The sequence below is a fragment of the Hypomesus transpacificus genome, chromosome 9, assembly GCF_021917145.1.
Source record: "Hypomesus transpacificus isolate Combined female chromosome 9, fHypTra1, whole genome shotgun sequence".
NCBI lineage: Eukaryota > Metazoa > Chordata > Actinopteri > Osmeriformes > Osmeridae > Hypomesus > Hypomesus transpacificus.
Window position 1 is genome coordinate 12,561,167 of NC_061068.1, and position 72,089 is coordinate 12,633,255.

The following is a 72,089-nucleotide window of genomic DNA, read 5'->3' on the forward strand; positions in this document are numbered from 1 at the left end:
GAATGGAGTCAATCCCTCTGTACTTAAAGATGATGGACATTTAATCTTTAGTGAATCTACTTGTTCTGAGAGGGAAGGGGACGACGACAAGGCTGTGGATTCATTTGGCAGGTCAGGGGTCACTGAAGAGTGCTTTGATGGAGAAGGTTGGGGAGGGGGGCGATGGGGGCCGGGCGGAGGAGGAGGAGGAGGAAGGGGGAGCACATGGAACATCTCTCGCAGAACATTGATCCGTTTTTATTCATGTCGAGATGGAGCCACCGCAGCGATTCCCCAGAATCTGGCGAAGACGAAGAGTGTGTCATCCGGACCGAGCGCCAACGTTAACATTCCTGTACCCAGAGTGAGTGCTCTCGTGTTGCCGCACAGATCACTGCATCTTCCCCTTCATCAGCGGGCAGCAGCTAATCATTTCAGCCTCGCTCTCATGGACGCTGGCCTGATGAGCCCTCGGCTTCAATAGAAAAAGAGTTGCCAAGTACAGTTAATATCCAATTAACCTGATCGCTGAACCTGAAGCATCTCTCCTAAAGGCTGCCAATCTAGATAATGTGCCCACTTAAATAGCACATTAAAAGCCCTGGCGTGGCTGTATTGTGATGAACGGCGGGTAGCTGCTCGTTAGTGTTAGCGTAGGAGCTTCTCGTTTTCCCATTCAAGATGGCGGCCAGGGAGCGACTGACTGGAGCTATGGCGAAGAAAAGCAACTCTTTGATCTCTCTTAATGAGGTAGTGTAGGAATTTCCTCGCTCTAGTGAAGTTTCTCTGCAGTCCAGGATCAATGTGACACTGTACTTTCAACCTAGCCCGCGACTAGCAAGCTAGTCTTCTCTTGTTCTGTTGGTATTTAGGTGAAAACAAACGCTGAGGGAACACCGTGTCTCTGACTGTCACGCCTGGGTAAACATTCTCGGGGGGGGGGGGGGGGGGGGGGGGGGGGGGTTAATGTGGATTTTCAAGTCGTATCATTTGAAATTGTCGTGCTGTCAGCAGGGCATCCCTAGTTCCTGCGGCCATGGTGTAGATACCAGTAACCCTGCATCTATATCTACCAGCCAGGGCTGTACTTCTAAGGACTTCCTCTCTGATAAGCTATCATAGCTTACTGAAGAAAAGAGAGCGGGTGGGAGTTTTGCGAATGTCTTCAAACAAGCAGAATGTTCATCAGAAGGCAATCAGGGGTAGCTAATCCCTAGCTGTGGAAGCTCCTGCAATACATGCGTCTCTCCATCTGTCTAGGAAACAGGATTAGCTAACGACTTTGAGCTGAGTGTGGTGTGAGGTGAGGTGGGGGTGGGGGTGGAGGGGTGCCAAAACTCACTTTCAAGGAATTTATGTGATCCTCCATTGCTGATAACACTGGTTGTTCTGCCCCAGCACCAGGCCCAACCCCAGCCCCAACCCCAGCCCCAGCACCAGCCCCAGCCCCAGCCCCAGCCCCAGCCCCAGCCCCAGCCCCAGCACCAGCCCCAGCCCCAGCCACAACCCCAGCCCCAGCCCCAAAGCTCAGCCCCACCTCTCCTTTGGCCTCAGTTCATCTCAGGTCAAACCCACTGTTGTTTTAACACATTCTATTGAATGACTTTGAATTCATGAGGAGTTTCTACAACATCGCAAAGGTTAGCTCACACAACCAAACCAGAAGTTCTGGCCAGGCCTTGGAGTCCAGCTAGATTTGGGTGCAGACAAAAACGTATATTTCCTTTGTGATGTTATTTTTGAACTCGGTACACGGAACATAAGACGCAAAAGAAATCCTTGGTCAAATAAACACAGACGATTCTATTTGGACACATTTTCCAGTGACAGGAGGATATGTGTTTGTGTTGTGTATGCTCAAGTCCTGCATGTGGTTTGAAGGGGATTCATGTCTGTGTGTTTAAGCACGCACACAAACACACAAACACACACACACACACACAGAGATGTTGCACTTGTTAGTTATTCTGCAGTTCAACCTTCAGCTGTGTTCTTGTGTTTGTAGATTGCACAGAACTTTATGCCTTTGTGAGTGTTCAACTTGTGTCAGGGATCGGGGGGGGGAGGGGTCCCTAAGGTAAATGGTAGGGAGGATGGTAGGTTACACTACTAGCACGGGACCCCCCCGAAGTCAAAAATGTTCCCTCCCATAAGGAGTCCCATTGCTTTTACAGGAGAACATGAGATGTATTTTGAAATGTACATTCGCTCTTAAGAGAATTCAAGAATGGTGTTCATGTCTGCTTCTTGTGTGTTACGTGATTAAACCTTTCCACAGTAAAACAAAACACACAGCTGTAACGGCTGTAATAGGTTTGCCGCTGATGGAGAGAACGGGGGGGGGCGGGGGGGGGGGGGGGGGGACGGGACAGGAAAGCAGGCACGTAGACAGACAGCTAAAGGGATGGCCTTTCCTGGCCTCTCCTGACTTCCTGTTGGTACAAGGACGTCACACTCCTTTTACTGTTGTTGCCAAGGTCAACACAAGCGCGGGTCAAAGCAAACCCGATTGGATTCCAGTTTCCCCTTATTCAGTGTCAAACAACGGCTGTGAAGGATGTTGACGCTCCAGAAACAACACGTCCCTGCATGGGAAGATGGAGGTGGAGGTTTTCTTTCTCTGCGCCCCTCCTCTCTCGCCTGGAAGCGTTCTTGGCATAACAGGGTTCATTTCAACGTGGTGTCAGCTGTCCAACGATTTATTATCCCTTACCAGCGTGGCATTCTTGTGTGAGGTATGGTTGGACGTGGCATGCTGATTCTTGATGGGTTGTAATATACGTGTTGTTACTGTAAACTGTCGTCAGTGTTTCTCTGACAGATCTCTACATGTTGGATTGAAAAACAGTTCTCTTTCCCACTGTTGACGTTTCTCATGGTTGTGTTCACAACAAAGTGGTCAAGTAAGATATCGCGTTTTGAAAAGGGATAGTGGAACTAAGATGTAAATTAGTTCTAGGTAAACAGATTTCTCCTCTTTTTCACCTTCCTGCCTACCTGTCTATCATCCTACCACGGTTGGCACAAGAGGTTGTGTGGTGAAGTCTGCCCTCTGCTGGTAGTAGAGAGGACAGCAAAATTAAAATGACCGATTCAAATACGGTATGCTGTATTTTAACATTATAAAAGGATAAATGAGAATGCAAATAAACTCATTAAATTTAACACATTTTTATTTTCAGTTCCACAGAGTGCAAAATAATGAACCGTGAGGAAACATTTTCAGATAATAAATTAGTATAAAATGTCAAACAGAACAATACAACAACCTTAAAAATGACTCCAGTTCCATCTAGTTCATGATGAACGACAAGAACACTCAGTAAATGTGCAGACATGTTTAGTGACAAACAGGCATTTGCCTGTGAAGCAGTTTAGTTTCCTTCCTCCGTCTAAGTAACACACTATAGATTTAACGACACTGTTCTGTCTGGTCTGCAGCCTTGTGGAAGGTGAGGAGGTGAGGAGGAGGAGGAGGAGGGCGAGAGGTTGAGGGGTGTGGAGGCTAGTGGGAGGGGCTGGTTGGAGGAAGATGAGTGGGTGAGGGAAGATGAAGGTGAGGAAAGAGAATAGTGGCTGGGTGAAAAGAAAGGCGAGTGAGGGGAACGTGTTGTTGCTGTTGTTGTTGTTGTTGTAAATGTAACAGAGGAGGATGGTCACCCTGTAGATTCTCCATGGGGATATTTGGATGGTCACCCTGTAGATTCTCCGTGGGGATATTTGGATGGTCACCCTGTAGATTCTCCATGGGGATGTTTGGACTAACGTTCCGGTCACCCTGTCACTCGAACACACAGCCGTAGCAGGATGGGTTGGCACAGATTTCACAAGGATCAGGGGGTGTTATGAGCATTGCTGGAGACACACACACACACACACACGCACAACCAGCATTGTTAGCTTCCATTGTCCCTCTGACATTAAACATGCTGAATGTCAAACTCCAGGCAAATATTGACAAGGGGAGGATGTCCTGAAGCCTTACAAGGCGTACACACAATTCAAAACAAGGTTTACACAATATTAAGGAGTATGCACAGCGATAGAGTCCTACACAAGCGCTCTTTGTTTCACTCATTTTATTGCCTCTTTATTGCTCTCAATGGTCTCCTGCCCGACATAACACCTCAGAGCAGTACACACACACACACACACACACACACCCAGTAGCAAGGCATGTCTGGGATGTGTCCAGACCGCAGAGCAACAGCAGCCACACGTTAGGCTATAAGATACTGCATGAACACTTGGCCAACCTCCACTCCAAAATGCAGTGTGCGACCTACGGGGACTGTTGTAAAGGGGCAGCATCTGCCACACGTCCCCTTATCCTCCAGCCCTGCCTGTGCTGCTCTGCCTTTCAGACCCTGAAGCCTGCAGGTGTGAGAGGGGCGGGGGATTCGCCTGGAGGTGGGGATGTGGGCTCACAGCTCAGCAACATGCTGATACATCTGGAACCAGTTACAAACCAGTCACAAACCAGTCACAAACCAGTCACCAGCTCTCAAGTCACAAGCTGTCTGGCTCCGACATAGCGCAGCACAGCTTGGCTGGAGGGGGTTTGGAGAGGCACTGCAGCTGATCCAGATGAATCACTCCCCTTGACAACGTGTATAGAGCACAGAACATGTTCTGGCTAATGGGTGCAACCAGTGTTGTGGGTGGAGTTGCGATCTCTGGGCTCTGACTCACCTAGCCGGTAGAAGGTCATAGCTGCTCCTTGGCCATGGCACACTGGCAGGAAGGCCTGAGGCAGGGCGGGGTCGGCACAGAGGGACGAGGCGCTGGTCTCGGCCAGGCGGGGGTTCAGGAAGGAGTCTGCATCCATCAGCTCCTTCAGCACCTTCACTGTCTCAAGAGGGTAGCTTCTGTCTCCATCCTGCATACACACACACACACACACACACACAATTATTGTTTTAGGTTATCCTCTGGATGCCAACTGAGCCAGATGGTAGCCTACGTTTTCATGACATCTGACATATGGTGCATTTCCACACACTCACCCGCATACACACGCAAACACACCCATACACAAAACACACGTACAGAGTTTGTATTTGTCTCACAAGGTACCTGACAGAAAAAACAATGAAATAACGTTTTGAAATGGTTCATTACTCTGAAAATGAGTTTCCTTCCACTCACCCTGACCTCCACACCCAGACTGCCCCACAGGACACAAGACGTCAACAGCAAAAAAACCCTTAATGATCTCATTCTCAGGCTGGTTGCGAAGTCTCTGAGTCTCAGGTTGTTGCAGGTCTGTGCTAGTGGAAGCACCAGTCGCAGCAGTGATGCAGTTCTGTTGCAGCAGTAGTACAGCTCTTCTGTAGTAGTGCTACTACTCTGTAGGAGAACAGGTCTGTAGTAGTTGAAGTACAGGTCGTGGATTTTCAGCTCTTCAGTAACAGTAGAACTGCTCTGTTGTGGTGGTAGAAGTGCACCTCAGGAAACAGATCAGACTCTCTGATGTGTGTCTATCACACACCAAGCCCTTATAAAGCCACGCAGCGACGAGTCAGTAACTCATTAACACCGAAAGTCTATAGGGGCTTGGCTGGACCCTTGGTACCAATGTCTCCATGAGATAACAAATGGCCAAAGGGTAGCTCATTAATGACATGAATGGATCCTCTTTTTTTTGGTCATTTGCGTGGTACTTCTGTTGACACAGTCTGACGTCCCTGCCGCCTCACCCACATCCTGTAAATATAAGGCCGTCTTTATCCCACACTTGTCAGTCTCCGCTGATAAGAGAGTGGAAGGAGCCGTTCTCCAGGGTGAGGGTTCAGAGGACGATGACGTGTTCCCCGCTTTCCATATTGCGTCGGCCTGATGGATTGCTACCTGTCGAAACAGCTGTGATATTTGCTAAAGCCGACATTGTCTGGGTGTTAAAGTCACCTGTGAGTTCTACTGACGGTCACATTCAGTCGCCCATCATCTAGGTGCGGTCACAGGGCTTGTCGTTGATTGGTGCTTGGATCGAAAATCGGAGACGTCAGCAGATTTGCACACTGCCATGTCGGCATGTTATTTCTCACACTGTAAATGTGACTTCTCTGTTGACGCGACAGGTGTCACTGTGTCACCTGGCGGTGTCGTTTCCTTCCTAACATGCCACCTTCAGGGTTTGATTTTTCAGATTCCTACCGTTCACGAATGCCACTTTAGCCGCATTCGCATGCCGCGAGTAGACGCTACCTGACTTGCTGGGCTGCTGAGAACACAAAATAACTCACCAGACACCACCCCCACCCCCCACGATGGTAGGCCAGGACACCCCTCCCCCCTCCCCCACCCACTCACGGCTAGGGTTATGCTCACTGGATGATTCAAACTGACATTTCCGTACCATTGTGACCCCCCAGGAGAGGAAGTGGAAAATGCATAAAATGTGGATAAATGATTAAGGGAACTGCTCCACTGAGGGGAATATACTCAGCCTATGCACACTGGGCCATGGAGAGTCCACATTAACGCCAAGGCCACCCTTACCAGGTCAACCACAAGAAACAAGGGGGAAGGAGAAGGAGTACGCTGCTGCCACTGGCAAGGACAGGAGCAGACTGCAGCGGATCATCCACGCTGCTGACAGGCTGATAGGCTGCCATCTGCCTCCAGGACCTGCACACCTCATGGACCCTGAGGCGAGCGAGGAAGATTGTGGTCGACTCCTCCCACCCTGGACACACTCTGTTCCAGCCACTCCCGTCTGGAAGGAGGCTGCGGTCCATCAGGACCAAAACCTCACGCCACTAGAACAGTTTCTCCCTATCCGCAACTGGTTTCATCAACAGGGCTATTAAACTCGATTCTGATTCTGAAGAGCCTCACTATACTGTTTCGGGCAATAGATGTGGAAGAAAGCTTCATGGCACATCTATAGCCTATATACTAGCGTTAATGGGTAAAACAATGCACAGTTTGGATTCATAATTTAAGAAGCAGAAGTAAATCAAATCAAATGTATCTGGATTGCCCTTTTTACAAGCAATGTCACAGAGGGCTTCACAAACACCCATAGAACTGACCCTCAACCAACCTACACCCTCAAGGAAGACAAGGAAATACCCCCAGAAAAACTCCCAGAAAAACTCACTTGAGAAATATAATTGAAGAAACCATTAAGAGGCCGTGAAGAATGTTGAGGATCGTTATTAGGTAAAAAACCTTTCCTGAACCCAGCACAACAGTGTGCAACTCTGATGATTAACTTCCCTCCCATTAACCCTCCTCTTGTCTTGAGAAATAATAACACATTACCTTCAGGCTACTGTGACCTTGAGTAGAATTGACATAACTCAACTCAACATCAGCTTTTTTCTTAACTCTAGCTTCCCCAAAGGTACAGCTATAAATACAGAACACATAAGAATACAGACGTAGGTGGTTTGAACTAAGTCAAGGATGTTGTGGTTCTGCAATGTTACCATGAACACTTCCTAATGAAAACATGTAAATTGTCCATTTCAAGACTGATGACCAAATCTATAAGCTACTGGTCTTTTCATAACATCCATGTCCGAATATACACTCATTGAAATGAACAATAGACTATAAAAGCTGGCCTTAGTGTAATTGCTCAGTTTTGTTCTTCCTGATATGGCTTCAACAACATATCCACTTAGTGGAAAAAGGTGGGCTGACACAAAGGCTACTGTTAGATCCTGTTCTAGGCTGCCACTGGAAAGAGAGTGCACCCAAAAAATGTTTATGACACTTACGATATGACATAGATTTTGCTGCACTCTACTATGCACCATTGTAGTTGATATGTTAATGCTTCTCATCGTGGATCTTCTGTAGCCTAACATCTGTTTGTATGTCTCTTTGGTTAATACTGTCTGCTAATTGAATGAAATGTAAAATGTGATGTAAAGGCACACATAGTCGCACACAATGTTTTAATCAAGAGGTTTTTATTAAACATAAGTCATTTATTAACAAGAGTAGAACACTCCTGCTTTCAAATAATGAAAAAAAGAGCATGTCTGTATTAAATAAGTACATAAAGCAAAGTCTGTAACAAGTACGAAAAAACAAGAAAGTGTGAGTGCTATACTTTCCAAAGTAACAGTTGTCTAGAAAACTGAGTGTACCCCAAATGTATTTGTTTTCCTGCACTTTTAGCTGGTCTTTCAGTTTCAAGAAACACAAATGACAAAGGATAGGAATATTCAAGAAACAAGGAAGTCCATTATGTTGCGTTCAACCAACCGAAACAACCAGAGAAAATAACGAATCAACAAAACCTGGAACGACCTTGGAGGTAAACCAGAAACCCAAAAAGAAACAGTCACGCAGGCATCTGCTAGCGGGGTCCCAGGAGGTTCCCACGACGACGGCCATCTCCATCAGCACCCTGTGCAGGCAGCAAAAGCGCAGATCTCGCACACATCCATGGGCATGAAGGCTGGAGACGAGACAAGAAACCAAGGAGACGTTAGAAAGGTTACCACGGTGACTAATTTGTGGTCGGCGATGCCGGTCTTTAAAGCAGCCATTTGCCATAAAACTCAATTAACCACATTCTAATCAGTAAGCGGCCATCCGAGATCAGTGAGCATTTGATGATTGCTTTGTCTTGTTAGTGTCTGAGCAGGTGTTGCGCCTGATTGCGGCTGGCAGCGTGCCCTGGCTAACCTAGTCTGAAGAGAGAATCAGACGCTCCTCGCCGCATACACAGAGGCAGGAATTCCTTTGGCAGGTCTGGGTTATTACAGACAGCTGCCAGGCTGGTGCTCAACAGGCGAGGGTTCTCTTTGTCGGACAGCTTGCTGCTCTCAGCCAGATCCTGAAGCTTCTTCACCGACTCCAGAGAGAACACAAAATCTCCCTCCTGCAGAGGAAATAAGGAGGAAGAGAGGGGGAGAGAGACAAGACACATCATTAAAACCTGAAAGCCTACATTACCAGTCATTATTTTTAACTGATAACAGCTGAGATAGCTGTCATTTCGTGGACAATACGCTACCACGATGGATATGTGCCTCAGTGTGTGAGGTAATAAGTATGTGACATGGTTGACACAAGATGCATATTTCTGTTTGCTTCTTTTCAGAAACACAAATCTTCCGTACAGTCGTACATTAGCTTCACCCAGCATCTTCCCTGACGTCCATTCCAAGTCCCTACAATCCTTTTTATGTCCCACCTCCATGGAGAGGCAGCAAGTCAAACCCAGGTGAGCGAGGTTTTACTAACGCTAACCACAACAGAAGTTTTACTAATGCTATCCACAACAGCTGAGAGAGGTGTTACTTACTTTAACCACAACAGCCTCAGACAGGGAGGTCAGGCACAGGGCCAGGAGCAGGAGAGCGGCCTTCATCTTGTTGAGTTTTGAGAGGGATTGTCTTCCTGTTGGTTCTGTAGCTGGAGCTGCGTTGGGCAGGTGCTCGAGTCGTGTCTGTTCTCCCTCCGGCTCCCTCTGACTTTTTGAACTATTCGCCCCACAACCCGCTGCCCTGTGATTGGCTACAAGGCCACCGGGAGTTTTTTTCTCACGGTTAATCAGTAGGGAAGGTGCTGGTTTACAGCGCCATAAAGAGGAATTCATAGCTCCACTCTGACCTCATCTACTGTCTTGTTTTTTTTTATAGATCCATGAGTGCCCCTACTCCTCCTGCGCCAGTGGGCTTACGTTTGGTTAACGTGTAAACGCGGTGCGTCACACATTTGTGAGCTCTTACACACAGCCAGACAAGGTGTGCAGGAGACCCGCTTAGTTGCCCAAGAGAATGCCATATAACTTATCCAGGAAGGGATTGTTAAGTGTGAAACCAAGGTCAGGACTTTTCTAAGTCAAGGTCTCTCAAATGAAATCCAAATCGAATCAGATTTGAGTTGTGTCTCCTTTTATACAAGCAATGTCACAGAGGGCTTGACCAATTCCACAGATCAGTACAGATAGCAAACTTAAAACCTCAAGGGAAAACTCTCAAAACTCTCAGATATAAAATAAGTGGAAGAAACATTGGGAGAGTTAGACATTGGGTGATGCGAAGATGCAGACTACAGGCTGGGGACGGTTACCCAACGCTTTTCGGCAAGTATGTCCACAAGGTAAACACCCTTCCCCAATACTGGAACGTTGTCTGTATATGGAAATGCTAGACTCCTCTAATGCATTCAGTCATGGTATTACAGTTTTTTTTATTCGCTTTGGTACTATTTTCACAAGTATGTGGGAAAACCTCACAACTGTTAGTACAAAACTCAAAGCAGATCATCAAAAAGTCTGTTTTTTCAAACATGTAATCACATGTTCAATTGACAAAGTACAATGCACAACATACACAATCACTTTTTCACCACACCTAATCAGTGTGTCGTCAAAGAAATACCTTTCATATGAAGTAATTGTCTTTCACAATGCAATGCTCACGATACTTTTGATATGCTTCTCATATAATTTGCGTAGATACATTTGACCAACACTTAATCCAACAGATCTTAATGGTTAATCACTGAAACGTTTGGTAAACCTATATATTTTCATTTCGGCAATAAACAGTATATCGATTTTGAGAACTAAAGAAATAAAATGTGTTTTTGTACGAACATATAAATTACTGTAACCACACATGATGAATACTCGTTATTGCTACTTGATTTCAAATTTGGGTAACCACAATTGGTCATTAGATATACGTACTGTAAAAGTGGGGGCGTAAACACTGGCAATTTCTTTCAACATGGAGCCGGATATACAGCAGGGAATAGGAAGAGCTTGTGGACAAGAGATCTGTCAGAGAGGTGGGCACTGGCACCAACAGAGAGGTCAGAGAGGTGGGCATGGGCACCAACAGAGAGGTCAGAGAGGTGGTCATGGGCTCCAACAGAGAGGTCAGAGAGGTGGGCATGGGCTCCAACAGGGAGGTCAGAGAGGTGGGCATGGGCACCAACAGGGAGGTCAGAGAGGTGGGCATGGGCACCAACAGAGAGGTCAGAGAGGTGGGCATGGGCTCCAACAGGGAGGTGGGCATGGGCTCCAACAGAGAGGTCAGAGAGGTGGGCATGGGCTCCAACAGAGAGGTCAGAGAGGTGGGCATGGTGCCTCTAAATGTTATAATTTGTTCTCATTCAGTTACATACGTAATAGAAAGTATACATATGTTACAATCATATCTGAAAAATAATATAAAAACTAATTTGGCCAAATGATTGTAGACAATGTCTTCATAGATCTTTCACTTGATTACACATAGGATGGATATTTTGGAAGTTATAGATTACGTAAATGTGAGTAATGTAAGTGCATTGCCTAATGTGAAACTGTTATATGTCTTTTACATAGTACTTTAGCATATTACATTAATTTCAGCACTTCTAAGGCCGATTTGAAACATGTATCTTGCATTATTTGCTGTTGGATGAACTGATTGTTAAAAGTACTAAACTGAAAGAAGATCATACGTGAAGAAGAAGAAGAAGATCATACGATCATCGTGTTTTGGTGATTAAACCAAATGTTCCCATTACATATGTGACAGGTGGGAGGGGGATAAACCAGGGAGCCATTTGGTTTACCTGGTTCTGTCACATGACCACCGTAATTTCAATTAAATGCAGGTATATGGCATTCCACAGTTAGTGTTGTCTTCAATCAGAGCTGGCCGGCGGTGATCAATTGGAAGCGGGTAAGGACAAGCGTCCCCACGTAACCCATGTTTACAAATGTTTGTGTTTTAATTGAGATTTTAAGACGGTAAATGTGAGGTGAATTAAACAGAGTAAATTGTGGGAGTAAATGAGAAATGTTTATACTGCTTTGTATTGATTATGCATTTATTGTCGTTGTAGTGTCCTGTGCTAGAAACGCATGGTTCCCATCTGCAATCTGACCTCAGCACAGACGTAAAGGTATTAATTGACCAGTGTAATATTATGTAAAATCAGTACGTTTTGATACACAAGTGGCTAATATAATGTCTGCTACTTTCAGGGATCATTAGTAGCCACTGTTTTTCCCACCGTAGAATTTCACTAAAAACCAACTATTTAAAACATTCGCTGTTCCCCAGCCTAATAGCCTATTACAGGACAGCAGTTCAGGGCTTGCAGTTTGCCGTTGAGTGCCTTTGTTATGTGAAACCACCTCCAAGTTTTGTGTGTCATTTATTTTGTTGGACGGGCGTTATTCTGTCATTTCGTTTCTTTGCAGTGAGAGTGCCCCCTTTTTTGGATTGATTTAATTATATTAGTATGATTTGACTTTTTGTAACAGGCAACGTAATAAGATCGCAGCCTTGGTGCAGCTTGTTGTGCTAGTGGCTCGAGGGAGCACCAACTGTACCGTAAATAAAGTGCATTATTTTTGTACGCCGCCTCCTCCCCTATTCATTTAATTGAACACACCTTCGTGAGAACTACTGTTCTAGCTTACCGCTGGCTCTTGGTGAAGAGCCAGTAGGGTGTAGGCTACACATATTACAATAATCTTGTGTTTGAAAGCATTCCATCAGGTTTTGAAAGAATGACTAGCTGCATTACAAGTGTGATCAGTTTGGATCTTTGTACTAAAAGTTTTGAAAATGTACAACTTACTTGTGAAAATGGTACCAAAGCGAATAAAAAAAACTGTATTACAAGAGAACCCAATGAGCCCCAATTAGGCTACATCCTGTGGAGAGTCATGTTGGACTTTGACATCCACCTGTGGATTTACAACAGTATGTCATGACTATTAACACAGGGATTTGCACTAATTGGTGTATCTGTGAGCGTGTGTGCGTGTGCGTGTGTGTGTGGGGGAGGCGGGGGGGGTCGGGGGTCATGAAGCGAAGCTTGACACAGTGACCTCTATGGAATGTAACCCTTGATACAGGTAGGTATCAAATATATAAATACATACATTTTAGACTTACTTATTTTAGACTTGAGACTTATATATGTATAAAGGTTATCAGTGTGGTTATTAGTCATTAATGTCCTGAACATCTCTGCAGTGCACCTTGCTGCCAACAGGGGGCTTGGCAACATGCATGGCTTGTTTCATCACTGCAATATTCCGACATGATCCATCCAGACATACATTGAATTTATGCTCTGCGGAAAAAAAACTAAGCCCAGCCTCTCCTGTTCACACACCTCTTAAATGGTAATTCCTACCATAAAGCTCCCATTGTTTTTCGATATAAAAAATCAGTTGATAGACTAGTTCCGTAGTGAGCTGGGAGTGGCTGCTTCACTGGCTTTAAATCACTCTTTTGTTTTACTGCTCTCAAAGAGTGTTGTTAAACTGTGTGACCTTTGCATCAGACCGATAGGCCTGTTTCCAGACATTGTTTGAACGTAGCAACATCCACATACAGCAAACTCTGATGTGCAAGTTCTCAAACTTTTACAAAGATTACATGAAACCTACCCCCCCCCCAACCCCCCAGATGTTGGAAAGTGTTCAAAGTTTGTGTCTCCATCCAGTCTCCATCTCAGTTCAAGTTTTCAGGTTATTTACCATTTGTAGCACGTACAGCTTCCACAGCTTCCTAGTCATACATTTTCAATTCAATTCACTCTATTGATCCCGAAGTGAATTCAAGCATTCAAGTAACACCAGTCATGGTCTGTGACAGACCTCTGGAGGGTTGTGTATATTGGTAGGCACTCTGTGTGGAAAGGATCCGCTGTGCTGGAGCCTTGGGACCATTCTGCCTCATTCCCAAGGCCCACAGTTGAAAATGACACAAACCTTGCCTAACTTTGATGGTGACATCATTGTAATGGTGAGTGTTCAGCTATTGGCATGTATGGCATGTTCACAGAGTGGACTGACACAAGTCTTGACAGGTGACCTTGCTGTTCAGGAAGCTTGATTGTCTGGAAGTCTAGCCCGCCTTGTCCAGACAAGCAAGACTAATGACATCTATTCAGCCAAGACTCAAGTCAATAATCATCTTAGGACGAACACACTGGAGCCGGCAGAAACCTTCATATGGACACTTTCACCGACTCTTCATGGAAGAATATCTTCCATGAAGAGTTGTTCCTGAACAACAATGCTAGTGTGGTTCTGTTGCACTTTGGTCTGAAACAAACACGTGACTAATAACAGATAACTGGGCTTGTTTATCCGAGGGTTGGTTGATTCATTAAGTGTGAAGATTCACATAGCCTTTGAAATGTATCTAAAGACTATTTATTGCGATGAAAACATGCTCAGGGATGACGAAAGTGTAATCAACAACTGATTAACAACCACTTAGAATTGCCATTAAATGATAATAATAAGTCAAAAGTGCAAGCTCTCTGGCAGTAAAGTTTCCCGAGACACGTTATGAGTCACTGTGTCACTCACCAGGAAATGACTGAAGACAGACTGGGCTGGTCCACTGTGACTAACCCTACAACCATTGACCAGCCAGACTGAATCTCTTTACACACCTGGGTGGGTGGAAAGTGGACCCTTACCTGCCAGAATGACTGGAGTGTCTGGAGGTTTGGTGTGGGTAATTAATTAACCTGTATGTGTGTGTTTTACTGAGATTAATGGCTTTTATAGGAATCATTTCACACTATCCCCCATTCCCAGTCCAGTCTAAAATTGTCAGGCCTATTATCATAAAGGCTGGGGGCATTTTTAAAGGCATTTTATTGGGGTTACAGTGTCACTGAATGTGTGTCAAGGAGAGCACGTGTTGGCATGCAGGTTAACACTTGATATTGATTACTTACACTTGTTTATCTTAGAAGACCCTTCTCAATCTTTAAAGGTCTATTCCGCTACTTCAAAGCAACTGTTCAGCTCCAACAGAGGAGCAATAAAGATGGATTGTAAAGTCATCAATCAGGGTGAAAGAGTCAAAAACACTGTGGCACCGTGGCTATGAATCTGATGAACTCCATGGAACCCACATAGGACGGGGAATGCTACATGCAGGCACCGCATGAGTCTATGATTGTGATGACGATTGCGACTGTGATCATAACATGTCTGTGTGTGTCTGCGTGAGTTTTTCGTGTTGTGTGCATGCTCGTCTGACGTGTGCGTGCATGCACATGTGCATGTTGATAGTATGAGAGTGACACTCTGTGTTTATGGCCAATATGAGCATAAGGCCATGATGATGGTCAAGGGTGACAAACTCAGACATCTCCAGAAAAGTTTGATATCTCTCCTTGTGTTGAATTTGTCAGGTTCCAGCTGACACAATGTAATGACAGGATACGTTTTGGAGCCACCCTTCTGTCATAAAAGGCATTTCCTCTTTGAAACTGTCCCCATCGTCAGTGCAGGTGCCGTGACGCACACACAGACACGACTCCCTCCCGCATCAACGGATGCTGTACATCAACTCATCCAAATGTCACAACTTTTACACAGACAACGTCTCCTTATCTAGCTCAATGGTCTTGCTGTCCTCACCATATATTCTCATGTTGAGGCTGTAAAGACAGCAAATCATATATGTCAAATAGGCGTATGCCTCAGGACTGCCAATAAAGGGGAACTTGGTCAAGCCTCTCTCTTTCTCTTTCTCTATCACACTCCCTTATCTGTTTCTCCTTGTCTCTTCCCAATGTTCTCTCAGCAATGGATTCTCTTTGATGTTGATGAGTAGTAAAGTATGTTTTCTTATGTGTGTAGGTGACATGTGAGTGGCATCCTCCAAAGGTATTCATGGTCACATCGTTATGGGAAAGGTTGAATGGTTAGACCCAAATACTACTGTTGTGTCCAGAAAGATGTCTGTTTATGATGGACTTCTTGTTTTTTGGAAGTGCTAGTTGTCTCACAGAATAAAATAACGGCTTATTGACACTAATGAAGATGGAGAGATGATGACACAGCTAATTAAGATAAGGACAATTATGTTATCGTGAGAGCAAATCTGATATTTCAAGTGAGTAATTAAAAAATCACCATAACAATGTTTTAAACAAGTAAAAAAAAAATGATTTTAAAAAACACGAGAAACATGTATACTGTCACGGAGTGTGGAGGGGTAGGACCCAAACGCAGGAGAGTCGGCAGGAGTTGCGAACAAAAAGGGGTTTATTCTCAAAATGGGAAACACACAAGGTACACGCAGGGACAAAGGGTAATGCTAAGACAAAGACTGGACACAAAACAGGAACCTAAATACACAGAAACAAACAAGACACAGGTGGACACAATGAAACTAACGACAACTGAACAAGACACAGGTGAAGACAAATGACAGGGAAACACTAGGACAGGGCAAAACCAAAAACAGGGGGGTACGGCTGTGGCCGTGACATATACTGCAGGAGTGAATACAAGGCATGCATAAAATGAAGGGCTTCTCATGTGATCATGTGTCTTGGTGTAGAAGCTTTTTACCCCACCACAAGCGTGCTACCACATCTTTCTTATGTCTGCCAGGCTACATGCCTGGTAGACATGGGAATGGATAACAAGCCCTTATTTCTGCAATAGCAGCCAATGCTTCAAGCCAAGGAATGAGGGAGTGAAGCTTGGATGAAATGCTGTCAACCCTGTTGTCTGCAGTATGATTTACCCATGTTAGCATGCCATTATTGGTGTCAGTCTGACCCAAAGTTCCATGTGGGAAATCTGCTGAGTAGGAATACTAATTTGTAGGCCCTATCTGGCACAAAGCACTTGGCACATGGATGTTCTCTGGAATTAATTTGTTGAAGCAGAAAATGAAGCAGATTACCTGCAAATACTGCATATCAGAGGGAAATGAGTCATTTAGCGAGAGACTGTGGGGAAGAAGTGCATCAGAAAGCTGACATAAACGCAGTTTGTTCTACTTATGCTGTGTTAATTAACAGAGAAAGTTCTCAACGCATAGACAGTTTGTATTGTTTGAAGTCAAACCACCTGCCATGAGTGGTTATTAAGACGTGTCAGTGTTGCTCCAACAGAAAGCCTGGATAGGTAACTGCAAGAATCTTTTGTGGTCCTATCAAACTTGATAGGAATGCTAAATATTGGAAAACAGAAGGATGATGTGTACCATGTCCTAACCCCCATTTCCCCAGATTAGCCCAGGGTCATGCACAGTTATCAAATGTAATCCTTTTTCTTGGTGTCTCTTAGCAACCATGATTGCAAAATTTGCTAGCTAGCCAGTGTTGGTCTGGAAATAGCTGGGGAGAAACTCACTTTCATTTCATACTGTGACACTCGTAAAATGAATCTGTCACACCACTTAGGTGTATATCGTTAAGACAAATGAGGCCCCTTGAGCTTTATCACTCCACTGTAAAGATAAATCTTTTATGAGCAAAATAGCTGTAAGTCAGTTATTTTTATAACTGATTTCTAAAATGCCCACAGCTTAAAGTAGAGGACAGACTCAGAAGAGTGCAATAAAATGTCTGTTTGCGGCCTGGCATATATCAGTCTGGTCCTTTTCACAAAAAAATTAAAAGGTTTAAAGCGGAACTTAACAATGTGTATAATAGGAGAACTCTTGAAAGAACTGTTCTAGATGGAAGTACTTTTAGCTCTTCAGGAAGCTCTTTGAGACCATGTGCTTTGAAAAGGTTAATTTAGGGAATCTTTTACTTTGGGCTTCAACAAGAGCACAAAGAACAAAAATATAGTAAATATAGGAACCCCTGTTCTGGGTGTCCTGTGGTATTGTAGTAGGCTAGTGTAGGCTACTTTCATCACTGGTACATATTTTATATTTCGAAGAATGGTTAAGAAAGACACAACGATCACATCTTGGCAATTGTAAAATGTTCCCGCATTCAACGAGAACACAAAGGGAGAACCGTTGCTGAACTAAACCAGTTCTGTTCACGTTTTCCACGTTCCAGCTAAAAACATGAATTGCCATCACTTGCTCTCTCCATCTCTTTATCTAATTTATTGCAGTGAGTCTTAATAGGGAGCCAGCTAAATGGTGACTTAAGAGCAATAAAGGTGACACTCCTCTTTAAGGCGTGGAGGAGATGGTGGCACAACATCTCACAATTAATCACTCAAACTGAAAGCTGAATGGAAACCTGTCAGAAAATGATTCTTTGTGAATGCTCACTCAGGGACTGTAAATGTTCCATTTTATTCTCTCACAATTATGTCCACCAAGTATAGCTATACAAGTGTACTGTATATGCAATGTGTAGCTATGTATACAGTGTATATGCACAATTTATCATAACATAAGTGATACTTTATATTAACAGTGTAACTTCAACTGTACAGGATATGTTGACATAGAACACGGCAGAATTAAATAGTTAGAATGACTACATCCTGTACTTCTTTACCTGGACAATCTTCTGCAGGCAACACTCATTTTAGCTAAGGTCAAAGATGTTTGGAGAGCTTGAGGTTGAAACTAAATGTTTGTGTTTTTACTCTACGTGCCTCTTTTTTATGTTATCACAGGGATGGCTGTGGCAACAGTGATAATCCTTGATCATTTGATTAGATAGGTAGAAGAGGTTGTAAAAAGGGTGTTCTGGGTGTACTGTAGTATTGTAAAAGGTTGATACTACTTTTTAGCTACAGATGGCTGTAGCTACAGGGATAATCATCATGACTAGCAGTGCCGGTTCTTCCTACCGGTGACATAGGCAGCCCCCTAGGGCGGCATGAAGAGGGGGGCGGCAATTTCCGAAAAGAGCTTGCGGGCGGCGGGGAGCGGGCGCCCAGGTTGGTGCCCCCGGGGGGGGGGTGGGGGGGGGGGGTAATATCACCTGTTCATGTAGCCCCGCTGGCAGGTTTTGTTGTTCCTATTGTCCTAGTAACATATGTAACATGTAACATATGTTATCCTGTAAACAATCCAGCCTGGATTGAAAGGTAACTTAAGGGTGTTGCTCTCAACACCAAATGACAGTAAAACATATTTTAGCCTTGAAAATGAGGGTAGGATTGAAGGTCACCCTTTCCTACTCTCACATGATGTTTGAAAAAGGTATATAAAGGTCATGTGTGTTTATTATAGTCACATTACTATAGCTGACCATGTAGATATAGTTACATAATACGGTATCAGTGTATAAGCAGTCTACAATGTGTATGTACAAATACGAGAGTTTGAGATTTTATATTCAACGTAGTATATATTGTTTGGACATGTTACAAGTTGTTAACATTTTCTCACATCCAACCTTTCATCACAAGACACAGTAATAACTGTTACTATTTAAAAAAAAATCTCTTCAAGAATTTTTGAGACAGTTAGCAAGCTTAGCATGCCAAATGAGAAGTCAGCTATGTCCTCAGTTGTAAAGATAACAGGACGTTGATGTTTCTTAGAGATCTGGAAGTAGGACATTATGCAAGATCAATTACTCCACTAAATGTCTTGAGTTTAACGCAACCTCGGATTGTACGTCAATGAGGGGAGCAGAATGAACACGTGGTGGCAGTGTACATGCTGATCTGACAGACTCTCCCGCTGTTGCAGATGTCTCTGCCTCAGACTGAGTGGAAGCACTCTAGCATTATCTAGTCAGATCTACAACAATTAGGCTTAACAGATGTACAGTACTTTACCTCCACTTGAAATATGCTTTGGCCTCACAAAATCCTATAAAAAGTAATAAAGTCAAACGACATGGAGCAGTCTGTTACAGATGAATACAATGTGTTTCAGAGCCCAAAGGCAGAAGTAGAAAAACAACCGTTACAGGACGACAACCATGACGTCAAACATCCAAAAACACTGTGTCTTTGCATCGATAGAGGAAGGAATGTGGTGGTGATGTAAATGTCCTTTCTTTTGAGGCTTTCGCAAACCCTAACTGGCCACATTGAGACACAAGATAGAATCATGCAAAATGTTGCAATTCGACGTTCACAGACACCAACATTTGTAGTGGATTTCCACGCCTGCAGGGCTGCACGGCACGAGCAGGCCTGCAAACATCTACAAGGATCATTCTCCCTCCACTTCTGCTCCAAATGTACCTTCCCCACAGTGGAGAGTGTGCCGCTGCTAGTCCAGTTCCTGACGTGCTGTGGGTGAAAATGATCTGAGAGGATAGAGTCATGGCAACTGACAATGTGGTTATGCTTGACAATAGAAATGCTGCTGATACGGCATCTGTGGTCGACGGAGAAAGGAAAGTACTCCGATAAAGCGCTGTGTGTTCATGAGAAAAGGGGTTCGTGTTAGCCATGACTCTGTTTACCCATGATGACACTGCTATGGGTTGGACACCACACCGAACAGTGTTGTACACGGATCACACGCGTCGCCATGTCTTGCAGCTCTGTCACACAGGTTCTCTCCCTGGTGGGGACATCGAGTTGGAACTGACTTTAACTAGACACACTCTGCCCTCTGTTGGTCAAGCCCTGCAGTACATACAGTTCCCAAGATCAAAGACCAAAAACTGAATACTGTACATTTACGTGTTTTACTGAAAGGAACAACATAAGTGACTGACAAACTGAAATGGAATGAATGGAGAATGCTTCCAGGCAGGTGACTGTGGCAGCTCTTCAAGCCTTTTTAACATCACTCCCTTCCCCCCCCCCCCCCATCACTATCAATAATAGTAAATATCTGATGGGTGACAAGGGGTGAAGGAAACCAGGGAGTGTGGAAATGCGTGGACTATTAATAGTGACCCTTCATCAGTGTGGCTGATTATCAGGATTGCAGAAACTTGGAGAAGTTGGAGCACAGAGGAGGAGATGGTGTGGAATGCAAGAGGAGAAACACACCACTTCCAATGGGGAAACTATTGGTCACCTTTACTGGTCTCAGTTACGTGTTGTGACTGGCAGATGGGAATGAGGTGTGTGATACTACGACAAAATTGGACCATGGGAAATGTGTGCGAGGCTAGGACACTGTCAGTACAGAGTGTTCCATGGTGCAGACCACTGGAAAACTGTGAGGATTCAGATTTCCGAGTCATGACCTACAGCACATTCACGTTAAAGTGCAGGTGAATGTACACATCGCTTTGGATCAATGTGTCGGCTTAGTGAATATCAAATGTAAATCATTTGATGGGAGTGGTGCTTTTTTCAATAACATTGAATTTCCATTACATGCAGTCACATAGCAACTGATGAGTCCAGTAGAAGGTATCAATGGGTATTGTAAGATATTATGCCATCTGCTAGGGAACAATGAATATTAGAAAGTACTACACATCTATGTAAAGACAAACGAAACACAAACCACGTAAAATATTTTTGGACTGAGTAATATGTGCATTTCACAACAAAATAATTACCCGAGTGCAGATGGAATTCCCATACTACTCAGAATGGATAGCACCAGTTCATTTCATGTCTCAGACAAGTCTGGTCTTGTCTGTTGGGGAATTGAGTAATTCAGAAAATAGTAACTCAAAACTAAATCAACCTTTTGGTTTTACACTCACAATGAAGCTGTTACAATTATCTTAAAAACTCTTAAGGACTCTGTGTACAATACTCTTTAAAATCAGAATCAGAGAGGGGTTTTACGTAATCACCATTAAAGTTTGACAGACAAGGAATTAACCTTGGCATGACAAGGAATTAACTTTGGCAATTTACACAACTTCAATACCACATGTAAAACCTTTGAAGCTGAAAAGGAATAACATTCCTTTTCATACCAGAAAGTTACTTATTATTTTCCAAATCCTACCTACATGATTTAGCATCAAGCAAATCACAGGTGTTTGAGGTATACTAAAACAATGTATAACTACTGGCAACCTTCAAGCAAATTAGATCAACTAACAGTAAAATCATCAAAGTGTCCATGTGGGTACAGCTGCATGGTGGGGTTCCTTCTTTCACCTCATAGCCCACATACGACATACTTGAAACTGAGAATGCTGTGAAGCAGTGTGTAGAGGGACCTCTTCTGTTGGCTGAATTATTAGTTTGTTATAAAATAATGTACTCTGCAGCAACTGAATAAATGTAACGTATAAAGGCATTCAACATTTGATCAAAGCGAGAATGAATGAAATGACTCACAAATGAAGCGTTTGCACCTGTGGCTTTCATTGGACGTTAACGCTGAGTCTTGATAGTGGGCTATAGTGTAAACATAATAAATAAATGTAGTCTGCAAGGTAACATGTTTTCATCCCGCATTCCACTTCTCAAATTATAGTGTTTCATCGATTCTTTCAGCATGCAGTAACAGGTGAATACTAAATGAATATGCTTCACACGTCACACAACATCAGGCGTTGGACTTGCGTACAAATTTTTTCAAAATCTTTAGGTATACCTAATTTCACCTAACCATCTTCAAAACGAGCAATTCAAATTCACAAAAGAACTTTGGTGCCTCGAGCACTGTGACATGTTTCCTACTGGAAATTGGAAATTCAAATGTCCATTTGATGTAGCCTACTATTTAAAAAAAGGGTAACACTTTTATTGAAAACATCAGTAAAAGAAAAATCGTAATTGGCTTAATGATGTAAAGCAAACATCTCTCTCTCTCTCTCTCTCTCTCTCTCTCTCTCTCTCTCTCTTTCTCTCTCTCTCACTTGCTCGTTCTCACTTGCTCGCTCTCACTTGCTCGCTCTCACTTGCTCGCTCTCGCTCTCTCTCGCTCTCTCTCGCTCTCTCTCGCTCTCTCTCGCTCTCTCTCGCTCTCTCTCGCTCTCTCTCGCGCGTTCTCTCTCACTTTCTCTCTCTCTCTCCCCGAGTCACTAGTGCGCTCAGCTGCAGGTAAATTGGAGGCAGACGGTGTGAGCGTATCAACACTACTGACGCTTTTGTGCCTCCAGGTGTGGTTTTGTGTCCGACGTTCATCGCCTTTGGTAAGACGCTTGTTTTGCCATTTAGACAGGATTATTATGTATCTCTTCCCACGATTCCCAGGGTGATACCCTGAGCTGAACTTGTATTAACAAGGTGAGTAGGCTATTCTTGCCAATTAATTATGTAATCCAACCACACCTTGTCTTAGTAAGATAGCATTTCTTAATTATATCGCATCAGATGTTTCTCTATATTTTCTCTATGGTAATATTTATTACAGCTTATAACAACAAACTATTTCCATCAGAAAACTGAGTTAAGAGTATTTTGTTTGATGAATTGTTCCTAAAAAAGAAAGATTTAGATGGCTTTGTCGTCTTTGTGGTAAATTTTTATTTAATTAAGTCCCAACCGCAGCGGGAAGCATTCAAAATAGCAGATTTTATGTTTTATATTATGTCTGATTATATGCACCCTCCTTGCACAAAACTAAAGATAAATGCACATTGGCTGTTATCACACATTGCTTAATGTGATTGGGCTTGGAAATTGGGCTTTCTCAAATAACATTGCTCAGTTTTTACGGTAACAGACCTGGCGCAGTGATGTGACTGTACCTACAGAAGCGTGACACATCCACAGTCCATCATAGAGTGGCTGTGCCTTAAAGGCTGATCCACAGCTCATCATACAGTGGCTATGCCTTAAAGGCTGATTCACAGCTCATCATACAGTGGCTATGCCTTAAAGGCTGATCCACAGCTCATCATACAGTGGCTATGCCTTAAAGGCTGATCCACAGCTCATCATACAGTGGCTATGCCTTAAAGGCTGAGTCAGATCAGTGAGTTGATGTCATATAGTACTGTATTGCACTGTTTTATAGAATAACATTACCCTTTCAGACACGATGATTTATTATATGTGTGTTTCCTTGAATTTTTCAAAGGGTTCATGACTTATGCTCATCACAACACACACAATCCCCCCTCCCCAACCATACACACACATACACATCTCCGTCTGAAGTTACAGTATAGGTATTTGCTGCAGGTGTTGTTAATGCTCAAAACACTAGTGTTCATATAAACGGATAAAAATGTATAGCAGAATACATCTTCATGGGTTAAGGAGGGCTGAAATGGATTCCATGTATTTTCTGTGCCCGGAAAACATCCGACACCGAAATCAACATGTGTTGATTGTCTAAAGTCAGGAAAGTCAAACGATTTTACTCACAGTCGATTTACTATCACAATTCATCAGGATGATTTTGAAATGACTGCATTTTAACCTCCGACTCCAAATGCAAATCTCTCTTACTCCCCAAACTCTCCTAGGAACAGGCCCAGACTACTCGATGATTGTTGACTTGAGAAAAATGACTGTCATGACACACTTGTCTTTGCTTCCTCATTCCCCTAAGAATGGTAGAACACTTATTAGCCTCTCCAACTCCTCTTCTCCTCCTCTCACTGACCAGCTTCCCTTTCTGAGATGGACGGGTGCTGTCTGGAAGACGAGTTCTCAAACCTCTCAGAATTGAAAAGCCAATCCCCCAACCTCACAACGTTCCTCAACCTCACAAGCAACAGCACGGGGGTCCAGTCCATCGAAGACCTCCTACTGGACATCCTGGGGCCCAAACGCTCCCCTTTCGTCCTCGCCATCACGCTGGTCTACGTCCTCATCTTCCTCACCGGCTTGTCAGGCAACCTGCTCACCTGCACGGTGATAGTCAAACACAAGAAGATGCGCAGCACCACCAACCTGTATCTGTTCAGCCTGGCGGTGGCCGACCTCATGGTGCTCCTATTCGGGATGCCCCTGGAGATCTACGACCTGTGGCAGAACTACCCCTTCCCCTTCGGCGAGGGCGGCTGTTACTTCAAGACCTTCCTGTTTGAGACGGTGTGCTTTGCCTCCATCCTCAACGTGACGGCCCTGAGCGTGGAGCGCTACATGGCGGTGATTCACCCGCTGAAGACGCGCTACCTCTCCACCAACACGCACGCCAGGCGCGTCATCACCGCCGTGTGGGTGGTGTCTCTCTCCTGCGCCGTTCCCAACACTCTCCTCCACGGCATCTACTACCTGGACCTGCCCGAGAAGGTGGACGAGTCGGCCATCTGCACCGTGCTCAAGCCCCTCTGGATGTACAACGTGGTCGTCCAGGTGACCATGGTGTGTTTCTATTTCCTGCCCATGACGCTGATCAGCGTGCTGTACCTGATCATGGGCTTCAGGCTGGGCAGGGAGGACAGCCAGCCCCGGGGGAAGGGAAACTCCCAGACCAAGTGGAAGATCCACGAGGACAGCGGACGGAGGAGGCAAGTCACCAAGATGCTGTGTGAGTCCAGTTTGTCCTCAGCTCCGGCCGTGTTTCACAGAAGCCGTGTTCTGTCGTTAGCACCTCCTTTTTTCTGCATGGATATGAGTTTCTGCATGGATATGAGTTTTTGCATGGACGTGAGTTTCTGCATGGGCATGAATTTCTGCATGGACATGAGTTTCTGCATGGACATGAGTTTTTGGGTTTTTCTGCTCCGTTTATAGTGTTGGCTGTTAACACACCTATTACATTTGAGGCTGAGAAGTTTGATGTGATATCACCAGTTTGAAAGCCCACCAGGAAACATGGCTTGGCATATGTGCTTTTAAACTAGGTCACATGTACGCTGACAAATTCATCAAATATATTCCTTTAGCACATGCTTTTATACAAAGCAGGTTTAAATCCAAAACGGGGAGGGGGGATTGATCCTGCAACATGTTGACCCGTAGTCAAATGCTTTACCACTAAGCTACATCCAGACACATAAATGCTCAGACATGCCCGAGGACGTGATGAATGGAGGATATGTCATTATGTGCCCACATCTCCCAGCCTCTTAGACAACAAAATTGGTATTCAGAGATGTGCCTCTTACGGATGATACATCCTCTTGGCTTTCGGACTCAAGGATCTTCTTAATCTCTTGAACACTATCCAGGTCTGCTTGGTCAGTGAACACGTTTGTTATATCACCAGCAATTACAGATAATTGAATTGTGTTTATGGGAGAGTTTAAACAGATCATTTGTTATTTTTACCCCCCACACCACCCCTTCTTTTTTGCAAATAGTAGGCCAAGAGGCACTACACCACTTTTCAATGTTCTTACTGTGAAATTAACTGGAGATTAATGGACACACCATGCCCAGCACTTAAATGATGAAGATTTATCCCTCTTTAAGTTGAATAATTTTTCTTATTATACCCTCTATGACCCCCACCCCCATCATTCCCTCTTTCCCTGCATCCTCCTCTCCCTCCTTACCTCCTCCTTTCCCCTCCTCCCCCCCCTCCCTCGCTCTGCAGCGGTGGTCGTGATTGTGTTCGGCCTCTGCTGGGCTCCCTTCCACATCGAGCGCCTCCTCTGGAGTTCCATCAGCAGGTGGACCGACTTCCTGCACGGCGTCTACGAGTGCGTCCACATCCTGTCCGGCATCATGTTCTACCTCAGCTCCGCCGTCAACCCCGTCATCTACAACCTGCTCTCCACGCGCTTCCGGGAGTGTTTCCGTGAGCTCGTCTGCACTCAGGTGGAGGAGGGCACCCCGGGGGGGGAGACCCCGCCCTTTGCCAAGATCCAAGAACCCCCTGGCGTGGTCCCTAGACGCCGGGTCAAGACTCAAGACTCATCCTCTTTCATCCCTCTGCTTTCTCCAACGGTGGCCGTGTGTGTAGACACCACAGCAGCCATGTTCAAGGAGCAGGACTGCACTGCTTTCTAAAGTTGCCCCCCGATGGCCGTCGTCGGTATGTATGAGTGTGAGTATGAATTGGTGAAAGAGAGGCAAAAATGTAAAGCGCTTTGAGTGCCGCTAAGGTAGAAAACGCGCCGTATGAATGCAGTCCATTTACTGCTTTCTAAAACGAATCGTACATGGGGTATGTTGTGGACATGAACATACCGACGGTACATGTGGTGAACATGGCAGGGAAGGGAAGTGGTTTGGTGGCTGGGGGTAACACTCGAGGGTTGAGCCACTCTGGAGGAGAACTTTGGAGGCACGCTGGCATCATGCGCTCCAGTAAAGCAGAAGCTTGGGTTTTTAGGTAGCTTGGCCTGGTGGGCTTTCTTTGTTGCTAGATTAGCACCGCATGTGGCTGGTGCACAGAGTGAGCACTTCACCTTATGATTGGAGGACGATCTAGTGATTGCTGACCATTTCCTGTGCGCTTTATACCCTGTGCCTTAAAGGGTCCCCAAACTTTGCGCTCAGAGTTTTTACTACTAAACAATTTAATGTGTATGTTCCATTTGAATGACTAGCCAATCAATAAACAGATTTGTGGATTTCCTTTTCTGAAATACCATGCTTGGACAAAATCGCAGGTAAAAAAAGATGTAGGAAAGGTGTTGGTTATTGATTATATGATCTTTATTTTCAAATGTTTGTTTTATGTGACTCACAGTAAGTGATGTATTTGGAAAATCATGTTAAAATAACAGATCGAATGTATAATTCACAATTATCTGGAATATCTGCCAATTTCTCTCAAGCTTTCTCTGTTAGAATTATTCAAATGGGTTTGGTATATTTAGTAATTTTCAAGGACCACCATGATTGTGATTGTGCAGTGCCAGAAAACAGAATAACATAATACTCATGCTGAATACACATTGCAATACTCTTGCTGTCTTCATTGTAATCATCCATGCATTTAATGTGACCATACATTGAAGACTTAACTTGTGCTCATTCCTAACTGACTCTTTTCCATGGAGTGCTTCTTGTTTACCTCTTCAATCCAGTTTGCAGCTGCCACAGACACAAATGTACGTAGATAGGATTTAGATGAGTCAACATGAAAACGAAATAAAGCTGGTAGCGTCTGTCAACTGTTGATAATCAAGAACACTCTGAATACTAAACAAATTAGATTTCCCGCTCCCTTCCCAAAACCTGGAAAATCAAACCCAATGAGGTTGTTTTGCGGGATATGCAAAGAGGAATATCACAAATCATCTTTCGAATGCGTCCCTCTGCACCACTGGATGTCTGTCAGGTAGTGAACATGTCTTTCAACTTAAACAACCACTACATATTTACTCTTCATATCAAGGCCAGAGACGACAGTTGAAACAGGAGCCAGTTTATGAGATTACAGAGGGATGACCAAAGGGGGACCAAATATCTTCATGCCCCTGATCCCTGCTTTTGAGTGCAGATTTGGACAAATGTCGAATTATTATTTTTTTTTACCTTTCTCACATACGTTACAGGGTTGAAGTTGCAGCTTTTGCTGCCAGGGTGCATTATTATGGTATTTCGCTATTTACAAACTTGTGTGTTTGGCGTGAACACATTTAATGTGCTTTATGAACGTCAATGTCCAAAATGTAAATGAATGCAACCAATAGATTTGTTGATGTTCACACTGTAGCAAACCAGGGGAAACCGACCAGCCAATCCGGCACAGAGGGCGGGTCCATAGGCTTAGATTAGGGGAGGTGATTGAAGGAGTCTATCTGCATGATGAAGTACTGCAGCCACTTGGCACATGGCACTGCGCACACCTGCAGCCCATCAAGGGTGGGCATGAAGGGAGCCAATCCGAGGCCGCATAGAGGAAAAAGGGGAGGAATAAAGGACCAGAGAGACAACCCTGGAGGAGCGTTGTTCAGCAAAGAGACCGGCTGGAAAAAGACTGACCTCTCGTTCTGCTTTTAAGTCCTTATTTATTGTGAATCGGGCCTTCAAGTCCCCTGGATTGCTACAACACATTATTTCCAATGGTAAATAGGAAACTTATTTGTACATAAAGTCAGCAAAAATATAAATAAATGCAAACGCTTAGGATCATGTTAGTTACAGTAACGAGACTTGAGGAATGGGATTGATGAACACAGTGCAGATTGCCTTGCCATAGTTGTATACTCTTAAATTTGGAAGTAAAACTTATGCAGCAAACGAATGCAGAACGCAGTCAAAACATTGTGTAGGTCAGGCCAGAGACTGTATAAAAAGAGTCAACATATATGGTGATATTGATATGGGCTGTCAACAAGAGTTCATCCAAATGAATAAACAAGTTATCCTCTTCATCCTGAATCCACCACAGATCTGTGCACAGCCAGTCAGCACCTGACAAGCTCAATGCATGTTTTTACAGTTACTATCCCCAGGTCTTCAACAGGCCCAGATAACAAGCATGCTTCCAGTAAACCCAATCAGCTCGATTCAGTTCGAGAAGGTTGGTCTCCGAGCTATCCTGACAACGTTGTACGTGTTCAGGCCTGGCGCGTCGAAGCCGGGGGAGAGACCCCGTTTATCGAACACGTAGAAGTTAAAGAGCTGTCCATCCTGGGCCTCGAGAGACACTGAGGCGGTGCTGACCCGTAGCACGCAGGGATACTCCTTCTCAAACACCACCCTGAACACCCTCTCCACCAGGTAGTTGAGCTTTATGGTCCGGTACCTCTCCGGGATCAGGTCCTCAATCTGGGGCCCAAACTGCTGCATGATCAGAACCCCGTCTGCCCCGGCTTTGATCTCGTAAAAGGTGATGTTGCCGTAGGTGAAGAAGCCGACGTACGGGTCTGAGCTTGGGGGAGGGGTGATGATCTTCTTGGACTCGCGGAAGGCCTTCTCCATGGCTGGGATGATGTGGCTGTAGGCCTTGGACACCACGTCCTGGTCCTGGGGCCTGGACCCAGCCATCAGGACCACCAGGCCCAGCTTGAGACGGGGCACCAGGGAGAAGGTGGCGGAGTAGCCGTCCAGGTCTCCATCCTTGCGTACGACCTCGTAACCCAGCTGCTCGTTCACCTCCCAGGGCGTGCCGGTGCGGTTGGCGAAGTAGTCCTTGTCGCAGCGGAAGAGAGGCGTCAGCATGATCTTCAGGGTGTCGGGCTCCAGCAGCTTGCGATGGTAGGCCCCCAGCAGCATCATGGCCAGCTTCGCCAGGTCCGCCGCTGTGGAGAACATCTGCCCCGATGGACGGTACCAGCCCAGGTCGTAGAGAGGGGCCGGAAGGCCGCTGGAGTACACCCCCACGGCCATCTGGCTCTGGATGCCGGGGGTGATGTCGAAGCCTGTGTCTTCCATGCCCAGCCTGTCCAGGATGTTGTCTGTGATCCAACGCTGGTAGTCCAGGCCCACCACCTTCTCAGCCAAGACGTGAGCCAGCAGCGAGAAGGCCAGGTTGCTGTAGTGGCACCTGTTGGATGGAGGAAGGCATCAACGTAAACTGATGAAATGAAGTAGCTTAATAACGTATTTGCATTCAAATGAGGGTATGGGAATGTGCCAATAATGCATAATATACATTCAAATATTCCTTAAAAAATGTAACTGAGTACATAATTTGGGAATTGGTTCTCCAGATGCTCCCAAAGCACGTTTTGCCCAATCGAGATTGCTTCATCTATGAAAGATTGATGCTGCACAAATGAAATACTTAAAATAACCATGGTTTGCTTCCATGCATAATATAAACACTAATGTGGGAAGCTATCAGGGAAATGATGATAGAATGTAGAGAATGAGGATTCTCACTTGGTCCCAGGGTCTGCCACTAGGACATCATCGTGTAGGAGGTTAACAGCAGCCTGGGTCTTCCCCTTCCACAGCAGGTTTGTGGCTCTCAGTCTTCTGGGCAAACCTGGAGTTTCAACACGATAAGGGAACACCAGTTGGCATTGATCTATTCCAGCTTTGGACTGCAAATAAAATGACTTATTTACTGCAAAGAACGGCTACAAGGCTGGTTACAGAGGTGTTTTTTGCATATCAAGTTAATTCATTAGTATTCAGGGTGGGATGAAACCAGATGTTGGATTTAAACAGTCCTACAAATGTATCTCCTTTTGGAAAATCATTGGGAACAAAATGTTTTTTTTTGAAAGAATTGCTAACATCTGTTTGTCATCACAGCTCAAAATGATCCACAGTACACATCACGTGAAAATACATAAGACACTCTCATTCTGTCAATTATCCCTTAACACATTCTCCAACAGCTGCTTTCTCTGGGTTTATCACCTTATTTCTACTTAAATTGTGATCTCACCCAAGAATAGCCATGACTCATTGTCCCTGTTACTGTAATCCTGACTCATTTCTGGAGCTGTTTCCGAAGGTGAGCATATTTATGGGGTGATAATCTGCACTGTTTCTCTGAAGATCACACCTCAGATGACAGGCTGTCTATCTGAGGAGAGATCTTACTGGAGGACCCGTGTGTGTTTGCTCTCGGGTGTTTGAAGTGAAACCCTGTGACGCATGTGAATGCCTTTTTTGCAGCAGTTGGTTTTTCCACTGGACTAAACCACCTAAACTCTCTCCCTGGACAGTTAACTCCCTTTAAGTTTTTTCTCTAACCCTAGTTGTTGTTAACACGATTGAACTCATGAACCAGCTGATTATTAGAATCAGAGTTGCTAGATTTGTGTGGAAGTGAAAACCCAAAGGAAGGTAACTCTCCAGGAATAGAGTTGGAGACCACTGCTTTAGATATATTGTTTGTTTAAGCAATTAGCAGTTAGCTCCACAGTATGTTGGTATATATACTGTGGGCCTGACTGATGCTACTACCTACAGTAGATTCATGTGGATGTCTAGCAATACATGAAACAACCGCTAGTTACCTCAACATAGAGGCAAATTCTGGAGCTTAAAACAGAGTGCATCCTGGGCTGGAACCTAGTGTTTTTTTTTTATTAATATTTATTTATTTAGCAGACCCTTTGATCCTTAGTGCATTATTAGGTTAAGTGTAGCATACAAGACTTCAAGTGTACAGTACTATAGTAGTTAGTGGCAAGATCTGTCTGTGTGTCTGGAATGTCAAATCAAATCTCTGATAGATCACATAATTAGTCATTCTTTCTCTTTCTTTCTTTCTTTCTTTCTTTCTTTCTTTCAGTCTTTCTTGCATTCTTTCTTGCTTGCTTACCTGTAATTGTGAGGCTAAATGTGGAGGATAATCTATGTGTCTGACCTGAGAGCTGGCTGGCCATCCTGCGGAGGGTGACTGACGAGGAGCGTATCTGGACCTCCCCGCTGTCCAGGAAGATCAAGCCGTCCGTCACATACTTGAGCTCCGAGTCTCGCGTCCTGCCCAGGGGGTTCTTGATGGTGAAGTTATCCACGTACTTCTCCAGGGGGTCGTCCAGGGAGCCCACCTTGCCGTCCTCCCAAAGCCGGTACAGCATCAGTGTGGGGAAGATCTTCGACAGGCTGGCAATCCTGGAGGGCACGACCAACATATCCATTGTTTGTGAAACCGAGTGCTGTGTAGAGCTGTATGCAAACATGGAAGAACCCTCTGCAAACAGTTTGTTCATTCCGTAGATGCAAAAGCGAAGTGAGGTGGAGGTGTGTGTGTGGGGGGTTGAATGTCTTGATTTGCAGTCAAATGTCCCTCTATACATCCTCCTTTTCAGAAAGGAAAAGGTTCTATTTGGAATCCAAATGAAAGGAAGAACTCATTAGGTTCTTTATAGTGGAGGAAGAGGTTGTGTCCGAAACTTCTCTCCCCAGTCCTCTTCTATAGTTTATCCCTCTCCAGTCATGCTCATCTCTCTTCAAGAGGAAACACGGGTCTCAGATAGTGGAAGACTTGGGTGTTATGAAGATTCACGCACCCGAAAAAAAGCTCATTCATTTGCTATTGTAAGAGGGCTCAACAATGATTTAACAGATTTATTTTGCATGTTTAATGATTGTAGAATCAAATTAGCGAAAAGCCAAAATCTTTAGAGTATTCAACAGGCCTCACAAATCATGCCTAATCTTAATGTACAAGGATTTTGACAACAGTACTTTATATCCTCAACGCAAAGTCATATATTGCAGGGTGTCGCAGAAACTTTGTTGGATATTTTTTTACATTCATTCGTATTCTGTTTATCCCCACTTTCACACACTTAATCCTTAAGTGCCGGGTGCATGGCCCTGAGTGAGGCCCTGAGTGAGGCTCTGAGTGAGGCCCTGAGTGAGGCTCTGAGTGAGGCCCTGAGTGAGGCTCTGAGTGAGGCCCTGAGTGAGGCCCTGAGTGAGGCTCTGAGTGAGGCTCTGAGTGAGGCCCTGAGTGAGGCTCTGAGTGAGGCTCTGAGTGAGGCTCTGAGTGAGGCCCTGAGTGAGGCCCTGAGTGAAGCTCTGAGTGAGGCTCTGAGTGAGGCCCTGAGTGAGGTCCTGAGTGAGGCTCTGAGTGAGGCTCTGAGTGAGGCCCTGAGTGAGGCTCTGAGTGAGGCTCTGAGTGAGGCTCTGAGTGAGACTCTGACTGGGGTGCAGGACAGAAGCAGTAGGACTCGAGAGGACGGTTGGTTGAAGTGTCATGTTCTCACCTATTTTAAGTGCAGAGAAGCATCTGCAACTAAAGGCACATTCACAAGCGCTGAATGTATCCACTGAGCCGTAACTGAGCCAGCTTGATCGACGCAAGAGCAAACTTCCTTTATACAAAAATATAAACTCTTTGGTTGCTGCTTGCGAAATTAGTAAAGCAGAAAGAAGTGGGCGCTTTTCTGCTTCTTTCATAACGTTTCTGCAAATAGTTCAGCCCAAACATGGGGGAACTGCTTGACATGAAGAGGCCAACGCCTCACCCATGAAACACTTCAAAGCACTTCAGACTTTCTCCAATGCATTTAAGAAAGGCTTCATAGATTTCAGAACATACCCAAGGTTGACCTTTTCACTCTTCAACACAGATTTCCCAGGCTTTGACGCAAACACTTTTGTGGACTACAATTGTACACTTTTTGCATTCGGTGTGGACAATTCTAGACCTGACTTTTACTTTGCCAAACTACTACCGGTACAGCTATTACAGCTTTCATCATCTCCACCATATTTACCTTCTGCACAAATATCTGCACAAATTTCATCACTTCTACCACCACCTTCACCTCCCCCACCACCCCCTCCACCTCCACCTCCCCCAACACCCCCTCCACCTCCACCTTCGCCAACACCACCTCCACCTCCCCAACACCCTGCAGCAGCCCACCTGTAGATGGTGTACTCGTTGGGTGGTGCCGACAGGGGGTCGCTGTTGTTTTTCTTGCCAAAGTTCCCTGTCCAGAGGACGGTGTCGTTGAAGATGACGATGGCCGACAGGGACGGCATGCTCACAGGGTTCAGGGTCTGGCGCAGTAGGGTGTCCACCTGGAGGATGTCATGACATCAATGACCATGTGACAATCTACATGCGCCATGACAACAACAACAACAGCGTTTACTCGGCATCAGTGATATAATGTTTTCCTCTTAAATGTCATCGTAAATGAGAGAACATCCACCCTTTTTGAATATGTTTTTTGAAAACTTAATATCACCAACAAAGGATGTAATGGAAATTTTGGTCATATGCATAGATGTATGTGTATGAAATCTATAATCTTCTATGTTCATTGGTAAGAGACAGGAAGGGAAACTAATTAAGTTGAGTTCAAAGGAATGTGAGGTGCTGATGGCTCTGTGGGAAGCTTGCCCTGGGGGATGGGTGAAGCATTTTTTATGGCCTCCTGTCCTCTGGTTACTGTAAGGGGTAAATGAGACAGTTGCTCTGAACTTTGGCTAGAAGGACTGTGTCCTGTTTCATTGTTTGTGTTAATTAAAAGTATTGTTTGAAGATGGTCACACAAAGGACAGTTGACCATTTGACTGGTCAACCCCTGTGGCTTTATTATCTACTGCTCTGGAGAGAGCTGTGACATCAAAGAACTTTGGGACACACCGGAGATGTATTGTTTCAAACTGTCACTAAGTTGAGTTAGCCAATCACAGAGTTTGCTACATTGATTGATTGATCTTATAGAATGCCATTTGATCTTAAGTTTATATAAGGCAGTGCATGTGTGATGGTTGGCCATCACTCCTGCGAACGACCTGTGTGGATGGCACCTCCTTCGTTGAGACTGATCAGCAAAGCTTTGTTTATGTAATTGTATAGTCTAATAAATTGTATTAAAACCATATCCCTTGACTATTCAGATCTACACAGTGCCACTCGAATTCTTCCTTAGCAAGGAGCACACAGACAAGAGGGTGCAAGAAAACTTTGGGATCCTAATGGAAATGTTTGTGAAGAATTTTTATGTATTTAACATTTGTTTGTAAAGAGGTTGACTGGCTGAAGGTATGTAATTTCTGCCCAGCAACAGTCTCAGAAAAGAGAAAAAACAACATCTAACTGGATTCAGTACATGAACGTGAAATCTTAGGATTTATTTATGTCAGGAAGTGACTTCAAGGCCTTTAATCAACCATTAGATTTCTTAACAGGAAGGTAGAACCCATGGACAAGGTATGTTGTGTGGCAGACCATGAAAATTGCAAAGCTGTCAGATAAATCACAGACTCACAATTTATAGACGCCGCCGGGGTTCTCCATCAAGACACCCTGTTCTCATTTTCAAGTCATTGTCTAGCCGAGGTACCTACTGCGTGTACAGGAGACCGAATCACAGGCTTTGAGGAGAGGGACACACTTCCTTCATCAAGCCTGCTTTTCTACATGTAGTATGACTGTAAATCCCCCACTGGGATCCCTCACTGAGATCAATGCAGTACAGAGTAGAGCATAATCCCCCCAGCTCTCTCCTGTTCTTAGTGGACATGCAAGGCTTTCCTGCAGATCGCTAAGAGCTTTTACCCTGACAACAGGGGCATCATAAGGAACCTTAAGACGTCAAGTTTTAGATGTGTGTGTGTATAGTGTGTGTGTGTGTGTGTTTTACGTTACCTGTATAGGTGTGGACTATTTTTTTTTGCATGTTTTAGTGCTGACTGTACATAACTAGTTGTGTGTGTGTCTGTATGTGCACTTGTAATTGTGCAGATGTGTCTGTATGTGTGTGTGTGTGTGTGTGTGTGTGGAGGGGGGAAGTCGTATCTCCTCGTACCTTCTCCAGGGCTTCCTTCAGGCTGGGGATAGGGTGTTCAAGAGGGAGGGCCTGGGGAAAGCGGGGACACATCCTCTCTGCTTTAGAGTTCCCACCCATCCCTTCATCTGACAACAGCAGGGAGGGAAAAGAGAACGGTGGAGAGGGAGGATAGAGAGAGAAACAGAAAGACGAAAAGAGAGAGAAAAATGGAAAGAGAGAGAGGAGAGGAGAGAGAAAAAGAGAGGGAAAAGGGGGCGATAAGAGAGAGGGAGAGACAGCAGGTGGAAGGAAACACAACATCAAATATGGTTATTGAAATTCCCACTTGAATCACATCAAGTGCATTTTCAACAAAGCATGAGTGGTGTGACAAGGAGACTGTCTTTCTCAGGACAATTGTGTCTTGTCTTTCATGGAGGCTGTCCTGCCTGAACGATTGTTGTCGCACAGCTGAGGGTAAATTAATATGAACATCCATTTGACTGAGGGTTGAAATATAATTCAGCACACTGGGGACCCTTGTAGCCATTACATCTCAATCTATACTGCAAATCTATGTAATTTCCCTGACTGTAAAATGCAATTTGGCACACCACATGAAGAAGTATGGATTGTACTGTTGGAAAGATTCAGAGGAGACAACTCTACAATTCCTAAAACAGGGCTTAACTAACAAGGGCTTAACTAACAAGTCATAACTTGTTAGTTATGACATAACTAACAAGTGTGCATAGCTTATATGTCACACATACATTATCCCTCAGATTTTCAAGAATAGCCAATCACAAAGAAGACAACTGAAGTAGGAGACCAGTTATGCCAGCTATCCCAAAGGTCCTGCAAATACGGCTTTACACCTTTACATCCACTGTGCAGTCTTATGATGACCAGGCTGACTGACTGTCTTTAGAATTCTAATCCATTTCCCACCTTCAAAAATAATTGGATTTCACAAAGGCACCCGTGACAACCGCAGACAAAGCACTTGTCTGACCTCTTTTGGCTCAGAAGAGAGAAAAAAGATTTAGCTACAAAGAGAGCTTGACTCTCTTAGTTATTGTGAAGCAGTTACTATAGGCATGGTACTGTACACCACTATCCACACTTACAAATGAAAACAATATTACCTCAAAGTCAAAGTTTGTAATCCTGGCAATCACGATTACCTGATGTAACCTGATAACCACAACATGAAATCACATTCCCATTGAACGTTAATCGTTTTTTGTCTGTCTCACATCCTTCTCTTTGGCCCCAACGAACCAAATGACATTCCTTTTGATTTCCAGCTTGAAGAGAGGAAGGTTAGGTGTTACCTGCCGGCAGCTTTGGCAGCTGGTACTGCCAGAGGAAACACCCCGTCATGACGAGGGAGAGGAGCAGGAAGAACACCATGCCCAGTTGGGTCCACTTCACCTGCATCCTCCTCGGCTTGGTCTGCCCCTCTGCAGTCACGGCGGCGGCGGCAGCAGCAGCAACGGCAGGGGCAGGCTGGGCCACACACACAAAGACAAAGACACACACACAAACACATCCACATGCGTGACCGTTCACCCACCCAACCACACCACACACACACACACACACACACTTCCAGAGTTAGGGATGTGCCAAGGAGTCCAATAGGATCACATCACTGTTCTGTCAGGAAGCACGCAGCTATCTCACCAGCTATGTCGGGATACAGTAGGTCTACTGGTACAAACATGACAGGAGTCTTTCCCTGTATATGTCTGGTTTAGCATGTCCTACAGTACAGTACTCACCATCTGGCTGCTTTACACGCTGGGGTGGGGGGGAGGTGTAGGGGGGGGGGGGGGGGGGGGGGGGGGGAGAGTCAGCAATCCCCTTCTGTCACCAAATCATTCTCTGAACCCTCCACTCAGCCTCTCGCCCAGGAGACTCCTAAACGCCAGTCCTGTGGAGGGTGACGGTCACCCATGACGGGTTGACAGATCTGAGGTGTGGTTCCAACATGGTGAAGCCAGCTTCCTATCTCCCCGCTGGCCGTGCCATAATCCTGAACATCAGAACTCCTCTCTGACAATTCAATTTCCTCTCAGGCAAACCACGGGCCTCTGACATCATAATCCCTAGATTTACTCCACTAAAACCCAGCTGAGCGGGAGGGGGGTATTCTTAATCTGTAATCCCCCCCGACAATCAATTCACTTCAGTCCCTTGTTCCCTCTGCCGGAACACGGCTGGCCACCAAGTTTGGCGTGCCTGGCATTCACCCGCCCCTCTCTAAGGACACTGGGGGAAAGAAGACACGAGTTGACACGGAGATCCACATGGGTAATGACCGTGTTCAAATAGAGTTAGAACGCTCCAGTGGGTCTAGGTACACTCACCGAGTCTTGTCTCTCTCTCTTTCCCATAGAGTCACCGGACATGCAAAATGTGAACGTTATTGTAAAAACTATAACCCTAACTCTGTGGAGTTTGCGTCGTGTTGTTTAGTGTAGTTTCAGCCCCCGGTACACTGTAAATCCTATACTGTGTCTGGACCTGGCGGTGAGGTCTGGGAGCTAGTGGACCAAAGGGTGTGGAGTCTGAGTTAGAACAGTAGATTGGATCCCAGGATTACAGACACAGAGAGAGAGGGAGAGAGAGACAGAGAGAGACAGAGAGAGAGAGAGAAAAATAGATGGAGAGAGAGAGACAGAGAGAGAGTGAGATAGATAGAAAAAGAGAGAGAGAGAGAGAGAGAGAGAGAGAGAGAGAGAGAGAGAGAGATACAAAAAGAGATGGAGAGAGAGAGACAGAGAGAGAGTGAGATAGATAGAAAAAGAGAGAGAGAGAGAGAGAGAGAGAGAGAGAGAGAGAGAGAGAGAGAGAGAGAAAGAGATGGAGAGAGAGAGACAGAGAGAGAGTGAGATAGATAGAAAAAGAGAGAGAGAGAGAGAGAGAGACAGAGAAAGAAAAAAAGATAGAGAGAGCTTCTTAGACACTGTTATCTCACATGGGACAACAGGTATTAGACCTGAGACAAACCAAGTTTGCCACATTTGCATCAGAGGAGGTGATCAGGTGGACCTGATTATCATATAGTTCTAAACAGCTTTTGAAAAGTTTTGAAAACAATATGTGTAGTAATTTCACTATCCCTGGTGATTCAACCAAGATGATATTAAGTTCTTGTATATAAAAAAGAATGTTAAACTCTGGAAAGAGATGCAGACTCATGTTCTTGCCAGAACTAGAGAAACACCAAACTAACAAAAGCAGCATTTTATTACAAAACCCTTCATTAGATTAAAATACTACTCCAAACCATAATTGTAATTGCACAATGTATTTTAATGACCATTCCAACAATTTTTTCAACCATGTGTCCAAATGTATCCCAACATGTATAGCAGTGGTCCACCCTAGCAGAGCGATCTGTCCTCTTCCGTTTGAGAGCCTAATGATGCTGCGTTACTGTGGAAATAACTTGTGTCCGTCGCAGGCGAGGCTTGATCCTGCTTGCGTAATCAGCCGAGAGCTCAGGATCAGAGCAGGGGCTACTGCCTTCCTGCCTTCCCATCTGAGCAGCCTCAGATAAGCACCGTGCAGCACACACACACAGACACACACACAAACACACACACATGACCCCTGACTCCCACCAAGTCTGTCTCTGTGTGTGGGGGCAGAGCAGGTGCGTGTGTTTGGTGGGTGCTGCATATGAAGTGTGTCTGTGTGTGTATGTCATATGTGTGCATGCGTGTGCATGCTTGAACGTGTGTAGTGCCGGTGTGTGTGTGTGTCGGAATGTTTGTGTGTGTGCGTGTGTGTTTTTGTTACCTGCGCCTGAACCCCGTCCATGGAGGTTTCTCTCAGGACCTTGCTGCTTGTCTTCCCCATCGCTGATGGTCCCTGGAGACGGAGAAGAAGCCAGGAGATTCTGTTAGCTGTTAGCTTTCTGCTTCTCATGTTGGAGCTCACAGACATTACCTTGGTAGACTCATTTGAACTTTAGATTTGCGCATATATATATTTATATATGTCACACAGGAGTCACACAGGAGCTTAGTACACAAAAACACCACAGCTATCGTACGTGTGAGATGCTGTTGCTACATATCTGTATATCTTACATTTACATGACCAGACTGTCACATTGAAACATGTGTCTTGTATGAAGAAATTCAGCATTGCGTACAAAGACAATACACAAATTGATATAAAAATGACATATTTATGTTTTCAAACACAATATGCTCAAATAAACGCAACAAAGAATACAAAGAATGTGAACAAAGAATACTTCATCGTATTAAGCAATCAGAAGAACAAGTGTTCCGAAGGGTTAATTCGTTATCAGGTTTTTTTAAATGTCCTTATGGGCACTGGTCATTGTAATTGCAGATTAAGTTCATCAGCACATTCCAGTTGACTAAAGCCCAATGGTTCATCGGTGAAAAGTGAGTGTGGGGTGCAGACACAGCTGAACACATCTACTGGATCATTCTGCAGGATGAGGGAACATGGAAGACATCCTTCAAGGACTAACCTTTGAGACATGTTACGTGTCTGGGCTGGGAGTAGAGGCAGGTTACAGAGACCTGCCATGGTACAGAACATCTGCCAGTATTTACAGACAAAACCAAGGGTGAATCTAAAACATTTCTTCAACTGAGTAGTAAATCAATTCAGCCAAACAAATTACAGCTGGGACCTTGTTCGTTCAGAAGCTAAGACTGAATTATTCTGTCTGCGGGGGTCTCATTTGGTTTGAAGAATTCTGCTTGTGGTGAAGCTGCTCATGAGAGAGAGAGAGAGAGAGAGAGAGAGAGAGAGAGAGAGAGAGAAGAGATGGAGAGAGAGAGAGAGAGAGAGAGAGGGGGAAAGAAAGTCTGTGGAAAATAGCCTGACCATTTCCTAAAGCCTCCCTTCCTCTCTCTCTGCCCTCTCTCCCTCCCTCTCTCTATTTCACCATCTCTACAAGACAGTCCCTCTTTCTCCCTCTCTCTTCCTTCCTGCAGTAGATTAGTCTGTCTTAATGATCTGTCTCAATATTCACAGGAGAGACTAATGGCTCATGAAGTACTGGAACATGAATTAGAAAGTGGCAATGCTCAACACTTCCATGTGCGAGAGGGTAATCAAGTAATCAATCAGGTATTAACGGTAATAACATCATAATATTGTTATAGCGGTTATGAGATGCTAATGGAATGATAATGCCAGACTTAAACCTAAAGTCTGCTGAGGTGTACATTGTTTGCAGTTCTCTTGACTGTGCCAACATCTTACTGCACATTTATCTTTCCTCTGGCCAACGTCTGGTGAAAACACAGCACCGATTACAGCGTGGACATTGTAGAGCACTCAGAAATGTTCAAAGGTGCTAGACTCCTGCTCTTATCCTTCAGATAAGTAGATTTCATCTCTCACAGAGAGCTATGGCTGGTCCCAACACATCTTCCTGGAAACACATTAGTTGCATAATGTTTATGCAATCATACCACAGACAGTGTGACTCAGAGCAGCCATATTCTGTATTTACTGGTGTCATCCAACATCCATAGCAGCCCTTTCCTAGGAAATATAGAAAGTATCTTTGTAAACTAGAATGGACACAAAGTCAACGGAAAATGTCTTAGGTCTCAGTAAGAATCATTCTTTTCATACCAGGTCCACCTGCCAATGTACTGTTCATCATAGTATCTTCATAACCATCCAAACTATCACACTTGGGGATTGGAGAACTGTTGAGCTCACAAGAAGAAGATAAAGGATCAGAAAAGGAACCCCTGCACAGTTGACATTAACAGATGTAACACACCGACAATCTCACCATAAGTGCACCTTTCTTCTTAAAGAGATGAGGCATTAGAGCATGTGCAGAACCAAGTGAGGTCAGGTCAACAAGGACCAAGAAGAAGTTTTCTAACAGGCCTGTTTTCTTGTATATAACAATATTAATGTATACTGCTGAACATAATTATTATTATAATTAGTATCCTAACTTACTATAATTACCGTTTATAAGTGCAATGAAAATATAGTTTTACTTATTGTAATTAATGTCACACAACCCAACTTCTATACAGTACCAGTAACAAATAATTGTTCAGGATGCCATGAGATACAATGAGAGGGTATCCAGTGAAAAGGCCTGATTTATCAACGTAAACATCGGCGTATAACATTATAACACAATGCATTACATAAGCAACACTACCTTATTTTCAGATCAGAAGTCCGAACAGCTGACATTAAGATTTTGGATGAGTGTTCAAAGAAGATATCCATACAGGAATCAACAAAAAAAAACTTACCACAACTTTTGAAATCTATATTGGTTCCACGTTCTCCTGGATAGAACTGAGTATTCCTCTCCCACTGCTGCTCTGTGGAATTATTCCATTTACTGCAGAATGCTGCCAGATGTGTGTATCATGGGCACGGTTAAATCCTGCTTGGATCCAAACCAGGATTCAGGATTATCTGTAACAACCATAAGCAACATCTGCCGTGCCACAGAAATGGATGCTCCTGCATTTAGAAAGTGTGTGTGTGATGACATGTGAGTAAGCATGTGTGTATGTGTGAGAGAAGGCGTTTGAATCTGTATGTGTGACAATTTAGTATTCCTGTGTGTATGGGAGATGCAGTCTGTGATGCTGTAGGTCAACACGGTGGCATGTTGGTGCTTGTCACTCACAGGGACGTTACACTGCCTGACCCAGGAATCCATGCTGTGCAATGTAAAATAATGTAAATCAACTCATGTGTAATTCAGTGTTGATGAGAATCAGTACACATGTGAATTGACTCCTTTGTGATTCAGGCCCTACAGTATGTGATTCAGCTCCTATGGGATTCAGTTCCTACAATATGTGATTCAGCTCCTATGGGATTCAGTTCCTACAATATGTGATTCAGCTCCTATGGGATTCAGTTTCTACAGTATATGATTCAGCTCCTATGGGATTCAGTTTCTACAGTATGTGATTCAGCTCCTATGGGATTCAGTTCCTACAGTATGTGAATTAGCTCCCACAGTGTGTGATCCAGCTCCTACAGAAAGTGAATTAGTTCCTAAAGTATGTGATTTGGCTCCATGGGATTCAGCTCCTACAATATGTGAATAAGTTCCATGTGATATGGCTCAGACTGTGTCAGCCTGTATGCAAGCAAAAACTCTACTGTATTTCAGTTAGAATGCTGTAGTACTGCTGACATTTCACACTGAACAATCATATCAGCTAAATACGTTATTTGAAATACATTTACATAAATGAACATAGTTTATTCAAGCATTGTGTAATACCGGTATCATTCAGAACTACATTTCACATTTGAACTTGTAATAAGCTACTTTGACTGAATGTATTTGTGGCCCTGAAAGTTCACGACTGTTTAGGTACCTAGTAGGTCTTAACCCTGAATAATTCTCAGAAATATTCTGCAAAAGTCACCACTAGATCACAACAAACTGGTCAAGACTACAGTCATCAGATAGAGAGCCAAAACACTGTGGTTTAGTTTCACATTCTGCTCATATGCATTGCCTGACCCAGTTCTCTCTGCTGTTATGACTTCCTGCTGGATAAGAAAACATATCAACGTTTTTGTGGGTCAGATGTGTATGAATCAGCTGTGCAAGATTCACATAACCAGATAACAGATGAAGACTGACGTGTTCAAATGAAGCTGGGAGCTGGACCAGAGATCATCAGCACAACCTGTAAGTACATAACTACACATCTCTGAGATATCCTCTTTACACACTTACATCTGATGAACCAGCCCACTCCTCCTCCTCTCTCTCTCTCTCTCTCTCTCTCTCTTTCTCTCTCTCTCTCTCTCTCTCTCTCTCTCTCTCTCTCTCTCTCTCTCTCTCTCTCTCTCCCCCTCTTTTTCTCTTTTTCTCTTCCTACCTCCCTCTTCCTCCCTCTCTCGTTCTCTCTTTCTTCCTCCTCCCTCTCTCAGTCCCTCTCTCAGTCCCTCTCTCCTCTCTCCCTCCTCCCTCTCTCATTCCTTCTGTCTTTATCCCTCATAGTCAAGTTACCAGAGTGATCACATACCCCATGCAGCCTCCACAGCACATGTGGCTTGATGCAGGTTTGTAATAAAATGAGCTTGTCTGATGAATACTAATCCAAAGCTGCAGAGCAAAGACACACAGGCAGATATACAGACAGACAGACAGACAGACAGGCAGGCAGGCAGGCAGGCAGGCAGGCAGGCAGGCAGGCAGGCAGGCAGGCAGGCAGGCAGGCAGGCAGGCAGGCAGGCAGGCAGGCACATATAGAAAGGCAGACAAGCAGACAGACAGATGGGCAGATAGGCAGACACACAGGCAGACAGGCAGATAGGCAAACATACAGGCAGACAGACACACAGGCAGATAGGCAGACAGGCAGACACACAGGACGACAGCCCCCACTGAGCACTTTGATCACAGATCCCTGGTTCTAAAACGTTCACTGTGTGTAATTGCTGTGGGAGGAGAGTGGTGTGACACAGAGATGTCATTATCCTTCAGCAATGCTTGGATTGATCACTTCTGAGAATTCACAGCGACACGCCTGTTGCTTAATATTTCTATTGAGAACAATACATGCTTACAGTAATGTGTCCAGTTTGTATATCACCCTGTCATTACCCAATGACAGGAAGATACATGTTGGTGAAGGAATAGTGATGGTCATTACAGTAAAGTGTCATGGAAAACAGATGATTACTTTAATTCCTGGTTGTGGTGTTCTGATGTAGCTGCACAGACACCTTCCCCCCCATGGCAAAAATGTATAATTTACACAGTTTCTAAAAGAAGAGATAATTTAGACTATTGTCTAATATCAAGCTTTAGCCAACTTACCTGTACTGCGTATACAAAAAGAAATCTTAAGGATCAGTCAGATTACAAAGCTATTGATTTTTGTTTGGATATGCCCAATGATACTACCACAATGTGTTTTCAAGTACAATCCCAAATCAACCAGCTCAGTGTCAAGCATTCTTAACAGTATGCCAACATTACCATGGTGCAGTAACAGCTGACAAAGTTGTGGGCAGAAAAATTCTTGTTGGTGCACTGGTGAGGTCATAAAAATGTACTTGAGTTCAAGGCCTTTCAAAATCCTTAAATTGTACCATGCAATATGTAGTTTGGGGATATGAACATTTTATAATAAAAATTGAAGCAAAGATAATCTGAGTTTCATTGACACACGGATGTTTTTGGACATGTCTTTGATTTGTATAAAGGGTTGCCATCTCTTTTCATCAACCTGTTCAATCTAATTATTTTGTCTTAATGTAATGGTATATAATCCCATCTCTCCCCTAAGGCTTTTATACAGAAAAATAAACAATCCAGGACAAGTGAAAACTGTTTCATTGTTTCCATCAGTGAAAGCCTGCTGCGGCCAGTAGCCCTTCACCTCTGAATGAGGAAATGATATTCTGATGGACAGCTGAGGTGGGATGGGTTTCAGTGAAATTAATATTGCACTAAAGCAATCCAGCTCTGAAAAGATACAAGCTGCCTACTATTCAATTCAACATGTCCATCTGGGATTTATGACCTTTATAATAAAATACATAATTGATATTTAGATTTTTCATGATGATAAATGATGAAAATGTTTTTGCTCCATTACACATTATAACACAGTACTAACAGTTTACTTGAATATGGTCATCATAAGTATCCATGTTGATAAGAATAAGGATTCACTTAGGCAATACTTTAAATGATAAAGATATAGTAGCTAATGCACCATGTAACTACACAACAACTTAAAACGTTGCAGGTACAAAAGAACGAATAGTGGGTAACACTTTAGAACAATAGTCCGTTGTTGACGAGTAGTTATGCAGGAAGTGATAGGTAGTACCACATTAACACCAAATGTAATACTATTAATTAATTAATTCATAGACAAGTTACTTTTGTGATTAATAATTAATTGGTTATTCTTTCTTGATTGATCATAGTTCACAAGTAGTTCTCATTGAGGATATATTTATTTAGTATAAACCAAATACCTACCAAGGAACTACCTTTGTAGTAAATTAGCTATTACTTACTGCTTAGTTAACACTTTGGTGTTAATGTAGTACTACCTATTACTTCCTGCATAACTACTTGTTAACAACAGACCATTATTCTAAAGTGTTACCAAATAGTGTGCTAGTGGTAAAATGTAAGAAGGTACAGTATAGTCAGATGGCATGTAAGGGGTAAAGGGATGTTTGAAGGGGGCAGTGGACAGTTCTGCTACCAAAACAAGTTAAATGTTAACATCTGCCAACCCTTGGAAAGCCTTGGAACTCCCCATACCATCGTTTCAATCATGGAATAACTACTAAATCACAATGCAAATGTAATTAAACAAATTATTTTATGAGTATATATAGTGAATATATACAGTAATATATTATATATCCACAATGTTTTTACTGTTGGTTGTTTATTTATTTATTACTACTAAAAACGATTTGTATGAGCTCAGGTCAATAAATAAGGCAATAAATAACAAACAGAAGTTTAAAACAAGATTTTGAGTTGAAAATACCTAACACAATATTAGGTGATAATCGGCTATATATTATTTATTTGATATTACCAAATTCAGCAATATGGGGCAGGCACCACAAGGGGTGCAACATGTAAGGAAATCACAAAGTGAATGGGTGGTTCATGCTGCCCCCAGTTGGATGAAATCTGTACTACAGTTTCAGATTCTGTAAAATTACACTGTTCTAAAGATCACTTGAAAAAAAAGTTGGCGTCTATGTGGTCAAAAGCAAAATTTTCTTCAGGTTTCTTTCTTTTCGTTCTGTAACATTTTGTAACTGTCATCTTACACGTAGCCACGCAGACTGAAACATCGTACTGTTCCTAGCCGCTGGAGCACTGAGTAAGGTAGATGAAACTATATTCGTACAGCACTCACAAATCACTTAACTGAAAATAACACCTTGAAACAATGACCAATTTTGGCCAAGGACAATAAGGATACGTGCAAATAAAAGTCAAATAAAGTACATTGAAGTGTATCGAAGAAGAGATTTGAAAGAAGACACCAAAACAATTAGACTAATTTCCTCAAAGTCATGTCAACTGCTGCTCCGAATCCATTGTTTCAGTCACGTACACTCATCATCCACACTCATCCATCTGTTCCAGGTCAGTCCACCAGACATCCACCAGGTGGCGACAGTACTCCATGCAACATTGCTGTCACCAAGTGCAGGCCATCAGCATGCTGAAAACCCACGCGCAACATGCACGCGGTGCCCAAGCAGACATGATGAACACTCGTGAGAAGTCCATGACCCAGAATCACAAAACCCCTGGGAGATATCACGTGACCATCCTCTGGCTCTCAGTAATGAGTGGAGGAGGAAATCAAGAGAGAATCCAGGAGCCAAGTAGCACCTTGCCATCCCCCAAAGAAAAGAAAAAACGACAAGGATATTACCCAGAGTGGCATGCCGTGAGGTGCCCTGCGTCTGTGTTGAACACAGGCCTGTACACACAGCAGACTGCTTGTGTGTGCTTGCCTTGCGGGTCATCCTCACGTGTTGCACACCAGGGCTTCTCCGTGGTGCCATCGGCTCCCACCATCGTAAACCCCACAGGATGTTCCATCCCAGAAAAGGAATCGCGATCGAGAGTTCTCCTGAGGGGGGCTGTGCTAGCCTCGCTTCTACAAAGTCTCGTTCAGTTAAAGGCTTTATACCGCGTGCCAGAATCTTAACAAGCCAGCCCAATCACAAAGACAAGCTGGTGCCAGGATGCTCGCGTGGTCGTGAGTGTGGACGGAACATCCAGTCCCCCCTGAGCTCCAGGCTGACCCCGGTTTGGGTCACCCAGGTGGAAGGTACAGGGCTGGGGTTGGAGACTGAGAATTTGCCCCTGTGATGGTCTGCCCGGTGCCTGGGAATGGATTGCCACTGACTTCCAAGCTGCAGGCAGACTGAGGTTTGTGTCTATATTAGTCAGGAAGGGGGAATCAAAATGTCCGTCGTGCTTGAGGAGGGCATCGTGTGTCATTAGAAAGAAACAAAATCACATCGCTGTTCCCAAAGTTTGCACCATAAAAAACGACTTTACAGAATTTGGATCTCTGTGGTTGATGGATGGCAACGTAACATCCTCTTGATTCTTCCAAGTCAAGTGTTTGAAACAATACAATTGTCCAAATGTGGCACTTTTAGCTTTCTTCTGCATTGCTGAACACTGCAAAACACACACACGCCATGCAGATACTGTATTAACTTCATAACACTGCTGGGTTAGATAATATTCCAGTGTTGCTGTTGTTTTAATGAGGTCGCATCGACTAATGTGGGCTATTCCTCTAAGCCCTTTTGAAACAAGTTAAATCTGCTTCTCTCATGACGAGCACGCCAACTGAGCTCTGCTGATGATCGTGTCAATAACACAGCTGGGTCATTGTTGTGGCTCTATGGCCGCCTGTAGGCCATTCTCACACGCACACATACACATAGACACATGCACACACATGCACACACACAAAATACATATACGTACACACGCATGTAGACTGTTAATGTACACACACACACATGTACACACACACACGCACACAAACAGACACACACGCTCACCCGTCCCTTCTCAAAAACGCACACAGAGGCACGCATACCCTCAAGGTACAATGCACACACAACCCTCACCCGGAACTACCCCCCCCCCCCATCCCTCTGTCTCTCTCTGCCTCCCCACGCTACACCTCCACCCCCCCCCCCCCCCCCCCTCCCCCAAGCATGTTGTTGTGTTCTGGCAGCATTTGTCGCCTGCCGTGTTCAATGTATGCCCACAGACTCTGGGATAATGAGGCAGAGCCAAAAGGCCCGGGCTCTGTCCCCCGTATGTCTGCAGTAAACAGACAGGCCAGGCTCTTTGTTCCCCGGCAACCACGGTGCTGATCGCCTGACGCCTCCTTTCTTCGGCTCCTGCTGACCTTTGACCCAGTTCCCCTGAGCGTGCGGAGAGGGCATCTGGACGTGGCGTAGCCTATAGCTGCTGACGCACACTCTCCCCTATGTAGGTCAGAGAACGGCCCACCGCGGCTCGCACGATGCACACAACTTGGGTTGCTGGATTGTGAGGTTGACGGGTGGCATGCAACTTTTGTGGGACGCACGCACGTGCACACACAAAGACACATGCAGACACACACATGTACACAAAACATACACAGACACATACACCAATACATGTACACACACATACTGTACATGCACACACACAAAGACACACACACACACACACACACGTGGGAGAAGAAATCGCATGTGCTGCCAGAGTTCCTTCATGCTTCATTCAGGCTTGTTGATCCGTTTATGTGTTTTTCGTACATGAGGGTTTCAAGTTCTCCTTTTACGTTCAGCGTGAAATCTAAGATTCCTGGCCACACTTTCGAAGGAGTTCTGGTTGTCACAAAGCTGAAAAAGTTAAGGTTATGTACTTTGTTTAGATTTCTTTGGTTTGTGGGATGATAATTATTAGGAACTAAGGAACTAAAAGTGGTTTTGGCCAGTACAACAACTTGCCAAATGTAAAAACGTGTTAATCAGTGGTTACAGATCCTCTCCCTGCTTGTTGGGATTATGTGATCAAAGCATGTTTCTGTAAATTCAACTTTCATCAAAAGCAAGCTAAAAACTTCACAATACTCAGGTGTCTAAGAACCAAATGGGGGGACCAATAAGTCAAATTTATGGATGCAAAAACAGCAGATATGTCCTGTCCTCACACAAACCTATTCACACGGTACACCTTACGAAAACAAATCAAACAGTCCAGCAACCAGAAAACGGTGCAGTGAGAATGTGGTGTCAGCGTGTGAGTGCTTCTGAAAGCCCCTGGAGGCCCTGGGGACAGGATGTGACACACGGCCTGTTGTTTCCAGCTCCTCTCCACGTCACCCGTCCACAGCCCGGCCGTGTTTGTGTCCATTTTTAATCACGCTGCTCAATCGCTCTGGTGGCAGATCCATCGACCAGCCTCGCAGGCCTGGGCGATGGCCTGACCTGGCTAATTGCTGGGCACGCATCAGAGCAGGCGCTGGTTCCATGGTCGGGTAGGTTGACGTGGATTTAGCAGGCAGTCGGTGCCTGGAGGTGATGGGAGAGTTCAGGAGGCCAAACTCTCTGTGGCCTCAGTCTCACACCCTTTATCCAGTCTTCTGATCAGGGTCGGGAGCAGAGCCTGGGGGCCAAACAAACCCTGCCCTGATGCACACACACCACCCTTACACACACACACACACACACACATCACCCTTACACACACACACACACACACACCACCCTCGTTGACACACAACCCACCCTCGCAGACACACACACCACCACCCGCCCACGCACACACACACACACACACACAACATCCACACCCACAGAACCCACAGACACAAACACCCTCCACCACACACACCACCATCCCACATTCCCAGACACACACACACATGAACACCACCCTGCCAGACACACACATGCATCACCACCCTCCCTCCCACACACACACAAACACCACCCTCCAACACACCCACCCACACACACACACACACTACCCACTCAGACATCACCACCCTCTCACACACGCACAAACATGCCCCTCCCAGACACACACATCACCACCCCTCCCACACACGCACACACATCACAACCTCCCCCAACATACACATCCATACACACACATCACCAACCTCGCCCAAACACACAAACAAAGACACACACATCCCACATTACGACCAGCACCCTCCACCCTCCTTTCTTGATGCCCTATCCCTCAGACCACACTCCGCTCTGATTGGTGCAGATCATTCTGTGTAAAAGCCCCATTGACAGACATTTACAGTTTTTTTCAATCTCTAAGAAGCGCTTACCCATACTTCGGATACTTTTTCTAAACTCTTAACACAATTAGCACAGCATCAGTCTTTTTTGGCCATACAATTCACATATTTCATGTCTTTTTCACACAATATGCTGTCAGTGAAGACACCACACAACGCTTCCACAACATTTCCACAACGCTTACATTTTCTTAACAGACAAGCTATACCGCCCAACAAACTGATGGATTGTTTGTGTAGTATTTACAAATGTTAACACACAACATCCCACAATAGCAAAAACAATTATCCAAACCTTAGATACAGTATAAAAACATCTGCTTCTGCAATGATATTAGTTCAAAAATAACATATCTCAGCAACAAACCAAAAAAAGGCAATTGAAAAATGGACACACAGCTGATTTATGTTGTGTAAAGTGGGCCAACCACAGCTGATTCCAGTGTAGCTTAGACTCAGAGGCAGGGGTTATTTCCTTCAATTACTATAAAAGAAGGACTTTGAGGAGAGATGTTGTTGGATTTAGGAAACAGAAACAGACAAATACAAACACTGTAATGTTTGGACGAGGAAGAGCAAGGGGCCCAGGGAGATTCGAGCAGGCCCAGTGACAGATGGAGGGAGAGGTGCAGGTACAGTGAGAGGAGCAGGGCTGGGGATAAGACCAGGCCCAATTAGAGGGCAAGGTAGAGGTGTAAGAATGCATGGTGGTGGCATTCCAAGGGCTGCAAGAACAGTAGTCAGTGATGAACTTCGTACGGTCTTTCATTACTGTAAGAGAGGCTGGTGAAAGAGTGCAACCCAAGTTGAGGCGGTCAATGGTTGCCTCCATTATACGCATCTTTCAACAAACCAATATTTAGTTCACTGTAAGCATTACTGTAAAACTTTTTCTGTTCTATTACTGTATACTGTGTTTCTACTGTACTTCCTTTACGTAGTAAACAGTAAGAAAAAAAAGAACAGATTTGCTTTTTACTGAAATGTGTTTGAATGTGAACATTATTATATATGTGGACATACAGTTCCCAACCAAGAAATTTAGTGTAAAAGGTGGATTGCATGTTTTCAATGCAAATACCTGAAACATAAGTCTATGCCGTTTTTATAATGTCAACAATAGCCAGTATTTTGAAACCTGGTGTACTTTGATTGACTGCATGTACCTTGTGAAGTGAAAACAAGTGTTATTCTTTGACAGAATATTTTCATTTTGAGTCAGATTTCCAGTGTTTTGGTAAAGTCAGTGTGTGCAGAGAAACATGTGTTCTGTCTTGAAATGGAGAGTTAGTATATATTTAACAAAATGTGTTTTTGAGAAGAAAATTATCCATTTGGCCAATTGTGTTTTGTAGGTGTCAGTCTGTGTTAAGAGTTCAGAAAAAGTATCCGAAGTATGGGTAAGCGCTTCTTAGTGATTGAAAAAAATTGTAAACTCCCACATTAAAGAAGTAACAACGTAATGCTTCGGCAATGTTAATCCCTACATTAGACATGCATCAACTACACTGATTTGTTGATGAGGAAAAACAGAGTCCATTTTGTGGGAAACATCATTGAAAACAGAGTCAGGAAAGATTAGGGATGCTGCTACTTCTGTTAGAGAATATTTTTAAGTAATTGAATTCATAATAAAATTCCTTATATTTCTTTTTTCAGGATTTTTTTCTAATGCAAATGTGAACTTGACTTCATACTGGTGTGCTTTCTCATCTCACTGCACGGAAATGTTTTTGTATAAAAAGTTTTATATTTGCTATTGAACTTTCAAACCTCTCTCCTATGAATCAGCTCATGTAAAAACAATCAAATATGTATTGTTTTGTATTTCATTATTAAATATGATTCTATTGGAATTCACTCCTTATTAACATAGCTCACATTTGATGTCTCACAGTTATTCAAAGCCACATTTTTCCAAAATGTAAAAAATGTCACAAACATCCAAAGGCATAACCCAGTTTTAATACATTTTCTACAACTTTTATTGCATTCTTCACATTTCCCTCATGCCTAACAAAATGATTTAGCAATCTAAAGAACGTCTTATATTCTTCCAAATCGACCATATCTAAGTAAAAGGTTCTCTGGTAGAAATGAAGAGAGAACCTGTGATCCCCCTCTCTCCTCGTTCTCCCTGCTCCCTCTCTCCTCGTCCTCCCTGCTCCCTCTGGCTGGCCTTTTGCCCCGTGAAGATGTGTCACATCGTCTGGGGATCTTCCTTCCTTACTCAGTCATCTGCGTCCCCGGGGGCACTGGGCATGACAGCGCGTTGACAGCCATCGATTTCAATGTCAGCAGCTTTGCAGCCTCGTCCTGGGAGAGAGAGAGACGGAGAGAGGGAGAGCGACAGAGAGAGGTGGGGGAGACAGAGAGAGAGAGAGGGAAAGAGAGAGAGACAGACAGTGAGTCAGTCCCCTGAGAACCAGTTTCAGTGAGAGGAACTTTGACCCCGAGAAATCTCCACTTAGATATGAAGGACTTGTTCTGAAAGGCTGATCCTATGTACTTACCACAACCAAAACACCAGAAAACCCCTGCTGAATCCCAGCTAATCAGTGGACGTCTGTGACATCATAGCCTTCCAGCCTTCTGGCCATCAGCAAGGCTCCCATGGTGATTGCGCAACTCCATGGTCTCTTAGGACACAGGAAGCAGTGTACAGTAGAAGTGTACGGTACGAGCACTTCTTTGATCCTTTGAATTTCTTAGCATCAACACGTATCCCAGGGATCGGTTATGTTCACGTTTGTGAGCATGTTGACTACAGGCACTGTCAAACCCAACAGTACTTAACTTCTGCTCCCTCCAAAGTGGCACATCTCTATGAGCCCTATCAAAGTTTTATTTCCATTTATGGCGGTGTCATATGTTGTTACGTGCAGCTGAATACCCATTATGTTTGCTCGCAAACTGTTACTGCTCTCCCAAAGCATCGGCATGCACTGCCTGGTGTGCCGTCTTAGGGATTTGCCCTTCAAACATTCATGAGCCTGTGAGTGTTTGTGGACTTCTGTGTGCGAATCTGTACTGCATGTGCGTGTCTGTGCAATGGCGTGCACATGTTTGAATATGTGTTTCTGTGTGCGTGTGGGTGAGGATAAATGTAAATGCATATGTGTTTGTGTACATGAATGTGTGGATGCGTGTGTTTGAAAAGGTGTATGTGAGCTTGAGTGTATAGTGTGTGTGTGTGTTTGCCTTTGTGAATGTGTGTGTGCATGTGTGTGCCTTTGCATGAGCCTGTGTGTGAGTGCATGCGTGTGTACATGTGTGTCTGTGCATGTGTGTGTGCCCGTGTGTAGGTGTGGTGCCCGTGTGTATGTGTGTGTTTATGAGCCTTAACAGCTGCTGCTCCAGGTTTGAGGACCTTTGACTCTAATCAGCATGGTTTAACTCTCCTCCGCTCTCCAGACTAACAGTACCAGAGGCCTGCCAGCCAGGGGACCAGGAACAGCAGCCTCTGAAGAGCACCTATCTCGGGGCCCCGCCAACCACCAAAAATGATGGCACAAATGTATATAATTACACTTTAGCTAAAGGACATGGACATTTCAAGATACGGAATCTGTATTTACTGCTAGTTTTACTGCAGCATCCATTTCTCTACTTTAACATTTCTCTATAGCTTCCTGGCAAGTACATACAGTCCTGTAGATAGTCTAGGATCCATCTTCTACATTGTTTCATTAGTAACTAGATGGTTTTTAGTGTACTAATGTTCAGGTGGAATTTTGGAATGCTGTCTACCATTCACTAGTACAGTAAAATTAAAATGATGGCATATTCATGTTCAACCTTGTCAAGTAATGAAAAGTGTGATGCCATGGGTGTAAATAAATCATAAATTGTAAATAAATCATAATAATCCCATATAAGGAGTTCCTGGTTCCTGTGACGGGGCTGGGGCTGGGTTGCGTGTGTGATGCCTGCTCTGAATGGACACGCTGTTTCAGTTCAGGGAGCATCACGGCCAGATCGAGGCTGAGCTCTGAAACGGTGAGAGACAGCGGGGAAGAGAAGAGGCTGATCAGGGAGGTGGTGATGGGAGGTGAAGTCACCATGCCCTCAGCAGGGACCACTCTCTTACTGCTCACACACACACACACACACATACACACATAGACCAAAGATGCAAACACACACACACACACCAAAGATGCAAACACACACACACACACACACATTGCCCCCCGGATCACTGTCTGTTTCCAGGCCAGTATCCAGAGTGGGTTGCTCACTCATGTTCCAGATATTAAATTACTCATGAAATATTTGCTTGTCCTCCAGGCTCCAGTGCAGCTTGCTCAGAACTCCCCCCACTTAACCCCCAACGAAGCTCAGGGAGCAGGCTGGTGTCACCTCTTCACGCAAGGTCAATTTTTCCAATTTGGAGACGAGGCATTACAGGGCGTTTCACTTCGGATCAGCGTCAGAGGCCTTCTCTTGTCACCTTTCCCTCTGACACAGTTTTTTTACCTCTCTTCCTTAGCAGCCAGCCTTCTGGGGGAGAGACGGGCTTCTTTCCTAAAACAAGACGTCTGAGAGGGCCAATGTTCCATGATTCTGTTAGTAGAGGAAAGGCAGAAAGAGAGGAAGATGAGGGGAGGAGAGAGGGTGACAGACAAAGAAAGAAAGAGAGAATGTGTGTGAGAGATAGAAAGCGAGGGAAAAAGAGAGAAAAACAAGACAGACAGAAAAGACGAGAGACGAAGCGAGAGAGAGAGAGTGGGAGAGAGCGAGAGAGAGCGAGAGTGCGAAAAAAGAAAGAGAAAATAAAAAGCCTTGATCCCTCACGCTGGGGTGAACTTGACTGTACCAGAAAGTTCCATCATGTTCACTGAACCTTGGACACATTTTAAAGGCACAGACTCACAGTTCAGAAGGGCACCAGAAGAGGACACATGCAGGTTGAACTTCCTCCTGGCCCTGTTCTGTGATGCTCTGTCCCTTCCTGCACCGGCCTACTGTTCTGTGATGCTCTGTCCCTTCCTGCACCGGCCTACGGTTCTGTGATGCTCTGTCCCTTCCTGCACCGGCCTACTGTTCTGTGATGCTCTGTCCCTTCCTGCACCGGCCTACGGTTCTGTGATGCTCTGTCCCTTCCTGCACCGGCCTACTGTTCTGTGATGCACTGTTCTGTCCATTCCTGCACAAGCTTAGTGCTCATCTGAGGGCCTTAAACTGCAGAATAGCAAATGCAGCTAAGTAACAACAATTATTTGGATTAGATGCTGGCCGTTCATTTGATGCTATATCTTGACAAAAGCCATTTGTGTTAGTATTTCTGACAGAAATACCGGTTTCTGGTCTACTGGTCAATCCTCCGTTTCTCAAACATAGCAATAATTCATCCGTAGTATTTATTTATGTTATGACACTGGTTATCTGTTTAGCGACTGTAAGCCACTGCAAAGCAAGACAGGTACACTTACCTACCTCTAGCTTTATAGCTCTACACATAATTGTAGCTATGGCTGTGAGGTTAGGGAGTCGGGCTATTAATCAGAAGGTTGCTGGTTTGATTCTCGGCAGTGCAATATGACGTTGTGTCCTTGGGCAAGGCACTCCACACTACTTGCCTCGGGGAGAATGTCCCTGTACTTACTGTAAGTCGCTCTGGATAAGAGCATCTGCTAAATGACTAAATGTAAATGTAGTTCATGTTTCACTCTGAGGTAAATACTACAGAGAAAGTGCCAGAACCTTTGTGTTTTGTGGATAAGATCATACGACATCTAGCCAGCATATTAGATTTATTGCATTATGTGTGTAAAAGTTGTTTTGTAAGACTGCATTGGCAGTGTATTCCCATCCACGTTAGTCACTGATCACAAACAAACTTTCCAAAAGTGAAAGTGCCTGTGGCTCAGTTTGTTAGAGCGTAGCATCTGGAATCTAAAGGACAGTGGATGGAAATGCGGATGCATGCAGAGATTTAGAATTGGGATTGGTGTTACTGCTTTTATGGTTCTTTAGTCGGCAGTTAAGTTTAACCCTCTAATATGTAAATTTAATAATATTTTGAGGGGGAATCTGCCATTGTTGCTTGCAGCTATATTGAAAAAATTACTATTATAAAAAATAAAATGAAAACGTCAGACCGTATGGAATGAAGATCTTAGTGTGCTTTCCACAATTAAAGGTCTAAAAGAGATTAGTCTGACTTTTATATGACCTTCTTTTTCAATTAAAATGTAATCCAATTAGTTCATATCTTCAGGAGAGATCTTGATGAAACTGCTTCTCTGATTAACCCGAGGCAGGCTGGGGTGAGGCAGACAGTGGGGGTAGGCTGGGGGTGAGACAGGCTGGGGGTGAAGCAGGGTGGGGATGAAGCAGGGTGGGGATGAAGCAGGATGGGGGTGAAGCAGGGTGGGGATGAAGCAGGATGGGGGTGAGGCAGGCTGGGGGTGAAGCAGGGTGGGGATGAAGCAGGATGGGGGTGAGGCAGGCTGGGGGTGAAGCAGGGTGGGGATGAAGCAGGATGGGGGTGAGGCAGGCTGGGGGTGATGCAAGCTGGGGGTGAAGCAGGCTGGGGGTGAGGAAGGCTGGGGGTGATGCAGGATGTGGGTGAGGCAGGCTGGGGGTGAGGCAGGATGGGGTTGAGGTAGGCTGGGGGTGAGGCAGGCTGGGGGTGAGGCAGGATGGGGTTGAGGTAGGCTGGGGGTGAGGCAGGATGGGGTTGAGGTAGGCTGGGGGTGAGGCAGGCTGGGGGTGAGGCAGGATGGGGGTGAGGCAGGATGGGGGTGAGGCAGGCTGGGGGTGAGGCAGGCTGGGGGTGACATTTAGTAAGGTCAGAGTTACATTAGGTGTGAAAGATGTGTCTGTATGAGAGAGTGTGTGTGTGTGTCGGTGGGGGTGTAAAAGTATGCCTTGTCCTCACCCCAATCAAGTACAGAGACTGACTCATTTAAACAGTGATTGAGGGGGGGATATAAAACTTCAAAATGTGAGAAGGACACTGCCCCTTTTCTGTTATAAAAACCTTGGCCTGCTTCCGAGTGTTGTATTTATGTCTAAAAAAAGGTTTCAGTAAAAGGCATTTCATTCTTTCATCTTCCTTTTCAACAACTTACCCCTTTTTTTTTCTAAAAACCCCTCTCCTCCGTGGTCTTTGCTCTGTCTGGGCGTTTTAGTTCTGTTCTGCTCCTCTTCTCTGCCAGATCTCAGAGTAAGGTGAGAACCCAGTCACCCATACTTATTTTCATCTCAGTCATGAAATCTCCAACCTCGGGGCAGCCGTGGAAGGAAGAGAGACCAGGGATTAGAGGCCCCTTTTATTCCATCTGACCCAAGCTGCCCTGACAGAGTGCCACTTTGTGTAGACCCAACACCAGACAAATATCAGGGAAATACACATTTCATTGCGCGAGAAAGGAAGTTTTTTTTTGCATGAACAAAACGTTAGAGTATTGGATGCTGAGCATTGTCCATCTACAAGAATTATATATGTTGTCAGTGATTAAAAAAATCACTTCTCCTCCACTATCTGATCCTTGTTTCCGGGAAATCCAATTCATCTTGTTTTGTCTATATGGTTATATCCGGATTAGATGCAACTTTATCTGTGGCGCCTCCCAGCCCACTATAGGTAGACATGGGCTGGACGAGTGTGTGGGGGAAGGGTGTGTGTGTGTGTGTGTGTGGGGGGGGGGGGGGGGGGGGTGTATGTTGCATGCGTGCTAACATGTGTTTGTGTCTGTGGACTTGACCCGTGGCTGAAGCAGATTAATGCTTCTCTCTGTCGCAGAGTATTTCAGGCACAGCTCAGATTTAAGAACTTAGGTGATGTGGAGCATGAATCTGACTCGATCTATAATGCGATTTAACAACTCTGTGAACCTTGGAGGGTGAATGAGCTCTTACAGAGTCCTATGTTTCCATGTGCGTATATCTGGAATCTGCAGGCTTCGCATAAATTCCAGGCCCCTGGAAGGACGTCTATCTGTGCTTTTTCCCTGTTCCAGAAAAATAACATATAAATCATTCAAATCATCCATGTTTTTTGGCTGCTTTCCTGACTGGACGTTTGGAGTGGAGTGCTTGTCCTCTGTCTCTAACAAAGGGCTCTAGAAACCAGAAGAATATCACTTTCTGGGTTGTTTGATAAGCCACAAAATAAAAATGAATAAAAACCATGCTGTGTAGCTATGGAAAAAAGCCAAAGGGTTATTTGTACATTAATTGCAAATGTACTGTTTTGTATTTTCTACAGGTGCAGACCCCATCTTAAATACAAACATAGATTTATTCACTAATTGATAATACATTATGTTTGTAACATATTTGGTCCTACTTGCCCTTTATCAACCCTCAAAGGCTGTGACAAAAGCTTATGACACAATGTGCGTGCTTGCTGATGCACTTTAGCCTGTGTTGTGGGCAAGGGAGGGGGTGAACTGGGGGATTAGACCTATACATCAATATACATTGCTGACAATAGTCTACATTTAATGCTTGATCACTCCTTCTATTGGTAAACACGCTAGCTATCATAGACTTAGGCTGGAAAAACCAGCCTTACAGTTTAATTTATGACCCGTAAGTCCAGCCAGATTAGTCCTGATTGGATCGTTGGTGCCATATGTGACCTACAATCTGTGCTCCGCTTGTATTGGCAGGAAGAAGGAGGGTCAGCCATCTCCCTGGGCAAAGGTTTCCATGGGAACGACCTCTGGATCCCGCGGCTGGCGTTTTCGAAGCCTTCACTCATCTTGAGGAAGCATTACCCAGGATTCCTTAATGTCAGGCCTCTATCTTTCTGCTCTAGTTCACCTCTCCTCTCCAATGATTCTACTCCCTCTGTTTCCCAACACCACGTGTAAACACGCACGCACACAACACACACACACCACTTACACACGCAACACACAAGCACGCATACGTAGTAGACACAGGCGCACAAACAAGAATGCATTCATACACGCACACACTCGTACACACTCGCACACACACTCACCGCTGGTATTGTTGCCGCTCAGCTGTCCTGCTGAGCCATTCTTGTTTTCTGTGCACGATGCGTCCAGTATCTGCTGTGATAATGCAATTAATCGTCCGACTTTATACACCCCCTCCCCGCCCCAACCCACCCTGCCTCTCCAGTCACGCTCTGCACCCGCATGCACACTCAAACAAATGGCTGCTGTCATGTTTCGTCAATCTGGGTTCACTGAGATGGGGGTCCTTCCACGCCTGTCTGTCTTGTGAGCGAGATGGAAAACCAACCGAGCTGTCACGGTTTTATCCGTGAATTATTAGTTTTTTTTCATCTGAGGTTTCAGCCTTTGTTTGATATAAATGTGGGTGTGTTTGTTTTCCATCTGTGCTGCTCTGTGCGAGTGTCAGCTGACCTATGTCCTCAGGTATCCGGCATGCAGTGAGGTTTCTCTATCATCGCCTCTCAGGAGCCTTTACCGAGACTGATAAAGAAACATCCTCCTGGTTTGATGGGAGATGATGTTTGATGAAACAGTGGGAAAAGTCCAGGATAGGTGAATGACAGGAAGAGGAGGAGGAGGAGTGGAAGTGGAGGAGGGGAAGGAGAAGTGGAGGAGGGGGAGGAAAAGTGGAGGAGGGGGAGGAGAAGTGGAAGATGGGGAGGAGATGGAGGAGAGGAAGAGCAGGAGAGGAGAAGGGGGGACAGCTGAAGACGAGGAGAGGAGTAAGAACAGAGGAGGAGGAGGGAGAAGAGGTGTAGGAGGAAAGGAAGAGGAGGTGAGGGGAAGGTGAGGAGAAGGAGGGAATCTTCTTGGTGTACATATCTGGTTGTACCTCTCCATCTGTTGCTTCAGAGATCTAAGAATATGACTGGTTAAAAGAAGAAGGTAGAGAGAAGGAAGGGGAAGAGAGGGAGAGAGACAGAGATGAAAGACTGAGACAGAGAGACTAAGTCATTGTTAAGAGTGTCTTGACCACCCTGGTGAAACGGATTTACAGTGAATTGACTAACAAGGAAGTCATAATCGATTCTGCCAAGGCTTTCAGGGCTTGTAATTAAAGCTGGACCAAATTACTGGGCTGGAATTAAGGTTCTGGCAGGAGGCTCAAAAGCACGGCACTCATCAACAACACCAGTACAACACAAACACATGCAGAAACATGGCACTCATCAACAACACCAGTACAACACAAACACATGCAGAAACATGGCACTCATCAACAACACCAGTACAACACAAACATGCAGAAACATGGCACTCATCAACAACACCAGTACAACACAAACACATGCAGAAACATGGCACTCATCAACAACACCAGTACAACACAAACACATGCAGAAACATGGCACTCATCAACAACACCAGTACAACACAAACACATGCAGAAACATGGCACTCATCAACAACACCAGTACAACACAAACACATGCAGAAACATGGCACTCATCAACAACACCAGTACAACACAAACACATGCAGAAACATGGCACTCATCAACAACACCAGTACAACACAAACACATGCAGAAACGGTCTCCTTTCTCCATTTAGTCATTTAGCAGACACTTTTATCCAAGACCTTAAACAAATAATCAGACTATACTAGAGTATGAACAATCACCGGATACATCAAGTCAAGTTGAATCTGATCTGCCTATCTGACTGAGTTAGTATGAGTGCCACCTTCTAATGTTCTTCTCCCTCTTAGTTTTAGTAAAGTGGTGTGATCCATGCCAAATCAGAAGTGTGAATGTCAAATACGGGTGTCTGGGGTCAGCTTCTACATGACAGCCAGCAGTACTGAAGTTACTGTCAATAATGTTTTATTCATATAATAAAGATATGACAAATATTCTTTTTTATAGTTATTTGTAAGACAAGTATTCATGTTGTAATTATTGAAATCAGTCATGTGGAAATTTGACTCAAGTTATCCTTCTGTTTTATGATATTTGAATGTAGTGAGTTCTGAGAGGGATGTTGAAGGGAAGGGTGTTGTTGCCAGACTGTCTGAACAGGCTCTCTGAATGAAGCCGGCCTTCTGGAGTCTGGGGCTTTGGGAATGCAGAGCCAAAGCAGGTGGTGAAGTCCACCTGAGGCTGAATACCAACATGATACCTCCAGTCCTCAAGTACTTTGAAGAGAGCCCTCCCCTTACACACACACTAATTCCCCTGCTCCTTCCTCCCCCTGATGCTGCGCTCTCTTTCCATCTCTCACATGTTTCATTTTATTTCTACTCTATCCCTCCCTCGCTCTATCTTTCTCTGCTCTTTCTCTCTTTTTATGTCTGTCCTCTCCCTTTCTTTCCCCCTACTTTCCCCCCTCTTTTTTCTGCTCTCTCCCTTAGCCCACGGATCGCACTTAGAGGCCAGCCAGTGTGTTGGCTGGCTGGCGGAGGGTTAATCCTGGTGCAGAGGTTTCTCTCTAGATTAAAGTGTCCTGTTGGTCGACTCTGTCTGGGGTCAGAGGTCAAACAGCGACCTGGTACAGAGCAGGCCAGTGCACTTTCTCAGTGTCTTTATCTTGCTGCCAGGGTCAGCTGAGAATGACACCTCTGCCTAAGCCCTTTAAGGCTAAAGGTGATATTAATTCCGGTCAAGAGAGAGTATTGTGAACCGACTAAAGTTGAAGCTAAGCATTTCTGGAGGTTAACGACACTTATGGGCTGCTTGAGCTTTCATGCCACACACACACAACCCCCCCCCCCCCCCACACACACACACACACACACACTGAATGTTGAGTTGAGTAGATTTAAGTTAAGTTGGTCCATAGGACCACAATGTGATCGGAGCAACAATCGATGAGGTACTTATCCCACATGGACTATTGCGTTTAGGAACATTTTGCTTCAGACCAAAATAGAATGAGAACCAACACAATATAGTTAAACATTTGACAGAATAGTATTCACACTAATACATTGAAATTCAGAATTGAATCAGTGATTCAGAATTAAAACACGACACATACACCTGAATATGAAAGCTCAGACACCATTTTTGTGTCACTAAATCCTAGTGGTCTGTATTACAAGCACATTGAACTAAACCATGACTGCTTGTTTTTGAAACTCTAGATGGCACTGTTGATACAGTCACTGCGATGCCATGTCAAGTGACACGGATGGAGGGAAAATGTTTCTTTTGCACATCGTAAGTAAAGATAATCAGAATAAAATCAATTTATCAACAGTTGTTATGCGCTTTACCTGTTACAAAATAAGTCACTGCCATCACTTTTTGCTTTTACTCAAAGATATTTGCTTTTACGTTGTAACAGAAAAGTAACATAATCTAACTTCCATGTAACTCCAATCCACAGCAAGGCTAGAGATTTATATATCAGGATAATGTTGAAAAATAGTACATGTGCTGTTAGATTTCAGAACTTTTCTAACCTTGACATAGGCAAAGAACCATCAAATTAATCCGGATAACATTCAGATTAAAAGGCTGACCCTTTTCTGAACTGGCGAGCACAAGAGCAATCAAATAATCGAAACATGTGTTTTAACACACTGAAACAAATGCCTTCCAAAAGAATCAATTGCCTATTTACGGTTCCACATTTAGAAAGTAATATAAAAAACAACAATGAATTAAACAAAGCAAAAGTGTTCACAAATTTCAGACATACATGGCAATGAGCTTTCAATGTGTTATGCAGGTTTTATGTTTACTTCATCATATAAGTTTCAGTGTAAAAGTGTGGGACTAGTGTGAGGAAAAGACCAGTGAAGGTTTCATGGGAGTTCTAGCTCTGTATTTGAGAGACACAAGAAGAAACCAGACCCACAAACTGGTTTATAGAATCACTTTACCACTGAAAGCATTGAGTTTCAGACAGAATCGTACATGGGGTGCAATTTCTGCACAGCTAATCATTTTACAGTTTGCCTCAATTTCTGACTCACATGTGCTTGAACATTAAACCACATACAGCACATTTAGATCGACCGTTTGAGCAAAATGTCTTTGAAAGTGTTTGATTTGTAGAAGATGTTATTCCCTTTGAGCGTGTGTTTTTGGATGGCGAGTGAGACACCACTGCATGTTCTGGTGGCCCTGAAGACTGCCTTCCTGCTTCTTTTCAGACAGAAGGTTTGAACCCTCCTTGTCCGTAACACGTATGGAAAACGACATCATCACCGACCATTCGCGATTCTCCGTTATTGACTAAATTCACAGAAGCTTGCCTTCTCTGCGTAGCCGCCCATGCTGATCTGGGGTTTTCCTGAAATCAACAGAGGCAGGCCCTAGTAACAGCAAATGGCCAATTGAGTGCAGATGTTACATATGCAGCAATTCAAGGGTTCACAGATAAAAATTATAATTTGAAGACATGTATGAAATGTTTTAGATAGGGAAGTGGTAGAATGGTAATCCCTTCCCTCTGTCCACAAAGTTAAAAAAATAAGGCATCTTTCCTCATGTCTGCCACCTCCTAGTATAAAATCCAAAACTGTAATGGTTTTTTTTACCCATCATGCTTTGGTCTGTATAAAATCTTTAGGATTACACTACCAGCTGCTTGGACAGGAAATCGGTTTTATACTGCTTTAAGGAAATTCCAAAATTCTGTTTGTGGCTTTTGGCTCCGAAGGGAAAATGAATTCAGATGTCACATCCCTGTCAAACGAACAACAGCTATGTTACTTAGAAATCTGTACTGTATTTTACTGTGGGAAAAAAGGCACAGTGTGACATTACTGTATGATTTCCAGATATAGGGAGTCAGATGGCTGAGCGGTGAGGGAGTCGGGCTAGTAATCAGAAGGTTGCCGGATCGATTCCCCGCCGTGCCAAATGACGCTGTGTCCTTGGGCAAGGCACTTCACCCTACTTGCCTCGGGGGGAATGTCCCTGTACTTAATGTAAGTCGCTCTGGATAGAGCGTCTGCTAAATGACTAAATGACTAAATGTAATATATACCTCTGAAAACACACAGAGATTCATTCTACTGGTTCAGCAAGCTGGGTCATGGCAGCTATGACAGTGCAACTTACTGTGCCAACATGATGTGACAACTTAGACCAGAAGCGGTTGATTCTAAAAACATGAAGTGGTCCATTCTCGTTTTCTTTATACTTTTATTCTTTGAGTGTTATAAACCACAAACCGAGGGTGCACCGTTTGCAATTTAATCATAGTTTTTATTTTAAATCAAAATGATTGACTATAGCCCTATCCAAAACCAGACATAAATATGTGTAACAAGTATAAATCCAACAAACCATTACTATTTGCGATGACATTTGACAGACCAATAAAGTATTCTTTAAATCTGACCAAGTGTACACTGCAATTTTAAATCAAGAGTAGAAATGTAAAATGCTAGAAAATGCTAAATCTTAATATTCAATAATTAGAACTGAAAAAGTATATATATATATATATATATATATATATATATATATATATATATATATATATATATATATATATATATATATATATATATATATACATATATATAAAGTATAATTAATATTACTATTTTTATTTGTTCTATTTGTATCTATGTATCTACTTCATCGTTATCTATTCAAATTCTGACAGTTAAAATATTAATATAATGAACAATTGAACAGTTATATTATACAATTGTGAAGAAAATAAATAATACAAAATACTAATAAACTAATAAATACAAAAATACAGCTATATGTTTGATTCATTTCCATGAATAATACATACAAGAAATACATAATCATTTTATAATGAATGCACAAATATGACTTCCCACCCAGACAGAATGTAGCTACAGTATATGGAGTTGTGAGTGAGCTACATGAGATTCTACAGGCTGTGCATAGTGATCCAAGTGAGATAAGTGAGGGTCTGGAGATGTAACTCTATAGCTGGTCTGTAGTTAACCAACTCTTAAATGTTAACTAGGCATAGTTATACTGTATGAATTAATACAGACAGTATATCACCAGTAATTTTTACAACGTGTTTATTGGACGATTATGTTGTTTTTCTTTTACTAAATATATACCAATGAGTGATCAGGAAATGATCGATTGAAGTGTGTTTCAATAGTGTGTAAAAAATGATTTACATCTTATAGGAACTCAAATCAAGGATATGAGAGATAATTAACCGATTGAGATGAATTGTCTCCATCTGAAATACCCTGACCAACATGGTTATATATTCTAACTGTGATGATGAACAGTAATATTATACATTACTTCATCAAGTTGATCAAAATTACACAGCGACAACTATTTCAGTGAGAAACCTTTCTCAGACGTCATTGTTACATGGCAATTTAATTCAGAGCAGTAGGCTGTGAGGCGAAATATTTTTATTGTGCATATCCTACAGAATGAGCTGAAACTGAAACTATTTCGTGCATAAAGGCCCGTTATGCGTATGGACCAGGTTCACAAAGATGGAATAGCTCAATTAAAATAGTGAACAAACAATCTTTTTTATATTTGCATGTTTTACTGTAAGCCTGGTGTCCTCTTCGTCCGACTGAAACTTCTTATACTAAGGTGAAAAGGTAGGCTACATTCCTAGGCTACTTTTCACCTAATCCTAAAGAGAGGATTTGGGCATATTACATTTTTCGTAATATTATAGGACACCGATTCTTTTTTAATTGAAGGTCACAGAATCTCTGAAGTAGAGCCGGAAAAAATGACATGCACCTGAGCATAAAAATAACGATGTCTTACTATTAGTTGATCCACGCTCCTTGTCACCTGTTCAGCGGTAAACCTCGAATGGGATTGAAACTCTAGTTCAGACAATCGGTTAAAAAAAAAAATAGTTATTTTCCGACAGGGAGCCAAAAGGTGAATCGCCTGTATACTAAAAAACTTGCCCTAGAAAGTAACTCCTAAATGTTGATTATGAGTATAAAACAGTCAGTTAAGAGACTCTTTCTCCTAATGATTGACAGCGGGGACTCTGGAAATTGTTTTTGATGGGTGAGATTAAGTTGCGTTATCATTACTGGGCGCATTGAGCAAAATGATTGGTTTAAACGTATACATGTTATAAACGTAAGGTTTCTCTCTTTACACAGAACATAAATGTTTGCGATTTAGATATAGCTAACCGACTCGGGCACCTCTGTTTTGCACGATTCTCCCCCCTGTCTGCTTCTTTTGGTTTCGCCCAAACTTGGTTCAGATTTGAGTTTTCTATGGCATCCACTGCACTCTATTGAAGGTGAAGGTCCGCTCGTCTCCGTCAGCATTTGCTGTCAATGGCTTTCAGGACTTATCTTATTTGAATGTCTGGGCTCTTTACACTCTCGTCCAAAGAAACCAATAATGGATATTCTATGGATTTTATGGATAATACCCAGCGTGATAGCAGTAGAAGGTAAGACAATGCCTTATCCCTTGTGAATAATATCTATAAGCGCACGGACGATAACAGCTCATTTTCTGAAGCACGTTGAACGATTTACTCCACTCGGCAAGACTAAACAATTCCAACATTTAATATGCAAGGAAATTGGAAATGGAAATTCAAATATAAATTGTACGGCGCTTTTGACCGTTGGCTTCTAAAGTGGATCTTGCACCAAACATCCCCGTATCCCCACAGGTAGCCTAGGTAGGTCCCTGTAGGCTGTCGCTTCACGTCAATTAGGCTACAGCATCCCAAGCGAATAAACAGCACAGGTTAAGCTCTACACCTGTCAAGCTAGTTGATACGTTATAATGCTGCCAATGTGACAGTATCTTGGTTACAGCCGCCGGAACCGCAGCCCCTCTTTACTCTTTAGCGGACAGGCACTTTGTCATGCAGGCAGCATGGCGCTTATTCTCTCAATTGTACAATGAAAGCTGTGTGCCACTGTCACATTAGCTGGGAATCATTTCACAGACAGCACGGTATTGCATTTTGTTGCATCGAGCCTCTTGATGGTGAGATGATTCTGTGCGCTTCGTCTTTGGAACCCACCGCAAATCACTGGGGCACGGAAGACTGAAGTGCGAGCGAATTGTGATGAGTTTTCTGCCTGAGCGTGCGGGTTTTTTGTTGTTGTCGTATTAACGTTGGTTCTCAAAAAGGTTCGATAGTAATGAGAACTCAGCGGTTCTAGAGATTTGAACTTTTCTACGTTCTAGAGATTTGAACGCTTTTGTCAAAGTTAATGTTATCTTGTGAATAACCTACGTTTCTAGTCTAAACCGCAATTAATGTGTAATACTCTAGAGACTGATTGCTACAAAAGATGCGGGAGACCTCCACGGCCCAGTCTCTTATTGAGCAGGTTGAATAGAGTCGGCCAATACGCCCTCGACCTTTTACAGGTCAAAAACCCACTGTGAATTTAATTTCCCCTATATTAAATTGCACATGAGAAATTGAATATGATATATTTACAACTGCATTTAACAACATTGCCATTCTTAAAATAAGCATTGTCTATCTATAAGCATTGACTAGGCTACATACTGAGTAGGCAATTACTATAATTAAAATGTAAGCTTTACATTTAGAATAGTAAATATGAGTAGCCATGTCTGATGCACAAGCTTGCATGCCTAATTTGCACTGGTTAAAATGGTCGAAGCTTCTGCAGTAACCTACAAGCTAGTCAATGTAGTCAATTTAATTGGTCCTAAACTGTTAATAAAGGGTTCTTGAGCGTAGGCCTGTGTCAATTGGTTGGGCCAGTTTGTATAGCACCGTTATTGAACCTATGTGTATTATATATTTATTTTCTTCACAATCTTCATTACTTTCATCAAGATACAACCAACCAAATATTCTCCTTGTATTATAGTAGGCTATAAAAAATATGTTGTCGATGGTATTATTTGATTAGTACTAATGTACATGGATTTGTAATAATGTATACAACCAATCTTGATCAAAGTTTATAACCCATCCGAAATTAATAAAATAAAACAACACAAACCATGCAACTATTAAATTTGGCCCATAAAAAAAATATACAATGTATCATATATATTCTAGAGATTTGGTCCCAATGATTTATGCACCAATTTGTACAATTCAATACACATTATATTACGATAAATTAATACATTTTGTATTGTGTACCAACAATTATAATTATCTGAATATTATTATTATTATTATTATTACTGGATAATTACACCCACATTTTTGGTGGGTCTGTGCTTAATAAAAAACTAAATAAAAACATGTATTCTATGTACAGGAGTTTTTGGGAATGCAAATTTTTTTCATTTCTTCTTTCATTTTTTCATCTTGGAGGTAAATCCGCTACGCACTAAGATTAATGAGTAAGTATCTGTTGAAAAAAGGAGACTTACAGCTCCACAATGATTCTGTGTACGGTAGGGAGTGACAGGGTTAACGTAGAAAAGTGGCTGTTTGCCAGAGGTTAGTGATGTTCTTCTCTCAAAACAACTGTTTTTAGGCCCTAGAGAGAGTTAACCATGTAGCGTACAATGTAGTGCAAAACAAAAGCAGCCTGATGTCTCTAAAGCAATTGCTTTGAGTGGAATGCTGCTTTTTGCAGTCTCTGGAATGCAAACGTGGCAATATGACGTGACCTCCTTGTGAGACTGCAAAAGATATTAAAAGAGCCTTGAAAGAGACGGCTATATTTCACTCTCAGTGACAGACAGGGATTGTGTTTACCGTAGTCATCAATGGAACTGTTTTGTTCCCTTCAGGAGAACTCGTGCTCTACGTTGGCTCAGTCTGTAATGATAGTATGCAGAGGACAGGCCTTTAGAGTCAGAGGGACATGGTTAGACCTGGTTCAGGACACCTTATAACGCTATCCTGGTTCCAAACTCCCTTGTGTACGACATACTGCACTTTCAGACTATTTGTTGTGTGGAACACAATGTGTTTCATCCCATTTTAGACAAACTATGATCCGTAATCTAATATATTTCTATTCTGTGACAGATGTATAACCCACCCTTTTGATCTTTATCATGTGGATTTTAAAACGCATTTCGAAGTATTCAATATTCAATTGAACATCGTGACGGTTTACCCTCAGCCCAGACACACTCGGAGTACAGAGAGGAGAGACGTCCTCCCCTTCCTGTCACCCCAGCCTATCGCCCAATGAAGAAGCAGGAGAGGGCTACGTATGAAAAATCAAGAGTTGAAAAAGAGGTCACTGCCGCCCTAATCCGAAAAACAACACGCAACAGGGAGTAGTGATGCAGTGAATAGTGTTGATGGTTACGAGGTCACACAGAAAGAAAATGGCCGCCCTGACGAAAGTTGCGCTGTCACAGTTTCAATTGTGATTAAAAGTTCACGGTGCTTGCAGTAATGACATAAATTAAAATTGGTCTCCCTTTCTATGCTTTCTTTCTGTATATAATACCAGCGTTTTTGTGAAATGTCAGCTTTGACTACGTTTTGTTGCCGGTATGAAAGGCGAAGTGTGTGCTGAACCCATGACCATCCTTTAGACCAAGAGGGCAACGATCGGCACGGCTCCTTTTTTACCACACAATCATAATACCGAACCACCTGGGATGCATTAGTGAACTCTTAAGACTCCCTCTCCGAAGCGTTACGTTGGTTAGTTCATTAACGAACAAATCCACGACTGAGTCGTTGGAGATTGGTGAGGAGAGTACACACAGGCCCCCTCCCAGTCAATGTGAAAGTCTCTCAGTGGTAATTAATGAGAGCAGGCAAGTCTCTGTAAGACACATTATCGGAATCAGAGCTCTGGCGGGGAAGTCTTATTAAACCTGTGGTGTCAGACATGGCTGTTTGTTTACCTATCGGTTTGTTTACCTGGGTCACAGCCACAGGTGTGGGACCAGCTGCACTCATTTGACAACGACAAGACTTGAGAGTGTCTTTCACAGAAACTATGACAGGATTCGTTTTATCACCAAGGAAACGCTGCTTCGAACTTAATGTTGTTTTATGAGTGCTGTGTAAAGACAATTCACTCAATAATATCTTTTTTAGTTGGGATTATATTTTGTAGCAGCTGCTCAGACTATGTAATGTAGACTTCAAGTGCTGCGGGTTCATTGCTTTTGTAGCCTTGTGCTTTTTTGTACCGTACAATGTGTTTTGTGTGTATTCTCCTTAGATTCTGCCAAAGATTCTGGTTTGTAGCCGATCTGAAAGAGGGCTCATTGTTCAGTGCTACTATATAAAAGAGAAGTCTTCCTCCACAAACAAATTCAATTATGTGTTCTCCTACGCGTTTGTCTACCACACGTAGATAACAGTTGTTTGGGGCATGGAACTACCAGTGGTTAATTTTTTTGAAAAGTCGGCCAAGTTTGAGTGGGCTGCTTTCAGATGTAACAGGAGGAGGCCAGTGTGTACAGGGCTGCAGTGAGGAACCCTAGATAGACGTGTTATCCTAACATGGATACTGTGTTATGGTTTTTATCGGGGTAACAAAAGGCAGTAGGAGTTGGGGGCGGAAGGGTGGAGGGCCGATCTCTGAAACAGGATTAAATGAAGGTAAAATGAGTGGCTGTACACAATCTAGTGTTTTCTCAGTCGAACGGGAGAGCAGATGCGGGGATCTCGTGTGGACGCCAACCACCACTGTGGGCTTTCACAAAGAATCTGCCTCTATTCAGCCTCTAATCCCGGCTGCCCAGGGCCCAGGCATTGTCACTTTGCATGCAAAATTTCAATTAGTGCTGGTACCAGTTGTTTCACTTCAGGATGGGTGTCACATTTCGGGGACATCCACAAGCTACCTTGAGGTTGAGATCAGGGATGGGGGTTATCGCTGGTGGGGCTCAGAGAGGTTGCTTGCTGAGGAGTCATGAAGGGGAGGGGGGGTTGTGGTGGTTGCATGTGTGTGTCTGTGGGGGGGGGGGGGGGGGGTGTATGTGAGTTTCTCCAGCAACTAACTCCCTCGTCCCCTCTTGGTGTGGTGTGACCTCATTGCGGCTGCAGTTTGAGCCGGCCATCTTTTGTTTCTGTCCTGTAGCCGTTCCTCTCGGCAGCCCATGGTCACAACGCCATCCCTCTGTTACATCAAGGCAGTCAGTTGTTACATTAAGACCGTTACACCAACCAGCTTTGATAAAATATACAAATATAGTCATGTGTTATTTAATTAATGTTTCAATATCAAAGTAATGAATATGAATAGAATCTTCAGAATACTGGCATTCATCTCTGCTAGTACTGATTTTATATTTATAAATTCATGTATTAATGAATAAATTCATTCATGTGCCATTTAGCTCTTCTCCGAAGTGACATATACACACAGTTTTGTGTTGGTAGTTCAAAGTGATCAAAGTGCACATGTTTTTATAGCAGAGTGGTTGGTGGTCCTACGTTAGTTGGACTTTCTGTGTTTCCACAAAATAATTATACAAGACCGATACATTAAAAAAGGACACAGATAATTAGGATTTTTATATATATATATATATTACACAAGACAAAAAGAGTCGGGCTGTTAAGACAAAACAAGTTTTTTATTTTTTATTTGTCAATATTTATTGTATAAATTTTTATTTGGAAAATTATATTGAAATACATTTATATGTAATTTTCCAAATACAAATATATAAAATAAATATTGGAAAATAAACAAAAAAACACTGTTTCTTCTTAAAAGCCCGATTATTTTTGTCTCATCGTATTTTAATATAAATATAAATCACTTAAGGTAGTCCACAAATATGCTTATACTTTGATGTCTATACAGTAAAAAGACCTGTGTATTAGTCTTGCATATATTCCGTTCTGTAAGAGCTGTGACAGAGTTCTGTCTTCACATGAACCTTCAGACTCTAAACAACCCTCATGCGACGACTGTGATCTGTCCTTCGTTTAAAGTCTAACAGGTCCCATGAGCACCAGAGGTG

General features: G+C 43.7%; 4 protein-coding genes across 4 annotated transcripts; 1 reads left to right on the forward strand and 3 right to left on the reverse strand.

Moving 5' to 3' along the window:
* Positions 1-3,141: 3,141 nt before the first annotated feature.
* Positions 3,142-5,552, reverse strand: LOC124471186 (guanylin-like). Its single transcript, XM_047025553.1, has 3 exons — positions 5,128-5,552; positions 4,672-4,858; positions 3,142-3,834 (listed from the first exon to the last, which is right to left on the reverse strand). Exons 1-3 carry the CDS (start codon positions 5,197-5,199, stop codon positions 3,761-3,763), a joined length of 333 nt encoding a protein of 110 aa, XP_046881509.1. The 5' UTR covers positions 5,200-5,552; the 3' UTR covers positions 3,142-3,760.
* Positions 5,553-8,102: 2,550 nt separating this feature from the next.
* si:ch211-220m17.5 (guanylin family protein) lies at positions 8,103-9,396 on the reverse strand. Its single transcript, XM_047025660.1, has 3 exons — positions 9,251-9,396; positions 8,629-8,824; positions 8,103-8,398 (listed from the first exon to the last, which is right to left on the reverse strand). Exons 1-3 carry the CDS (start codon positions 9,314-9,316, stop codon positions 8,340-8,342), a joined length of 321 nt encoding a protein of 106 aa, XP_046881616.1. The 5' UTR covers positions 9,317-9,396; the 3' UTR covers positions 8,103-8,339.
* Positions 9,397-24,109: 14,713 nt separating this feature from the next.
* nmur3 (neuromedin U receptor 3) lies at positions 24,110-26,727 on the forward strand. The gene is made up of 2 exons (XM_047026664.1): positions 24,110-24,962; positions 25,974-26,727. The coding sequence occupies exons 1-2, from the start codon at positions 24,110-24,112 to the stop codon at positions 26,387-26,389; spliced, it is 1,269 nt and encodes a 422-aa protein (XP_046882620.1). The 3' UTR covers positions 26,390-26,727.
* A 2,116-nt stretch (positions 26,728-28,843) lies between these two features.
* lactbl1b (lactamase, beta-like 1b) lies at positions 28,844-39,321 on the reverse strand. Its single transcript, XM_047026303.1, has 7 exons — positions 39,289-39,321; positions 36,813-36,987; positions 35,515-35,621; positions 33,618-33,775; positions 31,605-31,852; positions 30,161-30,266; positions 28,844-29,822 (listed from the first exon to the last, which is right to left on the reverse strand). Exons 1-7 carry the CDS (start codon positions 39,307-39,309, stop codon positions 28,844-28,846), a joined length of 1,794 nt encoding a protein of 597 aa, XP_046882259.1. The 5' UTR covers positions 39,310-39,321.
* Between the last annotated feature and the right edge of the window lie 32,768 nt (positions 39,322-72,089).

Coding starts and splice junctions, on each gene's coding strand:
- lactbl1b (XM_047026303.1), bottom strand. CDS start 39,309: ATGGACGGGGTTCAGGCGCAG. Junction 35,622..36,812: donor GCTGCCAAAGCTGCCGGCAG/GTAACACCTAAC, acceptor TGCTGTTGTCAG/ATGAAGGGATGGGTGGGAAC. Junction 33,776..35,514: donor TGAAGGAAGCCCTGGAGAAG/GTACGAGGAGAT, acceptor GACATCCTCCAG/GTGGACACCCTACTGCGCCA.
- LOC124471186 (XM_047025553.1), bottom strand. CDS start 5,199: ATGAGATCATTAAGGGTTTTTTTGCTGTTGACGTCTTGTGTCCTGTGG. Junction 4,859..5,127: donor GTCTGGGTGTGGAGGTCAGG/GTGAGTGGAAGG, acceptor GTGTGTATGCAG/GATGGAGACAGAAGCTACCC. Junction 3,835..4,671: donor TATGACCTTCTACCGGCTAG/GTGAGTCAGAGC, acceptor GTGTGTCTCCAG/CAATGCTCATAACACCCCCT.
- nmur3 (XM_047026664.1), top strand. CDS start 24,110: ATGGACGGGTGCTGTCTGGAAGACGAGTTCTCAAACCTCTCAGAATTG. Junction 24,963..25,973: donor GCAAGTCACCAAGATGCTGT/GTGAGTCCAGTT, acceptor CTCGCTCTGCAG/CGGTGGTCGTGATTGTGTTC.
- si:ch211-220m17.5 (XM_047025660.1), bottom strand. CDS start 9,316: ATGAAGGCCGCTCTCCTGCTCCTGGCCCTGTGCCTGACCTCCCTGTCT. Junction 8,825..9,250: donor CTGAGGCTGTTGTGGTTAAA/GTAAGTAACACC, acceptor TTTCCTCTGCAG/GAGGGAGATTTTGTGTTCTC. Junction 8,399..8,628: donor TGATTCTCTCTTCAGACTAG/GTTAGCCAGGGC, acceptor TCTCGTCTCCAG/CCTTCATGCCCATGGATGTG.